Source organism: Diceros bicornis, chromosome 4, assembly GCF_020826845.1.
Source record: "Diceros bicornis minor isolate mBicDic1 chromosome 4, mDicBic1.mat.cur, whole genome shotgun sequence".
NCBI lineage: Eukaryota > Metazoa > Chordata > Mammalia > Perissodactyla > Rhinocerotidae > Diceros > Diceros bicornis.
The window spans coordinates 56,215,231-56,276,178 of NC_080743.1; the positions used below are offsets into that span (position 1 = coordinate 56,215,231).

General features: G+C 41.5%; 1 protein-coding gene across 1 annotated transcript; it reads right to left on the reverse strand.

Moving 5' to 3' along the window:
• Positions 1-44,256: 44,256 nt before the first annotated feature.
• On the reverse strand, positions 44,257-47,432 carry TCHHL1 (trichohyalin like 1). Its single transcript, XM_058537280.1, is given in 2 exon segments — positions 44,257-46,812; positions 47,295-47,432. Coding segments are annotated over 2 exon segments (2,694 nt in total).
• Positions 47,433-60,948: the final 13,516 nt, after the last annotated feature.

Consider the following 60,948-nt stretch of genomic DNA (forward strand, 5'->3'; position numbering starts at 1 on the left):
GTTCCCAACATTCAATACATACGTTAAGCAGTTGTATAAGGAGGGTCTTCCATGTGTGGGGAGCTGTCCTAAGCACCAGGGCTGTAGTGATTAACAAGGCAGGTGAAATCTCTGTTCTGATGGTGCTCAACCTAGCTTTTGTAAATAAACCAACATTTAAAGAACAAGGAGGAAGATGATCCAGCATAGGAGAAAGAAGAGAATTGATCAGGGAGGCAGGAGGAGACCCAGAGCTTTCCCTGGTGTCATGAAGTTCGTTCAAGAGACGCTTCCAAGATAGAGGGAGTGGCTGACAAGGTGAAAGTCTTCAGAGAGACAGAGTATGATGAAGGCTGAGACGTGTCCACTTATTTGGCAGTTATATCCTTGGAGTCCTTTGCCAGAGCAGTTTTAGTGTAGTAGTAGGGAGAAACGCAAATGGGGCCAGCCCAGTGGCGCAGCGGTTAAGTGCGCGCGCTCCGCTGCGGCGGACCGGGTTTCACTGGTTCGGTTCCCGGGCACGCACCTACGCACCACTTGTTAAGCCATGCTGTGGTGGTGTCCCATATAAAGTAGAAGAAGATGGGCATGGATATTAGCCCAGGGCCAGTCTTCCTCAGCAAAAAAAAGAGGAGGATTGGCATTAGATGTTAGCTCAGGACTGATCTTCCTCACAAAAAAAAAAAAAGAAGAAACGCAAGTGGCAGTCGATTGATGAATGAATGGGAGAAAAAGAGTGGGGGCAGGGAGTGTGGATTACTCATTTGAGAATATTGACTATTGAAGGGAGGATAGATGGAGTGGCAGCCAGAAGGGATCTAGGACCAAGGGAGGATTTAAAAACATACAGGGGAGGCTTGAGTAGGTTCACAGGCTGTGGAGAAGGATTTATCAGAATGAGAAGGCAAATATACAGAGTTGAAAGGATACAAATCATACAGCAAGGGCTCAGAGGAGCTATGGGTGGATGAAATTACTCCATGGAGATGGAAAAGGAGAAAATCAGGAGTGAGGCTGTAGATAGTCCACAGGTTTAGGAGGGATGCAGAGAGCATCCTCCCTGATATCACTGTTGACACTCCTGCCATGAAGCAGGAGGTGAGGACATCTGTGACATTGGCCATAGGACTTGAAGAGGTTCTCAATGGTCTCAGAGGAAAATAGAGTAGCTGACTCAGAATAGCTGAGTGGTGTAAAAGCTTAGGCAGCTATAGTTTTGTAGTGACTGTAAGCCACATGGTTGTGTGATTGTGTGGCTGTATGCTTTCTCCAGGTGTGCTTAAATTTTAGTCACTGGATCCAAGGGAGAGTGTTGTGGAATAGATTTAGGGTTAGGGCTTCACAGGATGGGTGTAACAGAAGGATAAGGCAGTGAAGGAATTGAGGGTGTGGGTGAGAAAGTAATCCACTTGATTGGGCATTGAGTATAAGACAAAAAAGGAAGGAGCAAGGACATGGAACATGGGTGGACACAAGGTCTCCGTGAAATCAAAGAACAAGTCAAGTAGAGAAGAGGAATGGAGAGAGCTGGGGATATAAGAAGTTATTGGTATTGTATAATCTTCCAGTGAGTTTAATATTTTGTACATAGAGCCCTTAAGAATGATGGCAAAATCCAAGCATGGTTATGGACGTTATGATTCCAGTTTAAGTGGAGTGGGCATGGAGGAGGTCAAGAACTATGGCGGGGGGGGGCGGTTGGGTGGGTCATCCACATCAATGCTGAGCTCATCCCAGGTGATGAGAGGCATTAGAGTGGAGTGCAAGAGCGTGAAGCAGGTTATAATGTCTGAGGTGAAACTGGTATGTGACACTGATAGGTTGGGGCAGAAGGTCTCCAAGTGTCATCTGCCATCTTCCTTTATATACTGTATGCTTTAACCAAATGGATTCACCAATTATCACCAAAAAATCCTCTATACTTTCTCATCTCTTTGCTGTTGCTCAAGCTTTCTCTGTTTTTGAAACATCCTTAATTTCAGTTCCTTCTGATGAAATTCTATGGCTCCTTCAATGAAACTCCTCTTTCTTGAAGATTTCCTGATCTCCACCACTTCTCCTTTGTCCTCCCATAATATTTTGTAAAATATTTTTTTGGGGGGGAGAATATTAATATTCTGCCATATATTAAAGGGATTTATGTTAGTAGATGTCTTATTCTTTTCTGCTAGCATGTGAGTTCCTTGAAATTATGGATCTGTGCTGTTCATCTTTGTGTCATTCATAGACGCTTGCACATAGTAAGACCCAATGAATGTTTGCGGTATTGAATGAATAGTACGATTTCAGAGGAGGGCCTGTATCTGATTTAATTCCATATGATTTAACATTCATGACTTAATGTTAAATAACTCATTGCTCCAAGAATTGTTTGACTCTTTGTGTTGTTTTTCTTTTTTGGAGGAGGATCTCAAGATATTTCTATTAAGGGTCTTAAATTTATTTTCATTTATTAATTCATAAAGTTATTCAAGAAGTATTTATTGAGTACCAGATCCTGTGCTAGGTTCTGAAGATACAAAGATAAAAAAGTCATGGTTCCTGCCCTTGAGGATCCCCAAATCGAATTTGATTAATAAAACAGAAATAAGATCCTTTCAGAAACTGAGTCATCTGCATCAGAAGGTGTTTACTTAGTCACTAGGATGAAGATCTTTCCGCCTAAATCCTGGGTTAGGTTTATCTCTTGAAGATAAGAACTGTATGGAGATCCTTAGGTGTCTCTCATAATCTACAGCTCTTGCCCAGAGCGCTGAGACCACATCTGCAATAATAAGGAATGACCCCACAATCTCTGAGGCCACTGTGGTATAAATGGAAATGCTGGACAAAGAATCTAAAGGCCTGAGTCTGAGTTCCAGCCCCCTCCCTTATGAGATAAGCTGTTTTCTTCTGAGCTTCAGTTTTCCCTTGTATAAAATGGGGATAATAATTAAGGTGATAATAAATATGAAAAGGCTCTTTAAATGGTGGGGTGTTATAAAAATGTTAACTACCATTTTTCAGTATTGCTGCGTGGATTAAATGAAAGTGTGCTTTGTAAACAGTTCTTTGCGGATGTTGGGTATCGTTATTGTTATCTTCCCTCCTCTCACTTCCCATTGCCTCTGCCCTAATTGCTGGCTCTCATTAATTCCCTCACTTGTACTATTGCGATGGCATCTTCAGAGCAGCCAGAGTCCCTGTGCAAGCTGGTGGGAGTGAACTGTTTGCTTTCCTCCATTGTCTCCACACATTTACATTTTTCTTCATATTCTTCTAGACATCTTTCATGCTGATGGTTGGAAACCGTTCAAGTCCTCCACATACTTGTTTTTAGGTCTTCAAGTGTTGTCAGGCAGAGTTAAGAAATTTTCCCTTTCACAATGACCTATGGCAAATTGCCACATGTAGGTTAAATTTCTACTCTGAGGAGGCCATGCCATATCAGATCCATATCTAATCCATTGTGATTTGAATGTGTCATCAAAATATTCTCAGTGGATCTGTACTGCTAAATTTTTTGTGCAAATTCTCCATCTTGGAATTCAAGGTCCATTATGGTCTAATCTCACCTGTTTTTTCATTATTTCCTTTCATTCACTATGAACACTCGTCAAGTGGACCACTGGTCAAGTTCCACTGTTACCTGTAGGCAAAGTTGATCTTCCAGCTGTTTGCCACTGGGTAGCCCATACTAGTTGTTAAAATATTGAAATTCTTCTCTACCAGTTGCTAAATGTCCTCTCTTCTTACCTGAACCCCTGGGTGCCATCCACCTGAAGCCCCAGCCACCCCAGACCCTCTCCTGGGCCATGTGACTCTCATAATCAAGTAATAAGAGTTAATGCATCCTGGCATCCTGGCCACTGTTTTTTTTTTGGTGAGGAAGGTTGGCCCTGTGCTAACATCTGTTGCCAATCTTCCTCTTTTTGCTGAGGAAGGTTGGCCCTGAGCTAACATCTGTTGCCTGTCTTCCTCTTTTTGCTGAGGAAGCTTGTCCCTGAGCTGACATCTGTGCCCATCTTCCTCTATTTTGTATGTGGGATGCTGCCACAGCATGCTGGCCACTGTTCTGACTAGGTCACATTTTGGATATCTCCCAGCCTTTAGAAACCCCACAATTTCCCACTTACTGATCTTTGCTCTTGTGATTCAGTCCTTTCATGTGGAATGTTTCCCCATCTTCTCATGTCCGAATTAAACCTATATGAAGACCCAGCTCAAAAAGAACTTTCTCCTTGAAGCTTTCACTTATCTCTTCCAACTAGAAAGGGTCTGTCTCTTCAGTGATCAACCACAGCTCTTTATCTGCACTTGTGACATGTGTTAAAGCCTGTAGGGGGATGAGGGAGAATCCCCCTGCCCTTTCCCTTAAGGTTCTTGTGGCTGGTCAAATAATTAAAAAGGCGGGTTAGCAGGAGAAAATAGAACAAAGTTTAATAACGTGTATACATGGGAGAAACTCAGGAAAAACTGAGTAACTCACCAAAGTGGTGGAGGTTTTCATCTTAAATAGCATCTTCAGGTAAAGACAAAGGAGGATGTTGGGGTGGGAGGAGTCACTTATGGGAGATTACCAGAAAAGCACAGTAAATAAGAGTAAGGTTATTATGCAGATTTAAGTCCTTGCCTTCTGCATTGATAAGAGTTTCTAGAGATAAGGTCATCCCCCCTTCTTTCTGGTACAGAGAGGGAGATTTTCCTTACAAATGTAAATGTCTCTTACAAAGGGTAAATTCTACTTTTCAGAGCTTCTCCCATGTCTGCAGTTTTTAAAAGTAACCAGCCCAAATAATCCTCATGCCAAAGAGATACATTTTGTGGTGGCCAATTCTGATCCCCCACGGGCCTATCTTGAATTAGAGCTATTTAAATATGTGCCATTGTTTCCCTGTTAGACTGACAGCTCCTTGAGGACTTGATCCAGTACAATACTTTTTGTTGGTGACACCACCCACCTTCTAAAGGGCATTCAAAGTCCTTCTTACTCATACTTTGGGTCTAGGACAAGGAAAGGATGGGTTAGTAGTAGGCATGAGGACTTCTGTGTGACAAATGTAGAATTTAAAGGTTCTTGTGTTCTGTATTGTGGTCTTTTTTTTTTTTCCCTTTTGTCTCCCCAAAGCCCCAGTAGATAGTTGTATGTCATAGTTGCACATCCTTCTAGTTGCTGTATGTGGGACACCGCCTCAGCATGGCCGGACAAGTGGTGCATCGGTGTGCGCCCAGGATCCGAACCCAGGCCTCCAGTAGCAGAATGCATGCGCTTAACTGCTAAGCCACGAGACCGGCCCCAATTGTGGTCTTTTTTGATGCGGTGACATTTTTGTGCAATTAGACTTCCTCTAGTTTCACCTTTCCCTGCTTCCCATACTCCTGCCCCCCAGCTCTTTGAAGGTCTAGGATTGGCAGGTTAGCTCAGCTCTGTTCCCAGGTTTTAGGAAGAAATTGTATGAGTTAGGGTGCTTTGGGGTGAAGGCAATAGAAAGTTGACTCAAGCAGTTTAAGTAATCATGAAATTATTATTTATTATCTTTATAAGAAGAGGCCTCAAGGCAGGAGAGGCTCCAGGGCTGATTGATTCAGCAGCTCAGTGATGTCATCAGGGTTGAGGTTCTTCTGTCTTTTTACCCCATGGTCCACATTACCATTGTAATCAGAGGTGGCACATCCAGGGCATGTTTTTCCTTGTACACATCCAGTGTGAGAGACTTGCTTCTCTTTCCTGGAAATCCTGAGTAAGCTTCTTTTAAATCTCACTGCCTGAAATGGTTTAGGCCTGCCTATCCCTGAACAAATTGCTAGCCAAAGGGATGGAATTGCCTTAATTAGCTGAGACAAATTGTTTGAGTGGAATGGGTGTTGGGGAGCTGTGGTAGATTGTATTTTCCAAAAACGGCCATAACAATATCTGCCCTCCTACATGTTCTTACAGTGTGACCTTCACACTCCTCCCGTCAAGAGGTGGGATCTCTGTTTCCTTTCCTTAAATCTGGGTGGGCTTGTGGTGACTACTTTGGAAGTGACACCATATGATTTCTGAGACTTGATGTTAAAAGGTGACATTGAGTCTACCTGGTTCTTTCTTGGGACACTCACTCAAGGAACCCAGCCACCATGCTGTGAAGAAGCCCAAGCTGCCTGGTGGACAGACCCATGTGCTGAGGAACCAATAGCCAGCACCAAATGGCCAGCCATGTGAGTGAGTTATCTTGGAAGTAGATCTTCCAGCCTCAGTCAAACTGCCCAGCTGACACTGTGTGAAGAAGAGGAGAGCTGCTTCACAAGTCACTAAGTTTTGGAGTGGTTTGTTATGCAGCAGTAGACAACTGGAAGAGGGGCCCACCACAGAAATAATGTTTTCTCAGTGCTTTCTCTAGCATCTTACTCTTTTTGTCATTGGATTGGTTAGATATCAAGGGCAAGGCCTAAGGTGAGGGCCTTGAGGAAAGATTTGAAGCCTAAAAGGAATTTTATTGTTTAGTCCAACTTATTCACTGTCTGGGAATTCTATATGGGATTTTGGGGTTCAAGCTTTATAATAATAAACAGTGATTTTGCACATATCCCTTAAGAAGTTGCCGTGGAAGATGGCTGGTTTTAATTTGGATGTTTGAGATCCAAGGAAATTAATCACGACTAATATGATTTTTTTTTTTACTTAAAGTGTAGCCCACCTGGAAGGAGTAAGCCTTGTTAAGGCATCATTCTCTCAGAGGAGCTTCTTACCTGTTTCACCTATTCCAGGAACTAGGATTTTGTCTGGCTGCCTGAAGAGTCCACTCAACTCAAGTCAATGTTCTCCAAAGGAATTTATTTATTTATTTTAACCGAAGAAGAGAATGACTGAAATCACACTTTAGAAAAATCTGTACAGTCATGCGTTGCTTAACAATGGCGATGCATTCTGAGAAATGCGTCATTAGGTGATTTTGTCCTTGTGTGAACCTCATAGAGTGTACTTACACAAGCCTAGATGGTATAGCCCATTACACACCTAGGCTATACGGTACTAATCTTATGGGATCACTGCAGTATATGCAGTCTACTGTCGACCAAAATGTTGTTATGTGGTGCATTAATTGTATATAGTTTTTAAAGTGTTAACACCATCATAAATATATAAGTAATAATGTATGGTGTGAATTTGATGGTAACAAATTCTGCCTCTCTTAGGGGTCTGACTAAACTCCTTAACTGGGTGTGGTTAAAGGAATTATTGCTATCTTGATCCTCTACTCTGTCATCTTGGGTTAGCTTTTTCCCTGAAATTTTATGTACCTGCTCTTTGCTCCCCTGTCACATGATCCAGATTGGTTACTTCCTGATATTCAGAGCTCTTACCATTTTCGCAGAAAAGTCTCAGAGTTTGCCTACAATTTTGTAAAGTTCAGACATCAAGTGCTATCTTCACCAACTAATTTGCAGTTGCAGATTTGAATATTGCTGAAACATGGGAGGTTTATCCTCTCTGTTGAGTGCATTTTGCAAAGTGTCTGCTGAGGTGGCCTGTTCCTGGAACTGGCTTTCCTTTCTCTGCACGACCTTTGCCCTGCAACCTGGCAACAGTTGGGCTTATGTAGAACATCCGAGCCTTTGACGGGAAGAGAACAACTTCCAGTTTCCAGAGGAGAGAATCTCTCCTCTCTCTCCTGCACTGATCAAATATGGAGTAACTTTGGTTGCTTCCTGAATTACACCACCACACATCCTTGTGCCTTTTCTCCCTCTGGGTTTTTATTATTTCAAAATTTCTGTTATTTGGGCCACTGAGACACTCAATAAGTATTTGTTGAGTGAATGAATGATGTTATATGGGTTGGAATCTTGGAGCTGATTCCATTGGAGATAAAGAAGCTGAAGCCCAGAGGGATGGCAGGAATTGGTGAAGACAGAGGCAGGCTTAGAACTAGGTGTCTTGGCTTTACCACAAATACTTGTTCATCTTAAGACTCAGCAGAAGGGACCGGCCTGGTGGCGCAGCGGTTAAGTGCGTGTGTTCTGCTTTGGCGGTCCGAGGGTTTGCAGGTTTGGATCCCTGGCGTGCACCATTGTGCTGCTTGTTGAGCCATGCTGTGGTGGCGTCTCATATAAAATAGAGGAAGATGGGCATGGATGTTAGCCCAGGGCTGGTCTTCCTTGGCAAAAAGAGAAGGATTGGCATGGATGTTAGCTCAAGGCTGATCTTCCTCACACACACAAAAAGACTCAGCAGAGCCCTTCCTTGCTGAAGGTGTTCCTGCTGGCCTCTCCCACCCTCTCCCCATCCAGTAGAGCTGACCACTGTCTCCACAGTACCCTGTACAGATGTCCTTGACTGTTCAGGCAGTTATTTATCTACCTGTACATCTCTTCCTGTTGAGACAGAGGCCATATCTTAGTTTTCTTTTTAATCTGCGACACGTAGCACAGTTTTGGCCTTCAGTACATAAATGAATTAGTGTTTGAATGAAAGAGTGAGTGCATATAGTGACTGCGTATCTTAGACTTTTCTCCTATGATAGTGAATTTCAACCTTTCCGTTCTTCCTGTCTATGATCAGACCTGTCAGATCAAGTGCTTCAATACTTTATAATAAAGTATTTTCCTTAGATGTTATATATATGTCTATATATGTGCATTTTAATTTTTTCCCTTTAAACTAATTGTTATTATTAAAAAATACAGGCTTATTATTAAAAAATTCCAGCAATGCAGAAGGGTTTAAAGTGAAAAGCAAACTCTTCTCATTCCTCTTAGACCCACTACCCTCTGTCATCTGTTTCTTGGGGTGTTTTCAGTAATTATTTTGTTTGATTTACATATATGGGGTCACACTGTATGCACTCATATTCACCACTTGCTTTGTTTTTACTTAATGATCCATTTTGGACCTCTTTTCATATCAGTGTATATATTTCCACCTTATCCTTCTTAATGACTATATACAATTCTATAACACAGATACAATATGAAAGGTTTAGTAGTGGCTTTTATTAAAAGACAATTAGATGGTTTCATTTTTTTCCCTAAGAAATGTCCCAGAAATCCTGTATATGTACAGGCATATCTGAGGGGAAACTCTTGGAAGTAGAATCAATGGTTTCCAGGACATGAGCATTTAAAATTTTGACAGATGTTCCAAAATTGTCCCTCAAAGGTTAGTAGTTTTTGATGGAGAAAACAAGTCACTTCTTAGGTCTGTGAATCAGCAAGTCTGCTGAGACACAAAACATCAAAAGGACACAAAGGAGTTAAATGCTGTGGTACATTCCTGTGTTTCAGCCTCGATGTGAGGCATTTCTGGAGCCCCTTGGGAATGTTGCTTTGGTTCTGGCTGGCTCCTTTAGCTGCCCTCCCCTCATTTCTCAGCCCAGCCCAGCCCGTGGAGCTCTCTTGGCTCTACTTGGAGTAAAATCTCCCTCTGTTGCTTAGTCACCCCTTGAATAGGATCCAAAGCAAAAAACCCAGCCAGTCCCCAAAACAGGAATTACCTGTTTCTCAGTCAACCCTGAGCTGCCAAAACGGCTGCAATTTCCCAATTATTACCCAGAGCAGAGCATGGCCTCTCCTTGTGGTTTGGTGGGTGTTGTTTAAAGGAAGAGAGAAAAGCAAATGCTCTTCTAAAGTGAGGCAGTTTGAATTTTTAAGTGGCAAACTTCAAACACAAAAGAAAGCATGTTAAAGAGGCTCACAATGTGGGGACAGAAAGATTATTTAGTCAGTAAATATTTATTGAGCACCCACCCTGTGCCATTTCAATGCACCAAGGCACAAGGTGGGTGCATGTGGGATGCGGGGGTGTTGGGCATGAATAGGGCAGAGTGCTTGCCTGGGCCTCTTGTTCTGGTCCCACATGTCAGGAGTAGAGGGGAACTCTGCAGCCTGTCTCCTGATTTTATTCCCTACGAAGAAGGAGAAAGGCCTGCTGCTCTGTCCCTCCCCTCTAAGCCAGGCTGGTCAGCAATTGATCTAGCTGTGGACAGGAAACTGGAGCGGTTTTGATTGTCTGAGTGGAAAAACTCATGCTTGCTTCTGCAGGATTTGGGGCCTGGAGCAGGGTAGAGGATCGGAGTCACTACCCGGGAAGTGACTCAGGGACACGTGGTGTCTGAGTTGCTGCTTTCTTTATCTGCAGGAGAGCTTGTGGGTAGGTCTGTGGGTGGGTCCCTGAGTGGAGCCGCTATGTCTCACAGGTCCCAGCCCCGGGCAGGGGGTGGGGGTGGGTCCAGTTCCAGTTCTCGATTTCCTCAGAACTCTAATTTAGAGATATGAGTTGTCATAGATATTTGAGGGCTATAAAAATGTCAGGGAGCCCTGCCCCTGACGCTGCCAGAGAGAAATACTGTTGTGGTGCCTCATTCCCTCCAGTCGCCTTCATTGCCTACAATCCCAGAAGGCGGCAGCCCCGGTGACTTCAACTGTGGGGCGCAGCGGCCGCTGGGCTGGAGTTGCTGCGGGTCGCAGAGCTGGTGGTGGGAGGGTGGGGCAGACACACCTAGTTCATTTCATAGACACACCTAGTTCATCACAAGTTTCTCAACTAACAAAGAAATTGTGGAATTACAGGAATCATGTGAGGCATTAAACTCTTAGTATACCAGGAAAAATAATCATTGCCATTTACCATCTGGGTCCAATGTACCCTTTTTATCTATCTTTCTTTTTATCAATCAATCGATCATCTATCTACCTATCTTTTGAATCATTTTATAATTTATAGAAGTAAGAATAAAAATAGTAAAAATAACTTTATTAGAAATTGTGGGAGATCAAAATTTGGCCACCCCAAAATATATCTCTTTACCTTGATTATTTTCTCTGATGGACATTTGACCTTCCCCACCGACTGCCTAAAGGAATTTAACTAGATATGAACAGAGTGGCAGGGTCCTCACTAAACCCATTCTTGTCTAAGTACTGTTTACCAAACATTTATATTTGTAAAGATATCTCCCTCTCTGTAGTGGGAAGAGGGAGGGATGGCCTTATCTTCGGAAACTCTTATCAGTACAGAAGGAGAGGACTTAAATCTACATACCCTTGATTGCTGTGCTTTCCGGTAAGGCCCCATAGCTGTCTCCTCCCCCACCCCAAACATCCTCCTTTATCTACCTGAATATGCTATTTAAGGTGAATACCTTTGCCATTTATTGAGAGACTCAGTTTCCCTGGTTTCTCCCTTGTATACATGTTATTTTTTTTTTGGTGAGGAGGACCAGCCCTGAGCTAACATCTGATGCCAATCCTCCCCTTTTTTCCTTGAGGAAGATGGGCCCTGAGCTAACAACCGTGGCTATCTTCCTCTACTTTATATGGGACGCCGCCACAGCATGGCTTAACAAGCGATGTGTCCGTGCGCACCCGGGATCCGAACTCTCGAACCCGGGGCTGCTGCAGCACAGCGCGTGCACTTAACCGCTTGCGCCACTGGGCCGTCCCCTGTATACATGTTATTATACTTTGTTTTATTTTCTCCTGCTAACCTGTCTTTTAATTATTTGGCCAGCCATAAGAACCTTAAGGGAAAGGGCGGAGTGGGATTCTCCCTCTTCCCCGACAAAATTATAATACGAATTTAGACATAGCAAACTCAAATTTTTATTCCTTATTTTCCTGGATTTGAAGATACACACACATGTATTTGCCCCCCTTTTTTTTGTTAAACATTGTGCTTGAATTGTTTTCTTTTTTTTTTTAAAGGAAGATTGGCCCTGAGCTAACATCTGTTGCCAATCTTCCTCCTTTTTTTTTCCCCTGTTTTTCTCCCCAAAGTCCCAGTAGATAGTTGTGTGTTACAGTTGTACATGTTTCTAGTTGCTTTGTGTGGGACGTTGCCTTAGTACGGCTTGATGAGCAGTGCATATGTTGGTGCCCAGGATCCGAACCGGTGAACCCTGGGCCACCGAAGGGGAGCCCATGAACTTAACCGCTATGCCACCAGGCCGGCCCCAATATATTTGCTTAAGTTTTTGTGTGTTTATTCATACATACATATATATACATATTTATGACACATATGTGTGTCATCTTTTTTGTTCCATAATTGCAAAACATTTTCATTTTTAGATTTATAAACACCAAGCATTCACCAATGAATGTTTTTAATTCTATATCATCTATTTCTTCCCAATTACCTTGTTACACACAGCTGTCTTCAGCATTTATAAAATGTATCAAGTAAATTTTAGTGTGTAAACATTATAGGAGATGAAAGAATAATGTCATGATGTGTCTTTTTAGCAAAATGGGGTGATTCAGGTTCATGCAACATATTGCGTGATGCAGTTCTTCCTGTTGAATAACTAACTGGATGAGAATATCGTATTTTTTTGTCCTTAGAAATATACTTTTCGGGGCCGGCCCCATGGCTTAGCGGTTAAGTGTGTGAGCTCTGCTACTGGCGGCCCGGGGTTCAGATCCCGGGCGCGCACTGACGCACCGCTTCTCCGGCCATGCTGAGGCCAGTCCCACATACAGCAACTACAAGGATGTGCAACTATGAGGTACAACTATCTACTGGGTCTTTGGGAAGAAAAAAAAGGAGGAGGATTGGCAATAGATGGTAACTCAGAGCTGGTCTTCCTCAGCAAAAAGAGGAGGATTAGCATGGATGTTAGCTCAGGGCTGACCTTACTCACAAAAAAAAAAAAAAAAAGCTTACAACGAAAACTAATGTTTGTCTGACATCATAATTTCCTACCCCACCTCCCCACTCACCTCAGCATCTGGAGGTTTTGTTAAGGAAGAGATCAACCATGTATGTAGAGGTAAAATTATCCTGTTTCTAGGGTGGCAGGTATCATTAGTTCAGAGTCTGACATGAGGTTCTCTCCTTACTATTGTGGTTCTGTAAGAGCTGACATGGACCTCACCTCCTTATTTCTACTTTTCCACTATGAAGTCCTTGATCTCTGCATTTGTCTGTCTGTCAAATGTCTTTAGGCCTCTCTTCCTGACTTCCCAGGCTGGACTTCACGGACCACCTGAGCAATTCAGTCAATGACAGTCTCGTTTCCCTTCAGTCGTTGTCTTGAAGTGGTTGTTTGTCAATGAGACCTTCAACCTACCCTTGCTGTGCCTTCTCAGCTGTGGCCAGGCCTAGTAGGGAAGATCACGTAGCCATGGATTTCTCTTCTTACCAACTTCTGTCTTGTGTATTACTCATCAATCCCTTTACTTGTCTTTGATTAGTAAATTTCCTCATTCCCTTCAGAGACTACGCCAGATTTGGCTATGCTTCTTCTCATCTCTCACTCTCCTACCTCTGCAGAGGGCGTTTCCTCCAAATTCTTGGAGAAACGCAAGGCCCTTAAGCACAATTTCCCTCAATTTTTGCCACCCACAAACATATCTTCCTCCACATCTTCCCTCTTTTCCTCCCTCTCAGGGACCTGGGTCGGTGGGTGGGGGGGGGTCCCTTCTCTTCTAGGCTAGCACCCTGCCTGCCTTTGATCCTGCCTCTTTTGTGTTCTCTCTGACTTGGACCATAGTTTTATCCTCTTTCTCTTGTTTCTTGATCCCTCTCTCTAGGGGCTTATTTCTCATAGTCTATAAATACACTCAAGTTTTGTCATTGTTAAAAAGAAAGACTTTCTCTCCCATGTATCAGGCAGGAGTCAAAAACACAGCAGTTATTTTAACAGAAAGAATTTAACAGAGGCTTGTTAAAAAGAAGACACTAGGGTATACAAGGGCAGCAATTTCAGGCAGCAGCAGTTACTCCCAGGGCTGGGGAACCAGAGAGAGGTTGGAATTACCAGAAGCTTGGAGGATGGGGCTCTGAGATAAGCCTCTGAGAAGGGGTGCTTCTTTCTGGTGCAGGGGTCTCTGAGGGCTGGTTCTGTGAAGTTGGAAAAACTGCAAACTGGATTCAACTGCCTTTGGGGAATAAAATCCAAGCTAGATTCCTCCTGAAGGGCTTCTCAGTTGCAAATAGACAGTGTTCCTTTGTGGGAAAAGTGCCCTACTGGGTGAAGAAGTGAGTGACGCTGTCAGGAACAGAAAGCCACAGGGAGGAGCAAGTCCCTCTCCTCTTCCAATCTCTCTCTAGGTCCCACTGGCAGAGCTAACAGGGATTCAGCTGCAAAGTGGAAACACGGTTTGCAGAGCCCCACTCCAGCACCACAAATTGTGCCCAGAAGAGTAGTTTTGAAGCTGATAGCCACTACCTTAATAACTGGCTCACCCTCCTCTCCTCTCCTTTTTCCTTCCCACACAGCCATACTTGAGCAGTTTTCATGCAACATCTGCTCTGCCTCAGCTCCCGCTAACTCCTCAAGTTTCTGAAATTTGGCTTTGTTATCATCATGCTACTGCAACTGCTTGGAAAAGGTCTCCTAATGATCAAATCCCGTGGGCCTGTTTTGGTGCTTGTTTCACTTGACCTCCCTGAGTAAGGCCTTTGACAATGTGATCTGTCCTCCACCCCCTAGCTTCTGGGATCGTGCACACGCCTGGCTCTCTACATACCTCTGTGCCTGTTTCTTCTGCTTCTCCTTCTGGGGTCCCTTCTTTTGCTTTCCCCTCAGATGCTGGTGTTCTCCAGGCTTCTGTCCTCAGACACCCTTTCTTCTTATTGTGCATTTCCCCCCTGGGGATCTCATTCTGTCTCATAGTTTTAGCTAGTGCCTTTCTTCAAGTTGACCTCCAAATCTTCATCTCTATACTCTATTCTCCAGCAGCCTGCTGGCCGTCTCCAGCAGGAGGTCCAACAGCCAATTAAATATGTCCAAGGTGAATTCACCATCCTGTCCTTTAAATATGCTTCTCCTCCTGTTTTCTGTCTCTCTCTTTGAAGATTTTATTAGGTCAATGAGAAAAATGTCCGTATTAAAGTTCATTCGCTGTTCTAGGGTATATTAAAAGTTTGGTAATTTAAAGATTTGAACATAGAGAAGTAAAAGGAAAACTTCTTCAACAAAATTTTATGATTTCAGAAGAATACATATTTTATAAACGTTGCTTAAGAGAGCATATAATAGACCGTCACCAAATAGTGCATTCGTAAATTGATAGTACATCAGTGATTTTTTAAAGCACAACATGAAGCTATGTCTATTTTTCTGTGGAACTTTTAAACATCTGCCTTCCTGAATTTTAGTTTTTATGTCATACTGTATCCAGTCTTTCACTTCTTGGCTTTCATGAAACCTAAGATGATATTGTTTTCCCTTTAGGATTCCATCGCTTTCACAGCATCAGTCAATTCTTCCCTATTCCATACTGTGTAGCACTTTCTTCATTGTGAGCGGTGAATCTGTTATGATTGGAAGAGAAAGGAAAGTCAAGACCTCCTCACATCCTGGACTTTTAGCAGACTGTGCCCCCGCAGATGTTGCACAGCCATGGGATGGGTGGTCCTTTGAGCCTGTAGTTTCTAATCCACTTCAGTCCCGTCCTGTCCCCGACCCCCAACTCTACCACTCTAATGATTTTAGCTGCTATTTATTCAGCACTTATTGTGCGCCAGGAAAATCCCCACCCTGGATCAATATTTTATATCCTCACAGTAAACCTATGAGGTATTATAAGCCCCTTGATCAAGACGAAGAAACTAAGGCTCAAAGAGTTTTAAAAAATCTCACAAAGCCAAAAAGGGGCATAGATGGAGTTGGCTCCAAAGCCTTCCCATGCTGCTGTGCTGCCTCTTGTCACTGCCCATGGGTGCTCTGGTCTGATATCTTTGACTTGCTTCAGGAGTGCTCCTGTGTAGTCTCCATCTTGCCAAGGACACCTCTAGCATATTCTAACATGTCACATCTGGCTCCCTCTCTCCCCTGTCTTCACCCTAGCTCTCCCCAGCAGTCTCTCATCCTCAGCCTTAGAGATGTTCACGTAGCTCTATCTTGTCACCCAGCCCTGTGCTTCTTTCCCTCCTTACAGCTCTGTTTATTTTATTTCTGATGAGGGTATGCACATCCCTCATGTATTCCAACTATAAGTCATGTCTCACCATGTCTTGGAAATTCAATGTACATTTATTGAGCCCTGCTATGTGCTTTTCATTGTGCTGGGTACTAGGGATAAGGCATCATACTTCTCCCTTTAAGCCACAATATCAAGTCCATTCTGTTCATTGCTGTATCAGCATCTGGAGTCCTAAGTATCACATCTGGCCCTTTTTGGATTATTTTCTCTTGTGAGTTACTGGGTACCTCTCAACTGTCACGTCATGGTTGATGTCTTTTAGAATATCTGCTCTCACAGTTTTGCATAGTAAAGAGTTTTAAAGATGTTGGATGAAATGACAATGTTAAATGCTATTCATGTTACTGCATAAATTGAATATGTGTTAATTCAGAGACTCAGCTATAAATATATAAGCGACATCACTGTTTAAGTCTAACTTTGTGAATTCGGCTAGCATGCAGCAAGCACTCTCAGCCAAAGCCATTTATTTGTACTACTATCTGTGATCAAGGTAGGTTAAGTCATATTTGGAGTATATTGTTAAAAGTTAATTTCCTTTTTTTACTTGTTTATTCAGCCTGTACTTATTGAGAGTCTGCCTGTGCCAGACCATCTTCTAGGGAGTGAGGATTCAGCAGGGAACAAAAAGTCCTTGCTCTCACGGAAATTACAGTATACACAGGTACTTGTGTACATGTTACAAAAATGTAGAAATTGTAGATAGGCAAAAAAAAAAAGAAAAAAGAAAAAAAAAGAAAACACCCAATTCTATCATTCTATCATTAATTTTTCAGTGTGTGTTCTTCCTGACTTGTGTTCTGTGCATATATAAACATTCCCATTTTTCTCAAAAGTGGGATAACACTTGATGATTCATTTATTTATTTTTTTGGTGAGGAAGATTGGTCTTGAGCTAATATCTGTGCCAATCTTCCTCTATTTTGTATATGGGACACCACCACAGCATGGCTTATTGAGCAGTGTGTAGGTCCGCACTTGATATCTGAACTCACGAACCCCAGGCCGCCAAAGCAGAGCAGTGAACTTCACCACTACACCACCAGGCCAGCCCAACACTTGATTATTTTAATGTAACTATACATTGTAAATACCTTTTCATATCATTAGATGACCTTCTACCTCATTGTTTTCAATGGCTGCATAGTGTAATTGTAATCTATTTGATTAGAGTTTATAGTTAGCCAAGAACATGCAGTATCTAACTGTGAAAGTGTCAACACTAAAGTATATTACATTTGTTTAGGGCGTTGGTTCTCAAACGTTAGTGTGTGTAAGATTTACCTTGGCAGCTTGTTAATGATTCAGATGCTTGGCGTCCCTACTTGGAGATTCTAATTCAGGAGGTCACGAACCTGCATTTTAATCAGTCTCACTCATCAACCAGGGGATTATGAGGTAGGTGGTCCCAGAGCCCACTGTGAGAGTCTCTGATGTGACTTATAGGAATAACATATATAGTCATAACTCCCTTCTCCACTTCATGGGGTCTTGGGAGTTAGATTTCCCTCAAAGTAAGGTGTTTTAAACTACACTAGATGTTTAAGAGAATGAATCAGTGTTGAATTAGAGTTGGTGTAGGGACTGCTGGAGTCAGAGCTGAGGAAAATACCACACCAAGTCTAAGAGACAGGGGCAGGTTTGAGACTAGGACATCAAGCTGAAGGTCAGCAGATAGGAAGACCTGGAACAGAATGGAAACAGTGAAGAGGATCCTACCCATGGCTATCAATTAATGTCAGTGGCACTAATCTGTGCTGTCTTGGTGCTGTTGCGGGCTTGGTCAATGAGCAAGTCAGCTTGACCTAAAGGTGCAGAGTCAAGGACGATGAGGGTTTGCAAAAGCCCATGACATATATTGTCCATAGGTCAACCAGAGAGCGTCTGACTCTAAAGACTGAATAAAATTAACTTGAACCATCCCCACAGTAAATCTCGGTCAGTAGAAATCCCAAGTCTTCCGTGTGATCTCTGTGCAACCTTGAGGCTCATATTCTTGTGGCTGCCTCCTACGTATGTTGGCTTTCTGCCTCCTTGCTATGGATAATTCAGCCTCTCCTCTACCTAGATTTCCACCAAAAAGACCACTCACACAAGCATCTGTGAGTTTTTTTAGCTTTCGTTTCATCACACCTTACACAACCTTCCACCATCTGTGGACACCTCCCTGTTCTTCTCTTTCTTCTCTCTTGGAACAACCCAGATTCCTCTTTCCATGACTAGCAGTTTATCAGTCATCTTGTATCACTTGTGCACCCTCTGAGTCTTGCCTTCCACCCTGAACTCATGTTAACGACATTTTTTCTCAGCAGGCTCACTCCAAAGAGATATTTTGTTATTATAATAAGATTTCCTCCTTTTTATGCACATCTCTGAGCCTGTACCTGTAGCAGAGGGTGGGGTGGGGAGGGATACTCATTTCTAGCTCCAAGGTTACCGCTCAGCAAGCTGCAAGGCAGGAGTTGGCAGCCAGTCCTCAGTCTACAGCTGTGGTCATTAGCAAATGAATAACCATCTGTTAGCACTGCACAACCCCACTAATGGAAGGTGAAGTTATTTTTATAGTTTCTATCTTGGTATTTCCTTTCGTACACGAGTTTTTAAAGTTTTTCAGCAGGTGGCTGACAGAGGGACTCCTTTGGGTAGTGATTGTTGACATACTTGTCCACCAGAGCTGGCTGTGACCATGAACAGAATCATAGATGCTAAAATGAACATGTAGACTATAGTAGACACTATCCTTCCTGTCCACGAGATTTTGCAAATGAAAGCCACATTCTACGACTGATTTATTCACATATTACAACATTTCTGAAATTCAGATGTCTTAAAATTGAAACGCACATTTAATGTAGTGCTTCCCTTGCCCCCCAACAAAAATGCTGCTTTTTAGTCAATGGTGCCTGTTTACAACCTACAGTCTCTTAGAATAAAGGAAATGGGATAGAAACATCTATCCATGAAGGATCTGGGTTTAAGAACTGTGAAGCTCTCTGCTCTACAACCTCAGTTACAGAGGAACACGAGAAGGGATTCTTGTCCATTTGAAATTCCGAGAAGGAACACAAGGTGTAACCTTTCACTGTCAGCCCAGGGCCAGGGCAGGGAAGTGAGGTCCTTTCCCCATTCCCTGTTGCCTAACGATGGATCTACTTGGGACATTGCCGTCGGTGACCACAAGGTGGAGCACAAGCTCCAGGCATGAAGTTCTGAGGCCCACAGGCCTCCCAGACCTCTTTTCTGGATGGCCCTTACGGAACAGCTGACCGGCTATATAGTGGCTGAGCCAGGTGAAGACAAAGACTCCATGGAGCAGATGGAGGAAGGTTTGGGCAGCAGGAATAGGGAGAGAAGTTAGAGTTCATTCATTAGAGTAACAATATCTATTGAATGAATGCCTACAATTGGCTAGATGTAGAGCATATGGGTAGAGAATAAGATGGGCACAGTCCTGACCCCCATAGAGTTTGTGGCCTAGTGGAGTTGGCATAACTAGTGTGGTTCAGTGGAAAGATCAGGGTCATTTGGAGTTGCTATGGGCTTAACTCATATGTTGAAGCCGTAGCCCCTGGTACCTCAGAATGTGACTATATTTGGAGATGAGACCTTTAAAGAGGTATGATATTGTGATTTATAATAAGAAATATTTATTTAGTCTTCATCCCCATTTCTGACACAGAGCTCCGAAAATACTTGGAATTTCCTAAATGATGACAGTCGTAAAGGACTCTTTTGTTAGGTTAATGAGGTTACTTTTGGAATGCACCTAAGGTTGGGGGCTGGTTGCCAGGAGAAAGAACCAGTGATTAGAGGGTTGGAGAGGAGCTAGATGTTGCATCAATTGCCAATGGCCAATGATTTAATCAGTCATACCTATATAATGAAGCCTCCATAAAAACCCAAAAAGATGGGGTTTGGAGATCTTTCAGGTTGGTGAACACATAGAAATTCTGGGAGAGTGGTGCACCAGGGGAGGGGATGGAAGCTCCGCGCCCTTTCCCCATACCTTGCCCTATGCATCTCTTCCATCTGGCTCTTCCCGAGTTAAATGGGTAATCTAGTGAGTAAACAGGTTTCCTGAGTTCCGTGAGCTACTCTAGCAAATTAATTGAACCCAAGGAGGGGTTTGTGGGAATCTCTAATTTGTAGCTGGTCGATCAGAAGCACAGGTAACAACCTGGAAATGTGCCTGGCATCAGTGAGTGGTGGGGGGGAGGCAGTCATGTAGGACTGAGCCTTTAACCTGTGGGATCTGACACCATCTCCAGGTAGACAGTATCAGAATTGAGTTGAATTGTAGGACACCTGCTGGTGTCACAGAGAGTTGCATGTTGTGGGGGAAAAACCCCACACGTTTGGTGACCAGAAGTGTCAGAAGTGAAGTGTTCTGTGTAAAAGTACAGGAGAGAAACACAGGAGGAGGAAAAATGGAGTGGTTTTTCTGATATAAGAGGTAATTAATACAAAATAGGGTCATTAGGATGGGCCCTAATCCAATATGACTGGTGTCCTTATACTAAGATGACATCAGGACACAGAAAATACAGATAGAGGGATGATCATGTCAGGTCACAGTGAGAAGGCAGCCATCTGCAAGCCAAGGAGAGAGGCCTCAGAAGAACCCAAAATGCCCACACCTTGATCTTGGACTTCTGGCTTCCTGAATTGTGAGAAAATAAATTTCTGTTTAAGTCCCTCAGTCTGTGGTGTTTTGTTACGACAGCCCAGCAAACGAATACAGGAGTCAACAGACCCGGCTTCAAATCCTGGATCGAATACCTATTATAAGTGTGTCCCCTGGGACAATTTCTTAACTTCTCATTTTTTCTCATCTGTAAAGAGAAGCTGACACCTGCCTTAGAGTTGTCGAGCTGATAAAAGACAACTTATGGAAAGGTGGTGCGTGGCACATTCTAAGCACACAGTAATTCATAGCAGTAAGAATTGTTTCTGATATTTCCACGGCTCTTAGAATAGACTGTCTGTGGGATACTTCCAGCCCTTTATCGGAGAACCTTACCTTAAATTGCCTGCTATTCATCACTTATACAACCAATCTAAGAAAAGAGATTTTCTTTAGGAAAGATTATCTTAAAGGCAAGCTATTGCTCTACCCCCTGGTTTTTCAGGTCTATCCTAGAATAGAGTCAGATGTCTGGGAGGGTATTATAGGATCACCTTCAGTGAGTTGAGATTTTTTTTTTTTTTTTTTTTTGTGAGGAGATCAGCCCTATGCTAACATCTGCCAATCCTCCTCTTTTTTTGCTGAGGAAGACTGGCCCTGGGCTAACATCTGTGCCCATCTTCCTCCACTTTATATGGGACGCTGCCACGGCATGGCTTGACTCCCTAACTTGGCGTTCCCCATCATAATTGGGTTCAGGGCTCAGGTCTCTCACTAGGTATCTCCCATCACGGCTGAATTCAGGGCTCAGGTCTCTAACTTGGCTTCTCTCATCATCCCTTGGTTTAGGGATCTGGTCTCTATGTTGGAATCTTTCATATTGTCTTAAAGCTGATCTCTGCTCCCTAACTTGACTTCTCCCCTTATTCCTGACACGTCTCTCTCTTGGTGTCTCCTATCATCCCTTGGTGCTGGGGCTTGGTCTCTCACTTTGTGTCTCTCATTTTCTGGTGGAGTTGGTCTCTGCTCCCTAACTTGCTGTCTCATTTCATTCCTGGGTTCTGGTCTTTCCTCCCTAACTTGGTAACCCCCATCATTCCTAGGTTCAGGGCTCAGATCTCTCACTTGGCTTGTCTCATCATCCCTTAGTACAGGGATCTGGTCTCTGTGTTGGAACCTTTCATACTGTCTTAGAGCTGGTCTCTGCTCTGTAACATGGTATATCCCATTATCCCTTGGTGTTCTCTCAGTTGGTGTCTCTCATATTCTGTTAGAGTTGGTCTCTGCTCCCTAACTTGCTGTCTCTCTTCATTCCTGGGTTCTGGTCTCTGCTCCCTAATGTGGTATCCCCCATCATTCCTGGGCTCAGGGCTTAGGTCTCTCACATGGCTTCTCTCATCTTCTCTTAGTGCAGGGATCTGGTCTCTGTGTTGGAATCTTTCAAACCATCTTGGAGCTGGTCTCTGCTCTCTGATATGTCTTCTCTCAACACTCCTGGGTTCTGAGCTCAGGTCTCTCTCTTGACATCTTCCATCATCCCTTGAGGTGGGTATATGATCTCTTTGTTGGAATGTTTCATATTGTCTTGGAGCTGGTCTCAGCTCCCTAACTTGACTTCTCCCATCATTCCCAGGTTCAGGGGTCAAGTCTCTTACTTGATGTCTCCCATTATCCCTTGGTGCTGGGGTTTGGTCTCTCACTAGATGTCTCTGATCTTCTGTGGGAGATGGTCTCTGGTTCCTAATGTGGTATTCCCCACCATTACCGGGTTCTGGGACCAGGTCTCTCACTTTGTATCTCTCATCATTCTTGGGTTCATGGCTCAGGTCTCTCTCTTGACTTCTCTCATCATTCCTTGGTGTGGGGACCTGGTCTCTATATTGGAATCCTTCATATTGTCTTGGAGCTGGTCTCTGCTCTCTAACTTGGCTCCTCCCATCATCCATTGGTGCTGGAGTTTTGTCTCTCACTTGGGGTCTCTCATCTTTTGTTGGAGCTGATTGTTGATCCCTAACTTGGTTTCTCCCATTGTTTGTGTTTTCTGGACCTAGGTGTCTCACTTGTTTTTTCCCATCATTTCTAGGTTCTGAACTCTGCTTCCTAACTTGGTGTCTCCCATCATTCCTAGTCTCTGGGCTCAGGTCTCTCACGTGGTGTTTCTCATTGTTGTTTGCCACTGGGGTCTGAATTCTCACCTTGTATTTCCCATTTTCCTGTGATATTGGAATCTGATCAGTAACTCCCAATCTCTCATCCTCTCTTGGAGATGGTCTCTGCTCTTTAATTTGCTGTCTTCCACTATTTTGAATGTCTGAGGTCAGCCCTCTCACTGGATGTCTTTCTTTATCCATTGGTGCTGAGGTCTGAGCACTCATCTGTTGTGTCTCATCATCTTTCACCTCTGGTCTTCGTTCTCTAATTTGTTGTGCTTCACCACCTCTGGTTTGTGGACTTAGTTCTCTCACTAGGTATATTCTCTCATCATTTCTTGGTTCTGTGGTCTGATCGCTAACTTCTTGTATCTCATTTCTTCTTGGTGATGGTCTCTGTTCTCCAATCTGCATCCCACTGTTACTTAGTTCTGGGCTCTGGTTTCTTACTTGGTGACACTCAACAGCTTTTGGTGTTGGAGTTTGCTCCCTGCTTTGTTGCCTTGCGTTATACTGGAATTCTGGGCTCTGGTCTCTCATTTGGTACCTTCCAACAGCATTTGGGTTTGGAATCTGCTCTCTCACTTGATGGCTCTCCTCATTTATTGGTGTTGACCTCTGTTTTCCCACTTGGCTATTCTCATCAACCCTTAGTTCCAGTGTCTGCACACCACTTTGTTGCCTTGACTGATATTGTGGTTCTGGTCTGTGGTCTTGTACTTGATGTCTCTCACCATTGCTTGGAGTTGGAACCTGGTTTCTCACTTGTTGCCTTGTAACATCCTGAGATACCAGAGTCTTGTCTTCTCTGACTTGATGCCTCCTAATATTCCCTGGTGTTGCGCTCTGAATTCTTAGCTGATAAAGCTCATCAACTCTTGATTCTAAGATCTGTTCCCTACCAGGTTGTCTTGAGTAAACTTGGTGTTCTAGCCTCTGGTTTCTCACTTGAAGACTCCTGTAATCACTTTGTGTTGGGACTTGGTCTCTCCCATGGCATCTTCCAGAATCCTGGGATTCTAGGCTTGGGTCCCTCACTTGTTGTTGCCCATCATCATTTGCTATTGTGACTTGGTGTCTCACTTGGTGTTTCTGAACATCCTGGGAATCTTGCCTCTGATCTCTCACTTGAAGACTGCCTTCATTCCTTGGTGTTGAGATCTGGTTTCTCACTTGGTTTCTTCTAACATCCCAGGTCTCGGGGCTTAGGTCTCTCACTTGGTATTGCTCAAGACCCTGAGACTTGGGCCTCATATCTCTTACTTGGAGTCTCTCAACATCTTGGGGTTCTACACTGTGGTCTTTTACTTGATGCCTCCTGTCATGCCTTGGTATTGTGATCAAGTCTCTCCTCTAGAGTCTTTCACTATCCTGGGGTTCAAGGCTCAAGTGTCTTGCTTCATGTAGTGGAACATTCTGTGACTCTAGCCTGTCATCTCTACTTTGATGACTCCCATTATGTCTCAGTGTTATGATCCCCTCTCTCACTTGGTGTCTCCCAACATCCTGGTATTTTAGGCTCTTGTTTCTTCCTTGGTATCTCCTGTTATCCTTTGGTATTTGGATTTGGCCTCTCACCTGGTGTCTTCCAATATCTTGTGATTCAGGGCTCAGATCTTTCATGTAGTGTCTTCTAACATGCTGTGATTCCAGGCTCTGGTCTCTCACTCCATGACTCTCACCATCACTGGGTGTTGGGCTGTGGGCTCTCACCTCATGTCTCTGAACATCCTGGGACTCTTGGCTCTGGTCTCTCCTTTGGAATTTTTCTTCCTGGAATTGCCTGCCTTCTAGCCCTGTTGCTTGTTGTCCTTGAATTTCAGATCTTCTCTCTCTTTCCTTTAATTCAGGACAAAGAAGAGGTTTTATGCATGCATAACAGGCTTTCATCACTCCAAATACGAGCAAAATGAATTCACTGAAATCAACTGTTTTGTCACCATCTTGATCCAGCTGTTGGAGGATTTTTTCTGTCGTCTCAGAATTATTTGTTTTCTGTGAGAAAAAAATCAAGAAAGGAAGTAATGTATTTATCATTTATTTTTTTCTTATATCTTCCTTGTTACCTAGAAAATTTCTTAGGGAACATATAACAGTTATATTTTCTATTTCATTTTGTTCTTTATGTTAGTTACCTCATTGGATAATACTTTCCATGGCAGTATTACGTATAGTTTTATATTTTGAGATCACAGTGAATGAAATACCTATTCGTAACAAGTACTGGTAAAATATAACATTACTTTATTAAATGTTTGTTAATCACTAACACCTCCTCTTTTCTCCAACTATCATTGATGACCCTGTTTCATATTTCAAAAATAAAATAAAAGTCACCAAAGTAGAACTCTCTCATCTAGCTTCTTCACTGTTGTGTATTTTTTTTCCTAAGACAGTAGAGAAAGTTCACCTGTTTTAATCAAAGGCAAATCCACATATTTGTGCTCTGGAATCCATTCTCTTTACTTTCTAAAAGAATGAATTGCTTCTGATAACTCCGCTTTCTCTTGACTTTTCAGTATTTTAGTCTTCACTGGATATCATACTATAACTGTATGCTTTATTAGCTATCATATGTAAAAAATCTCCCTGTGCACCACATTCCCGCATCTCTTTCTTTCTACCTACCACCCATTATCTCTTCTCATCATTTGTGTCCAAGCTTCTTGAAAGAGTTATCTGCAAATGTCTCCACTTCTTTACCTTTCATTCACCTTTAATCCATGTCTTTCTGGCAACCACACTTACCACCACATCAAGAGGCTTCGCTAATGCCAAAGAAAATGGACACTTCTCAATCCTCATTTTATTTGACCTCTCAGCTTCAATTGACACAACTAACTAATCCTTCCTTTGCAAATATTCTCTTCTCTTGGATTCCATGACCATCCCATTCTTTGGCTTTCTTCCTATATCTCTGGCTCCCTTTTTCCATTTTCTGTTCTCATTTGTCCCCTTCTACCTGACCTTTAAATATTGCTTATGATTTACTCTTGGGCACTCTTCCCACCCTGTTTTTACTTTATCAGCCATTTTTGTGGCTTCTTACCATCAATCAGAAGATGATAATCAGATTTTTATCTTTGGGACAGATCTCTCTTCTGAGCTCCATACCTATATATCCAACTGCTTTGGTGACATCTTTTCTGAGATATATCACAGTAGAAGAAATTCAACATGTTCCACTTTGAATTATTGATTTTTCCCTTCATGCCTACTCCTTATAAAATCCTCCAATCTCGCTAAATGGCGCCACCATCCTCCCAATTTCTCAAGTCAGAAGCTTCGTAGCCCTCTTTGATTCTTTTCTCTCATTTACCTTCCAGTCCAGTCTATGATAAAGCCTTCAGTTCCTACCTACAAAACATATTATCAATCCATCAATTTCTCTTCTTCCCCATTGCCTGGACTCCAATCTAAGCTATCATCATCTTTTGCTCTTACTGGTGTAGTAGCCTCCTAGTAAGTCTGTTTGCTTCTTCTTTTGCCCCCTTACAATCTATTTTCCATAGAAGTCAAGTGACTTAAAAAACTGTAAATTAGATTTTGTTATTCCTTGCTCAGAGTTCTTTAATGTCTTTCTGTTATGTTTAGGAAAAAAATCAAAATTCCTTAACATGGCCTACAAAGCTCTTCGTGATTCTGTCCATCCCTAGCTTACCAGCTTCATCTTCTGCTGTTCTTTCTGTCTAGCTGCACTGGCCTTCTTCCAGTTCCTTAAATAAGTGAAGATATTTCCTGACTCAGGGACTTTATTCATACTCTTCTTTTTTCCTGGCACATTCTTCTCCCAGCCAACTTCTACAATCCTTCAAATCTTGACTTAAATTTCACTTCCTCAAAGAACCTTCTCTGACTCCTCAATAAAACATAACATTTATCATTGTTTTTAACTATATATTTTTTATGATTATTTGTCTAATGTCTGTAAGCTTTTTGAAGGCAGGAACCATGTCTGTTTTGCTTGTTAATCTTCCCCAGAGCCTAGAAAGATACCTGGCATATATTTGATGCTAAGTAAATATTGGTTGAATGAATGAATAAGTGAATATGTGCCAGGAATGGTGCCAGGTGCTAGATATACAAAGGAAAACATAACAGACGTTGTCGCTGCCTTTATAGACAAATGAACAGGCAATTATTACATACTGTGATAAGTGCTACTGGGGTGAAATGGGAGCCTGTAAGACTAACACCTAAACCAGATCACTTAGGTAATAAACTTTAGGTGGTGATGATATGAGGGGCAAGAAAAGAGGCAGGGAGACCAATGACGAGGCTATTGCAACAATCCAGGTAGAGACACTAGTGGCCTGGACCATTGCAGGGACAGTGGTTAAGGAAAGAAGTGGCCAGGTCTGGGAAATATTTATTTAGATGTCAGAATAAGCAGGACTTGGTGATTTGAATTAGATATGATGGATAAAAGAAAAGGAGATGTCAAGGCTGGTGTTCAGGTTCTTGGATTAGACGGATGAGTGGATGATATTGCTATATTTGCTGAGATATAGCATGTAGAAGAAGAACAAGATTTGAAAGGGGAGTTTTGCAAAGGTTGAATTTGAGATGCTTGCGCAATATCCATGGGAGATCCTCAAAGTGTCTGAAGCTCAGGAGAGAGATCTGGACTGATGAAATGACTCAAAGATTCAGCATACAGAGAATGATTAAAGCAAAACTAGTTAGTGAAATTACCAGGGGGAATGCATGGAGTGATAAGAGAATCCTAGAGAATATCAACCCTCAAGTGATGGACAGAGGAAAAGGAACTTGAAATAACCCTGGGAAGAAATAGCTGGAGAGGTAAGAGCAAAACCAGGAGAAGGTAGTGCTACTGGAGCCAAGAAGACAGTCCCAAGTAACAGAGTAATTGGGCAAGGAGAGTGATTGTCCTTCTTACCTCCAGAGCATTTCCAAACTCTTGTTGGAGAAGTTTCTTAAGTTCTGTCTTGTTCAGCCTCTGACAATCTCCATCGCTCTTTACATAAGAGTGGAAAACGTCTGTGGTACTGACGATGCTCCTCAGAAGACAGTGAGGCATTTTGTCTCGCCAACTGGAGTGCGCCTGAAATGTGACAAAGAGTACCCAAGTTGTTTCATATTCCTGAATTGCTATAATCTCTTCTTTCTCCATCTCTTGGAGGCAGATTACGGTGTAAAGATCTGGCTTATTTGTAACCCCAGATGTCTAGTTGGCTTTGGAAATTTGTGAAATTTGCATTTTCAGTTCATTTTTCATTTCCAATGATAGTGCTCATACTATAATCCCAAAAGAGAAGAGGGCAGAAACTGAACAGGCCCCCTTGGCTCTGTAGCCATGAATGCCCTGCATTGAAGTCACCTGGAATGAAGATAGCATGGCCTCTCCTTTCACATCTAAAGTGTCCGCTGTTGGGCCGGCCCCATGGCTTAGCGGTTAAGTTTGCGCGCTCTGCTGCTGGCAGCCCGGGTTCGGATCCCGGGCGCGCACCGACGCACTGCTTCTCCGGCCATGCTGAGGCCGCGTCCCACATACAGCAACTAGAAGGATGTGCAACTATGACATACAACTACCTACTGGGGCTTTGGGGGAAAAATAAAAAAATAAAAAAAAATTAAAGTGTCCGCTGTGGATAGTGCTGATGGGAGGGTTCCAGAGAGCTGTCTACGCTGCACTACCTGGCCAAGGAAGTAAAAAGCAAGTCTAGAGAATTATCTATATTAAATTATCTTTTTCTTTGTACTTACCCCTGTTATGATTCATGTCACATTGTACATTAATGCTTGTTTCTTAGCTGACTCCTTTAGAGATTGTTCTGTGAGGGCCAGGACCATATCATATCTATTTTATATTTATCCTAGCACCTCAAATATAGTAGAAGTTCAATAAATGTTTAATGAATGGATACATGAACAAATGAATGATTCCTAGTTGAGTGATTTGTTGTATTAGGTCTGTGGTTCCCAAACCTTGCTGTACTTTAGAATCCTGGGGGCTTTTAGAGAAATAAAGACTCCAGGGCCCACGTCCAGAAATAGTGATTCAGTAGATCTGTGGTGGGACATTGGACTCTGCATTTCAAAAGCTCCTGGCTGATTCTGATGCAGCTTCAAGAACCACTGGCCATCTGACCTCTGAGGTCCTTTGCAGCTAGAAGATCCTGTGATGGCAATAGTAACAAATTAACTGATTCAACGAGCATTGACTATTTCTTTTGTGCCAGCAATGTGGTGTGCTCTAGGAATGAGAGATAAATAAGAAACAATTCCTTTCCCTAAGGAACTCAAAACCTGGAGGAGGAGATACAGAGTTATCTCCATATAGTCCAATAATGGACAGTGGTTGGAGACGAATATGGGAACAGTTCTTTAGATGCTGCATTTCTTGAAGACAATGGAGTATTCTGAAAATATTAGCTTTTGAGCAAAGTCCACTAGGATTTTGCTCCCCTCATTCTAATAAGAATATGTCATCGTTGGGAATGTCATAAAATTCTCCAGAAAGGCAAAATTACAATAGCATGGTCTATGTAAGTCTATGTAAGAGTACTAAGAAAGGGAGACACTTATAAAAACAGAAGTAGAATTTTTTTCTTGACAGACTTACCCAGCTTGTCAAGAGAAATGGAGGACTCAGACCAAGAGTACATGGAATACTGTTTAGGGATCCTAGTGCTTATATAGGGGTTTTTAATTGCACCCTTGAGCCAAACATCTTTTGCAGACAACACCCTTGGTGTATAATGGACTGATTCATTGCCAACCAAAACTCATTCCACCTGTTTCTTCTCCAGCGGCTTTTTATCTCAGCACTTCCTTGAATACCATGCTGATTTTGCATTCTCTCTCTGTCTGCAGCCTGGTCCCCAAGGAACAGCTACGCCTCACACCCACTATAAAGCCATAGCATCCCAGAATGTGTTGGCAGTGTGCTGAAGTGCTCTCAAGAAAAACCCCGCGAACCAAGAGTGGCCTCATCTCCTGAAAGTAAAATATGTTGATTCTTATTCTGAGTCATTTCAGTCCTGAACAAAGTCTCTTTGTTTGTAACTGTGCATTTGGCTTGGCTGTGTTGAGGCTGAAGTGCCCAGTTACATTAAATGCTTGCTCTTACATGATGATGAACACAAATTTGGGTCTATCTTAACTCCCATCCGGCCTGTTCCCCACGCTGGTGGCTCTGCTCCCTGTGTCCATCTGCTGTCCAAGCATAAGATGCTTGCACTGCATTAGGGATAATGGTTTTCTTTTTTTATGATCATAGCAGCAAAATATTGGGCCCAGGAGGGAATCTGGGAGCTGCAGAGTTGGTGGGCTATTGAAATTTCACTGCTTTTTTTAGAATTTCACCAGCCTGGGACCCTTTCTATTTGGTTCGATTCACTTTAACTATCATAAGCCTAGAAGGAAGTTTTTTTTGTTATTATTAAAAACCATTTTCAGGGCCGGCCTGTGGCCTAGTGGTTAAGTTCGGTGCACTCTGCTTTGGCAACCTGGGTTTGGTTCCTGGGTGTGGACCTAAGCCACTTGTTGGCGGCCATGCTGTGGTGGTGACCCACATACAAAATAGAGGAACATTGGCACAGATGTAAGCTCAGGGCGAATCTTCCTCAAGCAAAAAGAGGAGGATTGGCATAGATGTTAGCTCAGGGTGAATCTTCCTCAAGCAAAAAGAGGAGGATTGGCATAGATGTTAGCTCAGGGTGAATCTTCCTCAAGCAAAAAGAGGAAGATTGGCAACAGATGTTAGCTCATGGTGAATCTTCCTCTGCAAAAAAAAAAAAAAAAATAGTGAGGTCAGATGACACTTGAGCAGAAACCTGCAGGAGGTGAGGAAGGGAGCATGTGCTGGTTTCTAGGGGAAGAGCATTCCACCAGAGGGAACAGCACATGCTAAGGCCTTGAGATGGACATGCCTAGCACGTTCAAGAAACAGCATGAGGGTAGCATGGTGGGAACAGAGTGAACAATGATGGAGACGGTGGAAGAAGATGAGGCCAGAAGCAGTGCTAACTCAATTGAATCACAAGAGAAGGCCCCTAGGAGAGGATGGGTTTCAGCTAGGAGGATATTCGGCTGGTTTCTCTATGGCCAAAGGGAACATCATGAACAAAGACTTGGAGGCAAGGAAGAGCATAGGAAGGGTATGGTGCCTGGAGAGCCTAGAGTACGAAGTCACTCAGATTCCAGATGTGAGCAAACAGGAGAGAAGTCTGAATGATGAGGAAGGGCCTGTGATGGAGGCTCAAAAACCAGTGATAAACCTTATTTTTCAGGGGCTTTTCAGAAAACACCTGGGCAGGAGTAGCAACCCTAGCACTGTCTTTTCCACTAGGACCCAATATGGGCCCAACTCCAGGCACCGTTTTGAAGAAAGAGGAAAAAAAGTAGAATGAAAAACAGTAGAATGAAAATAGAATGATTTGATGAAAAGACAGAATTCTTCTATATGTGTCTGGGGGCACACATTGCCTGAAGGAGCAATAAAGGATCATGAGAACTTTAAGGTTGTTTCAGAAACCTCCAGGAAACACCACAAACATTTTTCCATGCCCTCTATAAACCACAGAAGGAGAAACTGAGAAAGGTTTCAGAGCCAACGCTGAGGTTGACTGACTAGATACAACTATCCCTGAAAGGGTCTCCATGAAAATGAAGGACGAGAGTCTTCTGTCACATCTGCTTCCGGGAAAGCAGAATGTGAAGAGAATACTCCAGAGGCATGAGGCTGAAGAAGAGATAAGAGGAAGTCTCTTTCATCAGCAATGTTTCAATTCTTTGAAAAGAGTCTGAATAAATGTTAATCCCTTTGTATCAAGCTTAAAGCTCCAGGTATTATCAAAAATCCACAAGACAATGTTCTGGTTTCCACTGGGTGAGGTGGGGTGGTTTTGAAACACAGAATCTGGGACTCGTCCTAGCCTTGTTACTAACTCTACTTGAACAAAATGTTGCACAATCATTTCTCTCAAACAACAAGCTTTTAGTTAACTATTCTTCACCATTCCCTTTCTCCCTCCACAGCTCTATGCCAGGCTTGGGAATGGGGTAGAGTCAGATCAAGCAAAAGGTGTGGTTTCTGATCCAAGAAGCATACAACCTGGCTAAGGAGATTAGGCTAAACCATGGGGGGAAATATGTGGAGACCCATATAGACATCCTCCTTGGTTTTCTCTACCTATAATAATGAAAAGGCAAAGAAAAGATCTGAAAGGAAAATAGCAAACTGATAATGGTTGTTACCTCTGAGAAGAGAGAAAAGGAGTGATGGTGCTAGTCAAAGGAGTCTTAGATTTTATCTGTAGTGTTTTAATTTTTTCAAGAATCAAGAATTTATACATCATTCGTGTAAAAATAGAAATTACTTTGAGATCTACAATTACATCGATGCGTTTGAGTCACGAGAAAGAAAATCATACCCCATACTGATTTGGGTCTTATTTAAAATCCTTAACAATCATAGTTTCAGAAATAGGTCCTGTTACATAAGGAAAGTCAGTTAAATGTTACTCTTCTTTGGTCACTGAGTTTATTATCTTCTTCTAAGAAAGACACAAAGGAGAAGAGTTTTCCGGTTTTTTCCATTTTTTGATCAAGAAAAGCTTGACTGAGCTGAGCAAGAACACAGCAGGGATCTCAGAGTCCACCTTGTGCCCCAGTTCATTCAGTTACACCCCTTCCTAACTGAGACTGTGTCTGGGGGAGTCTTAAATTTCTGTAATTACTGGCCCGAGTGTATTTAAAGAAGCCTCATTCAGATGGAACAAACGCTTCATGTTTAATCATGTTGAACCTCATAATACACATAATAACTGGGATTTGTACAGAGCTTTTCCTCAGATGAGCTTAGAACACACCACAATACAGCATTTCCTTGAGCCACATAGTATCCTAGTGACACACCCAGGATGTGATGACCACGAGATCTCACTGCTGAGGCTCAGAGAGATTTCTTAAGTTGTCTGAGGTTGCACAGCAGCAAAGTTGCAATGAGCACTGGGGTAGCCACTCCCAGCACTGACTCCTCCGATCACCAAGCTTCTCCCACAGGGGACTTGACACCTTGAAATGACTTGTAGTCTCCTTTCATCTGTACCATGACTATGGACACTCCAGGGAGCTTTTCCCAGGCAGCGCCACAGACAGACCTCGATGCCGAGAGGCCACGGCCACATCACCAGAAGCGTGTCACAGCAGAAAGCATTCTTACACTATTTGGCCATGGACTCTGGGTCAGAAAGTGTCCTCTTCATAGAGGCAGTGTGGCTGGTATAGTGGAAAAAGTACAGCCTTGGTCCGAAATAGACGTGGGTTGAAGCCCAGCCTCCCTGCTGCCTGACTCTGGCAGACTCCCTATCTCTCAGGCCAGCAGAGGGGGCACTCAATAAATGTCACTTTCCCTCCTGAGAGCAAGAACTGAACATATCAGTTTTCAATGTGCTTTGATTTTATTTTCCTTAACAGAAAGTAATAGATTTTTGATCAAGAAGGTGAAAGAGAAGACCAAAATGAATGGAGATTTCAGAACTCTGGAATGAAGGCGGTGGGAATGGGGAGGTGGAAGGGACAGAAGATAAGAAAAGGCACAGAAAGAAAGGGACAGCAAGAAACAGATAGAGATAAAACATTGAAAGGAGGGGCAGACCAAAGGACAGTAGAAAAGAGACAATCAGAAAAGGAGAGAGAGAGAGAGGAGAAAAGCAAGAAGAGCCCGGGAATGAGATGAGCCAAACTTGAAAGACAAGGTCAGAAATCAGCAACAGCAGCCCCGTGACCACACACACAACCTGAGGCAGCAGGTCTGGCTGCCAAAGACTGATTTACCAAGAGGGTGGGAAGACGTCTACACAAGGACAATTCCACTCAAAAGAAAGGCTTTTCAAAGCAAGAATTATAATTATTTATATTACTGTTATTAATCTCCACAACAATAGCAACTAATGGCCACAGGAGCCCATTTATCTGGCCCCTGCCCTTTAGACACACAGGGTGACCGGCTCCTCTGGGGTCACAAGGGTTGGGTGGCATGAGAGCTGGGGAGTCAGGCCTCCCTCCTCCTCCTTCGGTAGCCAGAAAACATTTCAGCCCATGCCTGGGGGGCCTCTGAATATGGGATTAAAGAGTTTCCCTCACAAGTTCAAAAGTAATGAAATATTATTGAGGCAAATATCTGGAATACCTCCTTACAAAAGCTGTTTTTGTTTTGTTTTGCTTTGTTTAATAGATAATATACTTTGGGCATTCCCTGAAATAAATTGCCCAGGGCCACCGGTATATTCAGGGGAGAAACTGAGTACAATTGACATTTTGTATTTTTGTTACAGACTTCGGGAAAAAACTCAAGATGTCTTTGTTACACAGAATCTTGGAAGTCATGTAAGAGATTTAAAAACAAACAAACAAACCAAATTAGAGGTAAAAAGATTTGGGATCCAGGTCTGTGATTCACTATGTTATTTTGGGAAAACAACAATCTCTTGTGGCCTCAGTGTTTCCTTCTATGAAATGGAGATGAAAGTGTCTGCTTATGGAGCTAATCTCAAAATGCATGTAGCTAGCAAAAAAGGAACTATCATGCTCCACAGAAAATAAATTCACTGGTATTCACTTTAACAGAGTTTATAGTTCTTATCAATTTGTCACATTCACAAGGCTATTGGAGGTTTCTCTGACACAGTCTAGCTTGTAGCCATTAACAAGATTATAGCACTAGCTATCTATAAGAGAAGTTTACAAAATTATTGTTATTGTTATAAAAGATTTTGTGAGAGTGCATCTACCTCTACACAATTTCTTTAGAAACTGAGGAACAATTTGTAAGCTGGTGAAATTGAAAATGGTTTTTTGTTTCTTTGGATTTCTTTTTGTTTTTGCTGAGAAAGGTTCACCATGAGCTAACATCTGTGCCAATCTTCCTCTTTTTGCTTGAGGAAGATTTGCCCTGAGCTAACATCTGTGCCAGTCTTTCTGTATTTTGTGTGTGGGTCACTGCCACAGCATGGCTGCCAACAAGTGGTGTATGTCCGTGCCTGGGAACCGAACCCAGGCCACCGAAGCAGAGTGTGCCGAACTTAAACACTGGGTGACAGGGCCAGCCCAACTGACCTCACTCTCTTAAATGGCAACACTCCCACTTCCCCTGCTTCTCTCCCTACCCCCGAATTCTGCCTTTCACTCTCCCTAACATTGACACCATCTGACATATTATATAATTACTTATTTGTTTTCTATTTTCCCCACTAGCGTGTTCGCCCCAGGAGGGCAGGGAGTTGGTCTGTTTCGTTCACTGCTCTATTCCCAACACCTAGAAAATGCCTTCTGGGTAGTAGGCGTGCAGCAAGTATTTGTTGGACGAACAAATCAGTGACTCTAACTACCATAACCTTGTCCTTTTTAATAGTTTCTACACCGATTATCTGTGCCAGGCCTAGCCAGGCCTGTCCTGAGGCACTTGGCAAGAGTTGAACGATGATGCCTTATTCGGGCCTTCATCACTTAACTGCACGTTCTTCAGTTGTTTCACGAGTACCTCTTGTCTCTTCAATTATATTGTAAGCTACTTGGGTGTAGAGATCAAATTTTATTCTTCTTCTTAATTACTTAACACTTGAAATGGTGTTGGATTCCATTAGTAAGTATTTATTTGTTTATCCATATCCTATCATGTTCCATAAAAGGGTTAAAGATTGTTAATGGTGGAGCCACAGTGTGTGCTCAATAACTGCTTGTTGACTGGCTGATCAGTGATGGCCGCTCCTGGTGGGGTTAAACTGACCCTAGGGATAGAATGGATTCGGTTGTTGGGAACTGCATTTGGGTCCTTTATGTGAAATTCAGAGTCCTGCTTGCAGGGGTGTGACATCTCTGACTGATGTCTCAGTGTCATTGGATCTTCTGTCCTCTCTCCTAATCTAGATTCCGATAAACATTCGTATCCTTAAGAGTGGTTATAAAGTTGGAAACATAATCACTGTATATAAATCGAAGTGTGTCTTTATTCACTACTTATACAGTAATCTTTGAGATTATTCTCTTCTCAAGAGAGAAGACTTGATTTTTCCCTTTTTAATGTATTTATTTATTTATAGCTTCTTCAGATAGATTTGAAGCTGCTTACAATAAAATACATAGACAATAAACTAGTAAAATAAAAAAAAAAAGAAAATTAGAACTAGGAAAAAGGAGAATTCAAATATTACAACCCTAAGTGTCAACACAATTGCTGTTACTGCACTTCAAGCTTTCTGGCAGCAGTTCCTGAAAGAAAACCATCTGTTATATGGCCTTCGTGATTCTTTATATGAGAGAAGAAAGCATTTCTTAGAATCGAATTCTAAAAGGAGTATCTCACGTGGGGCTTTAGAAAGGTGACACCTCGTGATGAAATGGACAAAATTCTCAACAGTGTTTTGACAGCAAAGCAGTGATGAATTTCACGTCTATTTCTTGTAGTTTTGACAAAAATTGCGGATGTGAATCTGGAGTTGTTATTTAATGGGCATAAAAAAATTGGGTATGTGACTTTAAAACTCAGTGAAGGCAATTCTGAAGTGTAGATGAATGTGATCCCTTTGTATGGCCTTCTTATGAGTTAGTGCAGGCCAGGGATAGAATTTAGGCTATTTGAGGAGTGGGGATTTATGCTTCATACACAGTTGTCCGTGAGCACCACTCCTCCAGCAGGAGTGTCAGGTTGTCCTCCTTGATAAGCCTGGCCTGTTTGGTGCTCCGTCAGCACTGCAGAGGATGGTGGATCTTCATACTATACAAACCAGGAGGGCAGGTGGCAGGCAGGGTGACATTATGACAACTTAGGCACCAGAGCAGTCTTCTCTCCTGGCTAAAATGTGCAATCTTCTCACCTGCACATCTCTGCATGGAGATGGGCCACAAGGGTGATCTTTCTCTTAATTAGTAGAATCCTTGACTTACCACATTCTGTGTGTAATCAGTGTCAGGAATGATTGAAAGCAGCATGTACTTTCGTGTGGATCAGCGGGGCAAGTAGAACAGGTATTAGACTTAATTATGATGTGATTCTGATTGGCTTTGGAAACTGGACTCCGCCTGTCCTATTAGAAGGCTTTGATCAGGGGCCACTGTTCAGCACACCAACACCTTCAATGGATCCACCAAAATCCCTGGCAGTACCCAGGTCCAGGGAGCTGGGCTGGAAGGACATGGTAGAGTTTGTGCAGCTGTTTTCTTTCGACTACTCCATCTTTTGGGTTGCGTCCTGTTTAGATTTATAGACCCAGCACCTGAATGCTCTCCCAGGGATCTAGCAATGAAGTAAGCGGATGTATCCTGTGCCCAAGAGGCCAGAATCAGAGATCCGGAAGGAGCTGAGGTTGGGACTTGGGAGGCCTGTGGACTAGCCCTGGTTCTGGCCCACAGGGGCTGTCAAGCAAGTGGCATCTGTTGCCTGTTATCAGGAGTAGTAGTCCAAACACTTCTTCTCATGGTATCTTGGTATCGGAGTCACCAAGGAAAACACAATGCAGTCAAACACTGGATGGAACAATGCTCTGCTCACGTAGAGAAGGGACAGAGCAAGATCAGCTTCAGTATTGGGCATTGGTCCCCCATGGCCAGTGGGTCCCTCTTGGCAGCCAACACAGGGCCATTGACATGAATGTACCCCTCTTGTGCCACAGAACGAAGGACCTTGTCCTCTCCCCACAGGGGACAGATACAGTCATGCACCGCAAAACGTTTTGGTTAAAGACAGATGACGTGTATAACAGTGGTCCCATAAGATTAGTACCATAAGGCCTAGTACCATCTAGGTTTGTGTAAGTACGCTCTATGATGTTTTCACAACAACAAAATTGCCTGACGATGCATTTCTCAGAACTTATCCCGTCGTTAAGTGATGCATGACTGTATAGCAGTGGGGTTGGCCAGGTGCCATATGATACACAAGCTTAAGCAGAACAAAGGAGCACTCACTGAGTCTGCAACAGGGAAAGATATTCTCACACAAGGTGATCAGTCCAGCACAGGGTGGGTGGGCTTTATCTCTTGGTAAGGAAGTGTTCCAGGCCTAAGGTTCTTTCTTCTGTGGCTGAATGGAGGTTGAAAGACTGCATGCACAAAACGGTTGTTCCCAGCAGAGGCTAAGTGACCTTGGGCAAGCCACTTGCCTTCTTTGGGTCTCGCTCAGCCTGTCTGCAGATTATGAGCTGACCTCCTCTTCTGAAGTTCAGGAATCCCTAGAAAGGAGTTCCTAACCTATGTCCAAGACTAGTTGGTGAACTTCCTGAGATTTTATGCAACATTTTAAACAGATGCACAAACAGAAGCACAGAGAGGTTAACGAACTTGTCCAAGGACACATTGTAAGTGAGTGGCAGACTTAGGATAGATTGTAACCTGGGTAAAGACTGACTCCTGAGCTCATGTTTTTAACCACTGCTCCATTCCGCTTTTATTCTTCATTTCCTCACTTCTTAGATACTTCTCTCCCAGCATTTTGAGGAAGAAGTGTCAATTTTTATTCACCGTTGCCGTAATAGCTAGTAAGAGTAATGCTCCTTGAATGGTATAGACATACCTTCAAGTGCTTTGTGGGGCATTGATCTCCAAGGGCTGATCCTCCCAGCCTTACTAGGAGTCAAGTTATCGATCATGAAGACATGCCACTTTCTCAGAGAGATCTTCTATGACCCTCAATTTAAATTAGGTCTCCTTATTGTTTTTTTCTCATAGCAGTTTGTAATTTATGCATTGTTTTCATGTTAATTTTTTAAACGACTCTCTTCCTTCATCAGACTGTATGCTCTATGAGGTCAAGAATTATGTCTGTTTGGTTCATCACTATATACCCTGTATACTTACTTCAGTAGGTGGTCAATTGTTGAGTTAATAGGTGAACGAGTGCCTCCCATGGATTTGGGACTACTCTAGGTCCAACTATGGATTAGGTACTCTAGTACCTAAATTGTAAACACATAGGTACTGAGTGCTTACTAATGCCAGGCAGATTTCTGGGCACTTTCATGTATATTATTCCATTTATTCTTTTTAAACAAATTTTCTTATTGAAGTATAACATCCAAATCATAAGTGTACAATTTGATGAATGATCACAAAGTAGACAGTTCCATATAACCACCACCCCAATCAAGAAATAGAACATTAACCAGTGCCCCAGAATCTTTTTCTGGCCCATATTCTACCCTCTGCTCCTCTGTAGTGGTGCCATATCCTCACTTCTAATACCATAGATTAGTTTTTTTTGGTTAGAACTTTATGTAAATGCAGTCATTCAGTATGAATTCTGTCGTGTGTGGCTTTATTTTGCTCAACATCATGCTTATGAAGTTATTTGTTGTTGTGTGTGGCTGTAGTTCTTTTGGTCTCACTGATATATAGTTATATGAATATAATACAAATTATTGGTTCATTCTCAATTGATGGACCTTTGCGTTATCTTCTCTCTGGATGCTGCTATGAACATTTTTGAACCTGTCTTTTGGTGCGTTTCTCTTGGGTTATATAGCTGGGGTGGAATTACTTGGTCATACAGTTTGCACATGGTCAGCTTTAGTAGACATTGCCCTAAGTTCTCCAAAGTGATTATTATATCAGTGTATGCTCCTGCTACCAGTGTGAGAGTTCTGCCCGCTCTACCTCTTCATACACACTTGATATAATCACTTTTTGATTTCAGACATTTGGTAGGTATGAGTGGTTTTCACTGTGGTTTGATTTGCATTTACTTAATATCTAATGAAGTTGAGTACATTTGCATTGGCTTTTTTGATATCCTCTTTTCTGAAATGCCTTTTACTTTTTTTTTTTTTAGCAACTAGGTTGTCTTTTACTCATTGACTTATAGGCATTCTTTGTATATGCTTGATCCTAGCTCTATTTTTTTTATTCTTCACAATAGCCCTGTGAGTTATTTTAATGACATTTTATGCAGGCAGATGCTGAGGTCAGAGAGGTTAAGTAACTTGCTCAAGGACGTGTGGGGTATTAGAATATAAGAAAATTCTTTCTCTCCAGTGGCTTATAGTCTATTTAGTTGGGGAAATAACACTCAGAGAACAATTGGTGAGTAATTACTAGCTAGTAAGTATTAAAGTATTAATCTGGGTGGTGCAGGTTATGAATGCTACAGTAGTTAAAGAATCAGTGTGAGCTTCCTGGCAGAGGCAGGATTTAGTCTAGGACTTTAAGGACAGGTATAATTGAGGGAGTAGAAAGGAAATGGAAATGCATTTCAGGGAAAGTGGAGCACAAGTGCAGAGGCATGGAGATGGAAGCGATAAGATGAATAACACCTTGCCTTTGGATAGTTCTTTGTGGTATTTTACGGTCATCTTATTCAGGACTGTATCCTTCATGAGGGCGGGAACCATGCCTGTTCCATTCACCAGGGGTGTCCAGTGCCCACCATAGTGCCCGGCACATAGCATGTGCTTAATAAATATATTTAAATGAAACGATTGAATGAATTCAATCTCAACAATGTTCCTGTCATCTTAGTAGGATAGGATTTAGATGATCAAGGTGAGGGAAACTACAATTAGATGACCAACCTGATACCCTCAGCAGGATTTCTGCAGGAGCTAGTGGTAAACTGTAATTGGAGGGATAGATTATAGAGAGTTTGATCAGATTAGACTTGATATGGTACGTAGGAAAGTGTAAGGTGTCACTGAGATGTCTTGAACAGAGAGAGACGAGGAGATGAAAACAATGTTTTGCAAAATTTGTGAGTGATTAAATGAGGAATGGACTGGAAGCAGGAATATCAGCTAAGAGGCTTTTGCAATGATAGCGATATTCATTTACTTATTCAAAAAACATTTACTGAAATCATAGTACACATCTGGTGCTAAGCTCCATGCTAATGAGGGACAGCAAGATGTGTAAGTAGTGAATCTTGCCATCAAGGTGCTTACGGTCTGAGAGGAGAGCTAAGACGAGCACACAATAATTATAATTCAAGGGAGAAAGTTTGAAAAAGAGGCACAAGTAAAGACTTTGGAATTCAGGAGAGTACCACATCCATTTTACTGTGGGCATCAGGAAAGGTTAAGTAGTGTTAAGTAGTGTTCTACAGCAATGCTTCTGCCTGCCTCTGCCTTTCTGCTCCCTTGCCTGTCTCTATCATAGTACCTTGCTTCATTATCTGGAATTATCTTGTTTATTTATTGTTGCACTTGTTTGTCATTTGTTTCTCTCCTCCCTCATTAGAAAAAAATTCCAAGGTGAAGAGTACTTATTTGTTTTGTCAGTGCTGTATCCCTAATGCCTCATGCAGTGTTTAAAACTAATATGGAAGTTTCAATAAAAAGTTTGAAATGAATGAATGAAGTGATGTTGGAGTTGGATCCCATAGGATAGGCAGGATTTGGACATTCAATAAAAGGGGAGGGAGAGACATTATTTTAGGTGGAGGGTACATGAAGTTCTATAGGGAGCGGAGAACGAAAGATAGATCTGGAAAATGGGTTTAGGGAAGACTCTATCGAGATACTATGGTGGGTTAGATATGGAGAATAAAAGAGACAAGGCAAATGATGATTCCAAAGTGTGTGCCTTTGAAGCCTGATAGAATGGGTAGAAAGAATGACAGAAGAAGGGAAACTGAGAAGACGAACCAGTTTATCAGGGAGTGGTTGGCAATCTCAGGGGTGATATCTTGTGAGCATTTGTTTACATTGGGTTGAAGTGCACAGTCAAGTCTGAACAAGGTGAATTGAGACTCATCAGTGTAGAAGAGATAATACTTGGGCCACAGATGGGTTCTCAGAGGGAGAAAGTCCAGAAAAAGAAGAGCCCCTGGAAAGACCCCACAATCTTGGAACTGATGAGAAGGATCCACAAGAGAGTTGAGGAAGGACTAGTGAAGTGAGCATTTCAGGAGGGGCAGTCATCAGTGTCAACTGTCACAAAGAGTTCTAAAGACATGGAGGTTAGAAGTCGTTAGGCTTGTCAGATGGACGGCAATGTCACTTTCAAAGGAAGAATTTTTGTAGGATAGAGGCGAAAAAAAATTGAATGGAGGGTGGAAAGGGAGAGAAAAATTAGGTGTCTGCTAGAATGTGAAGAGAATGTTTAAAACTGTTATTATTCTTTATTTTTTAATTTTTTCAATTAAGAAAATAAATAAAATGTGCTTAGTACAGAGAAAGTGGAAAATATAGAAATCTAAAAAGAAGAAAAAAAGTCACTTATAATTCTATCACCAAGAGATCAACATTGTAGATACTTAGGTGTTTCCTCTCCATGAATATATATATACAATTTTTTGGAATATAGTTGATATCATGCTGTAAGCATAGAATGATGTCATGCTTTTCCGTATAAAGAGTTTTCCATATGATTGCAGATGCTTCATAAATGCACATTTTAGAGATTATATAATAGCCATCAGCGGGATATTTGATAATTTTCATAACCTACTCCTCTATTATTAGACATTTGATTTTCTCTACCGTTTATTTTTATAAATAATGGTGTTGTGAACATCTTCGTGAAGAAATTTTTTTTTCTATTTTAGATTATTTCTTGAGGCTAGAGTTAAAGGTTACTAATTAGTTATTAAAAATAGCATTTATTGTTTTTTGATTACAAATGTATCACCTTTTCATTATAGAAAATTTGGACAATGAAGAAAATATCAAAATAAAGAGTAAATGTCATTTATAGTTGCCTTATCTACAGAAAACTGTAAAGATTTTGGTCTCATACTCTGCCTATTTATCCATATATTAATTTTTAAATGGGATCATACTCTACCATTTTATAATCATTCAAAGCTTAGTATCTAATGAATCCTTCCTCATTTAATTAAATAGTATCCTATCTCATAATTTCTAATGTTTTTTGGCATTCCAAAGTATCTAGTAACCATAATTTAGTTAACCATTCCTGTAACGATGGACATTTAGGTTATTTCTGGTTTTTGCTGTCTTTAATATGCTATTACTAATATCTTTATAGAAGAATTTTTATGCACATCTCTGATTATTTCCTGATAAATGCTACGTGAGAAATATTTTAAATATTTTTATGTATACTATTGAATTGCCTTCCAGGAAAGTTGCACTCATTTATATACCTATCAGCTATATTTTAGCATTCCTGTTTCCCCCACACTCTCAATCTCACTGTGTGGTTATTAAAAACAAACAAATAACCTTTACTAATTTGATAAGTGAAAAAACGATTTGTAATTTGCATTATGTTGAAGTCTAGTGAGGATTTCATATATTTATTGGCCATCCACATAACTTCTTTTGTTAATTATTCATGATTTTCATTTTTATGATCCCTGATATGTATTGCCAAGTTGCTTGCCAAAAGGAGTGCTGGTTTATGCTCTAGTATATTTTTTTCCTTTTTGTGAATTGTCTCATGTCTTTTGCTTATTTGATAGAATATTTTTTTAGGTAAGGATATTCATTCATGTTTGAAGGTAGAGTGAAAAGAGCTGAAAAGTTTGGACAGGGAGGAAATAAAGGAGAATTCTAGATTCTGTAAGTGATGTGAGTTCAAATGGAAGAAAATTGAGCCTCGAAGGCAGAATGCAGTGAGATATGAGATATTTTTGCTTCAGGAAAGATTGTGTGATAACTATTTTATTCCTTTACTGAGTCATTACTAAGCCCTGAGAGCAGCATCCTCTAATTATAGTCTTTTGAAAAAACACAAATCACTAAGATTTTGTTTGTTTCTGATCTATGTCTCCAAGGCTAGATGGAGAATGAAGGAAAAAACGAACCAACAAAAGACAGATATTGATCATCAGGTTATTTAATTATCAATTTTAATACAATGTCCTCAGCAAACTATATAGGTAAATATTTCATAGACTTGGTGGATGGGTGGTTAGAGAACTTCTTATGGAATCAAGCATACTTTAGATTTGAATTCTCACTCTCCTTCATAATTATTCCAATTACTTATTTGGGCCAGAAACTATGACAGGGCTGTGTAAGGAGTGGGATTTAATAAAAGTTTGTTGAATGAATAAATGAAGGAATGAATCCATGGCATAGATTTAGTTGCACCTGGAAATGGGCAAAGAGTCATGAATTTACCAGAAAATTTTGCTAGAAATTAATAATTATTTTAAGTTATTGTGATATCTGAAATTACCTTGAGGGATAAAATTTTAGGGTAAACTTGAAATCCATGTAGGAAATGTCATGAAGTGGAATAATCTGCATCTATAAATTAATGATATTTTATGATTATAAGAGAATATTGCAGAGTCTCATACTTCCTATTGCCGCATTTTAAAAGGCCAATGAATCAATTGAAGAAATTGGCATCTGCTAAAGATATGGAAGAGATTTTTCTATTTTTAGTGACAGATAAATTGTGCTAAATGGTCTCAGGAGAAAGTCCATTTTGGCACTTGGAACTAGCATCATATGGTAGGATTTTTACTGATTATGTCTGTTTGGTGTGACATTTCTTTGGTGGTAGCTCCCACTGCTGAATACTTTATTATTTGCTCTTATGGAAATTTAGGAAGGGAATTTAGAGGATTATTAATCTGCATCTGAATGTGTGCGTATGAGTGTTGAGGGTGATTGGGAGGGAAGAAATCTGGGGCATGTCGAGATATATGAAGTTCCTTGGAACTTCTGGTATAATGATAATGATTCATCGCTTTCCGGTGCTCGCCTCCCTTTGTGGTACTGGTTCCTCTTTCCCAGGGTGGCGCTGCTTATCTTCCAAGACCTGGGGAGCTGGTGTTTGCTGTGCATTAGTAGGATCTTCATCAGGTAGAAGTTCCCTGGTGTATTGTTGTGATGCTTGTCTGTCATTGGTGAGGGATGCATTTGACTGGTTGTCACAGAGCTCTGGGCTCCATGCCCTGGCTGTCTGAGCTTGATTTTGATGCTTCTCTTGGGTTATGTCTGTTTACTGCAGTATTGTCTCCTGCAGGTACTCATACAGTGGACTGGAATAGACTGCACCCCTCTCCACAGAACAGGGCTCTTGGTCGTTCTGTGTCCTCTCTTCAAGGCCTGATTGGGGGACTGAAGAATCATGCCCTTTCTTGGCTGGATTTGGTTGGTCATCACCTTCACCTCCCAGCTCTTGGAGGCTTTCATTCTTTTCTTCCAATGTTGCAGTTTCCTCAAGGTGTGTCTTGGAGGAGGCTGAATTGTCCTTATTCAGACTTTTTACTAGAGCCTCCTGGGTCTCTGGTGCTCTACCTTCCTCTTCTTTGGTACTTAGGCCCTGGAACTTTAGTTCTTTTCTACTGTCTTCCTTTGCAGGGAGCTGTGTTACGGAAAGCTGGTCAGTGAAGTCTGCATCCAGGGCCCCTGGGATCTCTGGCTCCAAGGACTCTCTGTTTTCATCTCCTGCTGTGTACTCTTGCGCCTCTGGGTGTCTGTCGGGCTCCACAGCTGGGTCTGGGCCTTTGGTCCCTGAGCCCTGACTCTTGTGCTCTTCTCCGGCGGGCTGTTCCAATTTCTCGGTGAGCTGCTCATCCTCTCCTCTGACTGCCAGTACCACTGCCTCCTGAGCTCTGTTTTTCTGACCTGATGCTACCTGTTTCTGGGTATCTGGGTTATCATTGTGACTTGCTTGCACAGATTCTCCGAGTGGGTCTACTTGACTCTGGGAATCCCCTTGCACAGGCAGGTCACTTGTCTCTGAGCTGCTGTCACTATCCTCTGGAGTCAGGCTGTTGGGGGTTTTGGAAGACCCCTCATCATTCTATGTGACTGTTGGCTGAGGGCCCTCCCCCTGGTATCCATCATCCTCCTTGATGGGCTTGTCATGAGTCTTGGTGACCCTCTTATTTTCTTTTCCAGACTGGTTCTCAAGTGGTGCTAACTCCTGTGCTGTTTCTCTTGCTTCTGGTGTCCCTTCTGCTGCAGGGGCATTTTTGCTGCTCATAAGTGCTTCTATTGTGCCTCCCTCAGCATGTCTTGCCTCTTCTCCTAGGGTGATTGCTCCTTCAATTTCGGGATGATTCTGATGTACTCCTGAGCTTAACTCTTGTGTCTTAGAACCTTCTTCAGCATCCCTTTCTTTTGATGATTCCTGGCATTCCTGATACTTCCCACCCTGAGTTTGGTCTTCCAGGACTGGTGGCTGAGTTTTTCTCTCACTTTCTTTCTGTACTGCTGTCCCATGGGTCTCAGGGCCTCTCTTCTCTTTCCACTCAGCTCTAACATTGGGTGTTTCTGAAACATTTCTGCTGTCAGCTTGGACTGGCAGGTACTTTGTTTCATGTTCTTTTTCTTGTGCTGGTGGTTCTTGGGTCTCAGATATTCTACCATCATCCTCAGGTTCAGCTGCATTCTCGGGTGGTGTCCTGTCAGCACCCTTTCCTGGTTCTTGAGTCTCAGCTGTTCTACTATCACCCTCAGGATCAGTTGATTTCTGTGTCTGAAATGCTTTCCAGGCAGCAGCTTGTTTTGGCAGGTCAGCATGCTCTGAACTGGCCTCATCTTTTCCTTGCAGTAAAAGTTCTTGTGTTTTAGAGTGCTCCTTAACATCCTTTGCTGCTGCAACTTCCTGATCTTCAGATGGCCTCTGTGTTGTCTCTTCTGGTAGGGAACTTTGGGTTTCCAAGTTCCCTTTCTGTTCTCCAAACTGCTGTCTTGTCTTACTGCCGCTTTGTTTCCTGGTTGGTTTATCTCCCTCCCTGGGAATCTTATCTTGTCCCTCTCCCTTTGTGGGACTGCTGGTCAGTTCTGATCCTACCGTTGGCTTATTTGTCTCAAGTTGGGCCCTGCTGTCTCCTGTTGCTGATATATCTTGGGCCAATTCCTGGCTCTGTTCATCTCCTTCCAGGTGTTGGTTCTCAAGGTTATTGTGCCCAGATGCTTCTACAGGCAGTTTGTGAGTCTTGGTGTCTCCCTGTGGGTCCACCCTATTGTGTCCAACTGCTCCCCTTTTCTTAGGGCTGAGCTGAGCTGATGGTGTTATTCCTGAAGGAAATACTTTGTCTTGAGTTGGTGGCGTTCCCTCTGTCCACTGGCTAGTTTCACTGGTTGCGTGAAGATCCATACCATCTGGCTTATCCTCTGGTTTAGACACTTGTCTTGATTCTGATTTTAGTAATGATCGTATGTCAAGATAACAGAAGTTCAACGAGTTGAAGATTGCAAGAACAAATTTATCAAAACTGATGGTGCAATTTCTGTCAATATCCAGAAGATTCAAGTTTCTCTCCACAGCATGAATGGCACGTGGCTGCATGAAAACACAGTGAGAAATCAGCCTATTTATGTGTTCAAGTGCCCTGAGTATCTGCATGTCTTCCAAGAATCCTCTTTTTTTGACTCTGTTCCTTAGGAACTGGTGAAATTTCCCCAAACAGTAAGAAGTGATTGATTCTGGATGCCATTTTTCATCAGAGAGCTATGGCTAAGAAGGAGCATTTGTATCACTTGTGAGTTACATTTAGATTCATATTGGCTCACGACTCCTCTCAGAAGCCTACTTTGCTGAAGCAATAGTTGTGGTGAGGAAAACTTCATTTTTCTTTTTAATATTGACTAAGCAATTGCACAGAGTAGGGAGCTGAGACTGAAAAAAGTTGTTCAAAAGTCAGTGAGTGCTAAGAGCTGGTAGCCAAGCGTAAAATGAACAGGGATCACTTAATGTCCATCTTCCTTGGATTAAGGAGAAAGTGCAAGTGCAGAAGAATTTCCACAGCTCCGTGAGCACCTCACCTGAAGAATGTCCCCAAACTCGCCCTGGATGAGCTGTTTCAGCTCTCTGCAGGTCAGCGTTGCCTCGTCACCATCCTCCCTTGCATACTTGTGGAATGTCTCAATTACACAGAGGACATCTCTTAGGAGTCGAGGCATCTTTATAAAATCAGGAGACTGTGAGAAAGAACAAACAAAGCTCATTTCCTAGGATGGGTGCTTCAAGAAGGAGATACCAAGATCATCCTTCTTTCTGTCCCTTCCCCAGCTCCACTAGCATCATCTGCTCTATTCTGCATCTTAAAATATTATATCTGAACTTTAGGGGTGATTTAGTTTTGTACCAGATAATGTGGCGAGATCAGATCTAGCACAGGTAGGTATTAGAAGAGATGCTTCACCCCAACCTATGGAAAACAGCGACACTCATGTGTTCAGAGAAAGCGTTATTGCAAAAGGAGGGTGGGAAAAGAGGTTAAAGGTTTAAAAGTACTTAACAAAGATTAAGTACTGAAATGCACAAATGAAGTCAACGGAGTGGGACTGACCCTTCCAGCCTCATCTCAGAGTGTCCAATGTTTTCCTCCTACCTTGGCTCAGTCTAGCTCCTTTGCTTAGGAAACTATAACTTTTAAAGTTAGTAAAGCTTCTAGAGGAAAGAGAAGTAATGCCAAGAAACCAACCCCTATGTATGCAGGCTGAAGCAACATGTTTTTACCAAGAAGGAATGGCTCAGTGAACACACTGGTAAAACAGATAGAGTCCTGACCCCTCAGTCATTACTCATCATTTAAATGACTCTATATATTTTCATTTTAATATAGGTCTGAGTCCCATGTCTTATTAAATAGTATTCATGCCTACGTCATACAAACAGTTTATATTTTTTGAAAAAGAAAATGATCAAAGAACTTCCATAAGCAAGAATTGCATTTGGGTGGCTGGAACTCCCAGTTTAGTATCATTAATAGTAGTCGACTTAGAGTGTGTTTCCTCTGAAATCCTTACACAGTCTCACATACAAGCAGAGCAGTGGCTGAGATCCTAAGTATGCTCAAGCAGATAGTCTATGAGACTTACCTTGTTCCCGAGTGAGAGCAAGTGGACTGTGGGGCAGCGGGCTGTGAGCTGACTGCAGGAGCTGAAACCTTTTATTGACTCCCTAATTGCACAGTTAGGAAGGAGACACCCTCCGGGTCCATTGTCCTGATTCATCACCATCAAACCCAGTCTCCCCTCCTTCTCTACTGTCAGCTTGTCTTATTTCTATTTCCTTCTTTAGGTAGCTTCAGTTAAGTCTTGGCTTCAGACTCATCCAAAGGAAGGGGAAGGAGTATCTTGTTTCATTTACTGACTTTTGCAGGTTATAGTTTTGAAGGATCTTCGGGGTGGTGGTGGCTTTTTTTTTTTTTTTTACCTAAGGACACAATTACATTTCTGTTTGACAAATCATAGGGCTGGCAGGGACCTCAGAAGTCATCTGATTCCTCTCTCTGCCCACAGGATGGACTGCATGTGACCCAGCCTGGACAGATGGGTGTCAATCATGTGTTTAAAAATAGAAGCCCCATTTAGCCATGTGACAAAAGTGGAGATACCAGTTGATTTAGGTGTTTCAATGCTCTGCTCCCCGTGCCCAAAGGCAGAGTTAGGAAAAAAACCTCTTGCTAGATGTGTAGAACTTTGCTTACCTAAGATGTGCTATTTTAAAAATGTTATTGATATCTGCCCTTTTAAGGCAGTTTTATAATCTGAGGAGCTTAGAAATGAGCATCTATATTACTGTGTTCTTTCTGTAAAGGGGAGGGGAGATAGAGAAACCATCAAGCTGAGGACAGGTAGGAGTGAGCCTGAGACGCTAAACTTGCAAATATTTTTATTACCTCTTAGATCTGGGTCACTTTTAGTAGAGAATATTTAATTAACAGGAGAATTAGATTCAGTTGTTTTTTAAGATATTTAAAAAAGAGAATAGACTATGTTTTAAAACATTCTTGCCTGCATGTAAAAGGATATATGAAATAGATCCATGAAAACAAGTGTAAAAGACAAAGACCAAGATAATAGAGGGGTGGGAATTACATGAGAAGACTGAGGCTAAGGGAAGCATTGATACTGAACAAAACCATGTTCTGATCTTCCTGATGATCAAGGCAAGTATAAGGGAACTGAATGTTGGGGGCCAAATCCACGTTGATAGTTTCCACCTATAAAAAAAATTATCAGCATTCCCCTAAAAGGGAGAAGACTTCTACTGAGAATTGGGATTGGTATGTGAACGTCATCTTATTTCTGATCAGTTAGCATCCCCTGAGTGCCAACTATTTCTCAGACACTGTGCCAGGCGATGGGGTGTTTAAATTTGAGTAAGTTATGTCTCCCTGCCCTGGAGCTCATGAGCCAGTCTCATGAGAAATGGCTGAAGGAAACAGTACATTCAAAGCTGGATTGAAAAGAAAGACTTAGGGAAGGCATAATAGCTGTTTTCAAATATTTGAAGGGTTTTCATGGGGATGAGGAATGGAGTGGGAAGAGAAAGGAACTAATGTTCATTAAACACTTGTGACATGTCAGGAGCTTTACATGGGCTGTCTTACTTAATCCTCACAGCCCTTTCAGGTAGTTATTAACCTCTTTTAACAGATAAGGAAGTTAAGGCTCTCCGCTGTTAAGTATCTTGCCTATGTCACGTACCCAGTAAATAGCAAAGCCAGGATTCAGAATTGAAATGCTTCTAGAATATATGTCTCTGAGGCTATAGTGTCTCCATTATCTTGAGTTCCTTATTCTGTGTAATGCCAGAGAACAGAACTAGAATCAATGGTTGAAACTTTCTAAAAAGCAGACTTTAGTTCTTATTAAGAAATTTTAGGGGCTGGCCCAGTGGCATGGTGGTTAAGTTCATGTGCTCTGCTTCTGTGGCCCGGGGTTTGCCCGTTTGGATCCTGGGCGCAGACCTACTCAGTGCTCATCAAGCCATGCTGAGGCGTTGTCCCACATAGAGCAAATAGAAGGATGTACAACTACGACATACAGCTATTTACTGGGGCTCTGAGGAGAAAAAGAAAAAGGAAAAAAAGGAGGAAGATTGGCAACAGATGTTAGCTCAGGGCCAATCTTCCTTAAAAAAAAAAAAAGATGTTGAGACGCTTTACAAAAAACAAAGAAGTTTAAGGAGTAAAGTTGTCTGACAATGGTATAGGCGACTCCTAAAGTAATGAGATCCCTGTCACTAGAGCTGTTCAAATAGAGGCTGAACCATAATCAGTTGGCTGGGTCATAGGAGGAGCCCCGCCAAAGGAAGAAGCAAGGCTGGAGTGGCTTACAGTGAAGGGCACAGAACTCTTCCAACTCTAAATGTCTATGATTTTCGATTATAGTTTCTATTTAGAAAGTCAAGGTTGGATCTTGCCTTGTCTTTGAAAAATGTAAGGGCTGGCTCCCTGGGCCTTTTACAGCCATTCCTATTTTTTCGGTGCTTACTTAAGACCATTTAATTAATACCCATACTAAGAATGGGTAGTGACTCAAAGGGATGGCAGCAGGAGGAGAGAGATGGCTGGATGGAAGGGGAAGGATGATTTTTTGTTTAAAAACATTATTTAGACTGCTGTACCATAAGCCACAAACAACTCTATCATTACCAAAGAAAAAACCCTGATTGCCTTTTCTTCTCCCTCCAAACAGATCCCTCTAACAGTCCCCCTGTGATCCTCTCCACTCTAATTTTATATAGGGATAGTGAAGAAAAGGAGAGAGAGAGCAAGAGAGAGAGAGTGTGCAATGAAAAGAAGTTGATTAATATAGAACTACGTTTAAGAGCCTCTTATTCTTCAAAGGTCACAACCGAAGTTTTGGATGAAGGCTTCGAACAAAACACGTATGATGGCTACTTTGGAAAAGATAGCTAATAAATCAATTTTTAATGATTCTCTATAGTACTGGAAAACTTGGCAAGCAAAAAAGAAGTCTTTAGTTTAAATATATAATTTTATTATCATTTTTATTTATCATAAAAGTAGTAGGAGTTTGTTCAAGATGATGATGCACTGAGCAAATAGTCTTAATGTTCTGCCTGGAATCCTCTAAAATAAAAATATAGATATACAAAAAGAAAAAAACTAGAATTATGAATAGAACTGGAGGAGAACCACCACTGAGTTTCAATAAATTTATGGAAGATAAAAAAGAAGGTAGAATGTTCATGATAGAAACAAGTGGATAAAGGCACAGCCCAGAATGTGTATGAGGGAGTGGTGGAGGTGAAGGCAGATCTGGCCATCAGAACCTGGAGAACCTCTGGACTCAGAATTAGCAGGTATGATGGAGGTGGGAACTTTAAACAGAGAAAACAATTGAAAGTTATGTCTCAGCGGTCATTCCCATCTCCCTCCTCCACTTTAGTGCACAGAGCATAGACATCTGGGCACATGTTGCCTATTCTTCCTGGCAAAACTCCAAATGACTGTTACCTAAAGAAATTGAACAAACTTCCTAGAAATGCTAAATGTAAACTCCTTGAGGGCAGGACTCTGTATCTTATTTTTCACTTTACCCTCAGAAGCCGTAAGAGTATCTTGACTACAGTAGGTGCTCTGTCATGTTTATTGACTAGTAGACTGAAAGCTAAGGTTTCTAGTGTAGATATCAATGTTCCAGGAAAACCCTCTCCATATGGCACTGGGGGATGTGTTGGTCGCTAGATCTGCAGCCTGACAGCTATTTTGTTGCAAATTGACAGGCTTCTCCATATGCCACAAGTTCCTATTCAGGGAAGAGCCTTGTTGTGAAAACAGACCTATTTATGCAAATCAGAAGAAACTCAGATCTTTTTATTGACATCAAGGGGCAATCAAGAATATTTAGGCATATGAATAAATCAACAGCATGAAAGAGAAAGAACAAGATAGACAGACAAACTGACCCCGGAGGAAATAGATATAATTCAGCAAGCAGAAGAGAAGTTAAAAACTCTAATTAATATACTCCAAAGAGATTAAATGAGACAAGACCAGGATGCTCTAAAAAAGCAACCAGAGAACAAAAATCAGAGAATAAAAAAGTATTTTAGATTAAAAATAACTCTTGAAATTAAAAAAAGCAGTAGAATTAAAAAAAACCCAAAGTTGACAAAATCTTCTAGAATAGCATCATCCAACAGAACTTCAGATATTTGCACTGTTCCATCTGATAGCCACTAGCTATATGTGGCTCGATATGTGGCTAGTGTGACTGAGAAACTAAGTTTTAAATTTTATTTCATATTTATTAATTTAAATTTAAATGCAAATAGACACATTTGGCTAGTGGCTGCCTCATTGGACAATACACTATTAGAATATAAAGCGAAAAGAGAAAGAAATGTAAGAGAGGGGAGAAAAGATAACAAACATACATAATCAATTTAGAAGATCTCACTTCCAGCTAATAGGAACCTCAGAAAGATAAAACAGGAAAAAAAAAAAGGAGAATAGTTTATCAAAGAATTAATAGATTTCCTAGAGACTTCAGATTTTAAAAGGTCCACAAAATGTTTACCTAGATATATCCTGGGAAATTTCAGAATGCCCAGGATGAGGAAAAGAAAGGTCAAGTATCTTGCCTGAGGCTAGAAAGCTGGTAAGTGGTAAACCCAGTTTTTGCTCTCCAGCATCCTGCTTCTATGCCCATGTGCATAATATGTCTCATAACAATGAGACATATATTGGTTTCTGAGTGTTGGAGTCTGTACACGTGAAAACCACGGTATATTTGCTTGTGGTTAGAAATGAAAAGCGTAAGACCGGCCCCGTGGCTTACCGGTTAAGTGTGTGCGCTTTGCTGCTGGCGGCCCGGGTTCGGATCCTGGGCGCGCACCGACGCACCACTTCTCCGGCCATGCTGAAGCCGCGTCCCACATACAGCAACTAGAAGGATGTGCAGCTATGACATACAACTAACTACTGTGGCTTTGGGGAGACAAAATACAATAAATAAAATCTTTAAAAAAAAAAAAAGAAATGAAAAGCGTAAGTGATACAGTGAAAAGTTGATAGAAAAAGGAAAACGTATATTATTTAGAGTTGGAAAGATAGAAAATTAGAACAATACAAATATTAAACATTGACAAAGGGAGAGGAGAAGAGAGGTAGAGTAAGTGATTTAAATCACCTGTCATAGTGGAGCTATCATTTAAAATTAATAAATTTTACTACCAGAGGTTACTATCAGAAAAATTAAAAAAAAATTTAAAGAGAGTTCTTCTCTGAGGAATGCGACTGAGGTTGAAAAGATGTGAGGCAGGATACTTGGTTACTTTTAAATTTTCATCATAAGCTTTTCTGTCCTATTTGATATGTTATCATTTATGTTCTGAAATTACTTTAATAAATTAATATTTAATGTTATACATTTTAATTATAGAATATATAGAGAAGAAATTAACATTTGTTAACTGTCTTTACTCAGTAAGCTTTTTATGTGTATAAACCTTATTTTCCCAACTATATTTTAATTACTGAAAGGGAGAGACTGTGAATTATATATTCTTTATGGTGATTAGATTTTCTAGGAGAAATATAGTGGAAAAAAATAACCCTTTGAGTTATAATTAGACAACCTGGTTTCAAAACCCACCTATACCACTTATTATCATCCTTATATCGCCAGTGTTTACATTGTATATATTTTTATCATTTTCTCTCAAATTGTTTTTACAAAGCTGAAATCATTCAGTTCATACCATTCTGTAGTTTGCTTTGTTTTATCTGATGAACAGCTGTCCAGTTCATTAAACATTTTTCTACAACGTCTTTTGATATGTGCATAGCATTCCATTATACGATTATACTATAGTATATTTAACCATTCTGTTTTTGGATATTTTAATTTGCAGTTTTTCATTATTATAAGCCATGGTGTGATGAATATCTTGCAGCTAAATCTTTGTGCACACCGTGGTCAAACTTTTAAAGAGTCATAGGCCCCTCCAAATGATTCATCAGAGCCCTTCCTAACAAGCACAGTTTTATAAATGAAATGGTTGATGTTGGTTATAGGTAGCACATCATTTTGTATTTAAATAGAAAAATGTTTTTGTGTATTGTGCAAGCACATAACAGCGCATTGAGGCCTTTGGTTTTTTTTTTTTTATAATTTTATTTATTTATTTATTTTTCCCCCAAAGCCCCAGTAGATAGTTGTACGTCATAGCTGCACGTCCTTCTAGTTGCTGTATGTGGGACGCGGCCTCAGCATGGCGGGAGAAGCAGTGCGTTGGCGCGCGCCCAGGATCCAAACCTGGGCCGCCAGCAGCGGAGCGCGCTCACTTAACTGCTAAGCCACGGGGCTGGCCAAGGCCTTTGTATAATCATCATGTGCAGTGTATTTACGCTCACATTACAGGATTTTCTTTCAGTGCAATTAGATAACCAAGAAACAGCTGATGAACAAACAAATAAGAAAGGTCGTATGGGTCCAGCTCTGCATTTCTGTAGTTATCTGGCCTGAGAGAAGTTTGGAAATCATTTTGTGTTTGATTTCCTTATTTGGAAATGGGAAAGGAGGGGGCAAAATTGTCCAGAATTCCAGAATTGTGGTGTTGATTAAATGAAGTGACATATGTAAAAACACTTAACAAAAATGTTTGGCTTATAGTGCATTCCGCTGACTTGACAACTCTGAGAAGGCTGGGACTGTCTGCTTTGATCACTTATATCCGCAGCCCAGCACAGTGCCTGGAACAGAGTAGGTGCTCAATAAATATTTGTTAAGTGAAAAAAAAAAAAATGAGAGAAGTGTACTAAAACGAAAGAGTCCTGGACCAAAATTAAAAGAAGTGGGATGATTCCAGCCCTATCTCTAGCTCTATAACTTTGGATCTTTTCTTTCAATAGATTTAGTATTCTGATGAAAACTGAAAGATATGGACTAGACAATAATAATCTCATTTACTGAATGCTCACCTTATATTTTGCACACATTATTTCTACTCTTCATAACAAAACCCTAAGTTTTCTTGACTCTAAAATCTGAGTTCTTTATGCTACATCATGCTGCCTCCCTGCTAATGGCCAGAGGACTCTCCAAGCTCTAACAGCTCATAAATCTCTTCTACTCTATACTGGGCACAAATATATTTGGCAGACCAATCAGTATTTTAAACTTCTAGAAGCAATGGTAGGGAAAAAATTGGTCTAATTTATAGAGAAGTATTATTTTATTACATGTTACTTTGGAACTTATCACTTGGAACCATCCCACGTCTGGAATAATAAATTCAGTTTTCATAGTCCCTGTGCACTGCTTCCTCTCCTTACAGCTCTCCCATTTGCCAATTCCCAAGATACTGGATTTTCTATCTCATTTGAAGCCCCAGTCCACAGACGTATGTCTCTTTGTACCTGCCTGTACTCACTTGCTTTCCTCTCCTGCTTAGATTCTGTGATGGTTAATTTTATGTGTCAACTTGGCTGGGCAACAGTCCCCAGATATGTGTCAAACATTATTCTGGATGTTCCTATGAGAGTGTTTTTGGATAATATTAACATATAAGTATGTGGACTCTGACTAAAGCAGATTGTCCTCTATAACGTGTTTAGGCCTCATGTGATCAGTTGAAGGCCTTAATAGAACAAAGACTGACCTCCCCAGAGCGAGTAAGAAGAAAGTTGGCCAGCAGATGGCCTTCAGACATGAACTACAACTCTTCCTTGAGTCTCCAGCCTGCTGGCCCATACTGTTGGGCTTGCTAGCCTCCATTATCATGTGAACCAATTCCTTAAAATAATTCTCTGTTTCCCCATATCTATGTATGTATGTATGTATGTATGTATCTATCTATCTATCTATCTATCTATCTATCTATCTATCTCCTGTTGGTTCTGTTTAACTGGAGAACTCTGACTAATAGATTTCAGGTCCATTACTCCACCTCTTGCAAGTATCCTCAGCTCCCTGTCCCTGTTTGTCTTCCAGTCACATCTGTCTGGAAACATCTCGGCCCTGGTTGGGTCTACTCTGTCTTCTGCATCTATGCTGCTGACCATGGCTGAGAAAATCTCATAGCGGAACACATTGGAGCCAGGATAAATTCATGATTTCTAACTCCACCTGGAAGCTCAGCACTTGTTGATGATCATACAGATTCCATGCTTAGTTTTCTCTTCTGTGCTCTGCAACAGTTATTTTAAACCATCTAGACTCTCTTCAGTTATTTGACTCCCTACCCTCCCTTTTCACTCTTGGAAGATAATCTTGCATCATTACTTCATACAGAAAATGAAAGTAATCAGACCAGAATCCCTAAACTTTCTTTCACCAAACTACAAACTTATTGATGTCTATTTACATTCATGTTTTCTTTCTGTTACATTGCAAAAGGTATCCATCTAAGCCCAATTCCTCTCTCTGGATGCTATTTTTTTCCTGCCTTCTCAGGAAACTTGCTAGGTTGATAATTCCCTCTTCTTTCTGTACTGCAACCTCTCTTCACTGGCTCCTTTCCATCAGCATTTACACATACTGAAGTCTCTCCGGTTATATAAAATCCTACCTTGTGCCCACAACCCCACCCAACCTTTCTCCTCCCCTTCATGGTTAGCATCTTGAAAGATTTGTCTTCTTATGTTTCTGTTTACTTTCCTTGCATTCCTCAACCCCATTCCATTGAGATATAGGAGATTATCACTGACCACCATGCTACCAAATCATCATGCACTTTTTAGCACTTATCTAGCTTGGCTTCTTTGAAATATTCAACCATCACCGCCTCCTCTTTCTTGCAGCATGTTCTTTCCTAGTTTTTGTGACACCCCGTACTCCTGGTTTTCCTTCTACCTCTTTGACTGCTCCTTTTAATTATCCTTTATTAGTTTTTATCTTTTGCCTTTCCTTTAAATGTTGCTGTTCCTCAGGGTTCTGTGCTGTCCCAGTTCTTCATCTTCTTCTTTCTGCATGTCCTAAATAATCTTATCTACTCTTACGACTTCAATTACTTTGATAGGCTGGTATTCTCCATTTATATATTAAATCCTATTTCCAGACTCATATAAGCAACTGCCAACTAAATATCACAGCCTGGAGGCCTCAAGACACCTCCAACTCAATGTAAGTAAATCTGAACTTGTTGTCTCCCCTTACTGTAAACCTGAGGCTCCCTTGTGCTTGCATCTCAATAATGGCACCACTATCCATCCAGTTTCTCCAACTGTAAATCTGGTATCATCTTTCATCTCTTCCTCTCCATTATCTCTTCAGTATATCACCAACTCCTATTGATTCTAATTCTAAAATATCTCTCAAATGTATCCACTTTATCTCCACTTCCATTATCCTAGCTCAGGCTGTCATTGTCTCTCACAGGGATTATTGTAATATCCTCCTATTCTTCCCTCTGCTTCCATCTTGACCTTCTCCAACCCATTGTCCACATTGCAGCCAGAGTGATCCTTATAAATTGTCGATCTGGTTAACCACTCCCCTGCTTAAAAATGACAATAATTTTTTGTTGCCTTCAAGATAAACTTAATATGGCTTACCAGGCCCTCATAACCTCTCTAGCCTCATCTCTTGCCATTTATCCCCTGGTATTCTAGGCTCTAGTCAGATTTAATTTTGACTTCCTTGAACCCACGGTGCTCTCTCTTGCCTCCAGTCCTTAAATATGAATTTCACTCTGCCTGGAAAGCTCTTTCTTTTCCTCTTCACCAGGCTAACTTCCTACCTATTCTCAGGTTTCAGCTTAAACATCAGTTCCCTTGGGAAAGCTTTTCCTGACACTGCTAAATGGAGTTAGATGTTGCTATTCTCACAAACTCTGTGCTTCTCTGACCATAGCACTTGTGGCAGGATGGTCTGGAACTTGTCTCCGTCTCTCACTTCTACCCATCTCCTCCTCACCCATGGTCAGAGATGAAACCTGGAGATTGACTTGGTCATGATCCACATATGAAAGTCAATGTGAGGACATTTTTTAAGGTGCTCCAGGGAAAAAGGGAGGCACATGTACTCTTAGCATAATAAGGCCAAGGTTATTATTTCATAAGAAATAGAGTCAAAGTAATACTTACAGGAGGAATAAAATTGACTCACATATACCAGACAAGGAGGCTTTCAAAAAGAAAATAATCCTCATGGTGATAAGCTGTATTTGAATTCAAATGCTTGTGAGAAAAGCAGCCACAGCCTGAAATAGAAATCTCACTGTTGCTTCTCACTACACCCACCCCCCAACAATACATGAAACCAGAATCCACCTTTCCCTTGACCTACCCCTGAATGCTCATCCCACTAAGGGCACTGACAGATACTAATATCAGAGCTCGCTCCAATTCCTTGGCAGAACCAGAATAAATTGAGCAAGAAGAATCATAAACATTCAGAAATGGCCAACATTGAGGAATTTTCAATACACAAGAAAGGACTTAGGACTTTAAGATTTAGAAGGGAGGGATGGAGTGTTAGATGGGCAGTAGAGGCCTTGGAGAAAAAGAGCTATAGGGTTATATTAATTCATTCATTTGACAAATATTTATTGAATGCATACATCATGCATCTAATTCTCACAACTCCTTGAGCCGGGTTTCTTAGCATGAAATTAATAAGGCTTCATAGGGACTAGGAACTTTTGAAATACTAGGCAAAATTTCTGAGTATGTATATTTTTCCGGTGAGACAGTCCACATATTTCATCAGAATTTCATAGAGCTCTATCATTTTTTGTTTATCATGGATGAATATACAAAATCAAGAATTCCAAGTTGTAGTCTGTTTCCAAGGTATTTACAATCTTGTTGAGCAGATGAAGCAAGTATAAAGTTAATTAAGGCAGAATATTGTAATCAATTAATGAATAGTAAAGATAATCGATATCTTAGAACCTCCATGAATAGAGATCATGTGTCTCAGGGTGATTAGGAAAAATTTTAGGGAAGAGGTGAGACTTAACCTGGGTCTTTTAAACTGCGTAGAAATTGTCCAGGTAGACAGGAAGGAGAGAGGCATTCCAAATAGATAAAATTATGCTAATAAGTCTTTGAAGTAAGGACAATCATAAGATGTCATAGTGACAACAAATAGACCAGTCTGGTTTGAACATGGTTGGCTTTGGGAGTGTCATGGGGGCCAGAGTTTAAAAGGTGGATTGTCTCCAGAATGCAGAGGGCCTTAAATTCCAAACTAAAGACCTTAGACTTTATCTTGCAGAAAATGCCACACATTTTTTTTTTTTTTTGTGAGGAAGATCAGCCCTGAGCTAACATCCATGCTAATCCTCCTCTTTTTGCTGAGGAAGACCGGCTCTGAGCTAACATCTATTGCCAATCCTCCTCCTTTTTTTTTTCTCCCCCAAAGCCCCAGTACATAGTTGCATGTCATAGTTGCACATCCTTCTAGTTGCTGTATGTGGGATGCGGCCTCAGCATGGCGGGAGAAGTGGTGCGTTGGTGCGCGCCGGGGATCCAAACCCGGCCGCCAGTAGCGGAGCGCGTGCACTTAACTGCTAACCCACGGGGCCAGCCCCACACAATTTTTTAAGGGGAGTAATGACAAATAGAAATCAGCTTTTAAAAAGTTTTTGTAATTTGAGTGCTTGCCATGGATGTTCTGAGAGTTCAGAAAATGATAACCTACTCAGAAATCTACCTTTTGGGTTAGTTTCAGATTACTGCATGTGACTACAATAAGCTCTTTACTAACAAGGGAAACATGTGATTATTACATATTACATAGATTATAATCTTCAGCAAATTACAGTTCCAATACACTTACTGAACAAACTAGTAATTACTATGGCTGAATGAAAATATTAGCAATGTGTAATTAGTGCAGAGGATGGAGCAGAGATGGATTCATATTTAACTAATGGCCACTGAATTTTTCAGTGGAACCAAGATCCAGGACTTCATTTTCTCCTCCAAAAAGAATGGGAGTAATTAAATGCATATATGAAGTTCATAAATCGAAGGGGCAATGATCTTTGGTAGTAATAGGGTCACAGAAAATGGGGTATGTTTAGGGTCTTCTCCCCCAATGAATAAACCTGGCAAGATAGGAAGGCGCTCTGGAGAGGAATTTGGGAGACAAATGGGGGGAGGTTTAGATCTGATTGGCTAGAAAGGAAAAGTCTTTGAAGCTGGAACTAGGCTCTGATGATCACCTTTATCAGTTAATTCTGTTCCCTGTTTTCTGTTAGTTAAATGTAGAAGTTGAGGTGAGGGATTATTTGAGTTTCTTGGAAAGTTTCAGTTGGATAAATTGAATGTTAGCTTTAAATTAATTTTTTTCTAGTCCTGGGAATAACGTTGGTGATAGCTGTTCCAGCCTCATAGTTTGAAATATGAAACAACAGAGGCCCAGAAAGCTTCAGTGGCTTGCACGAGGACATACAGATAGTAAAGTGAAGAAACAGGCCCGAATGACTACTTCACCACTGTATGCATATTTCCTAGCCTGCCTTGCACATAGCAGGAGCTCAATAAATATTTGCTGAATGAAAGAACCCCAGGCTTCCGATTCCTTGTGGTATTTTTTCCACTGCACAATAAAAACTATGGCAGATTGAAGTAAAAAAAGAGTGTCTTTGAGCAAACAGGATCTGTTTGTACAATGTCAAAGGATAAAGATCATCACAGTACAGATAGGGTTCCCTAGCAACATAACCTCACCTTACATGGTGTATTAGTTCACTAGGGCTATC